The 72,089-nt window shown below is 34.8% G+C and overlaps 1 pseudogene; it reads right to left on the bottom strand.

Moving 5' to 3' along the window:
* Window positions 1-16,778: 16,778 nt before the first annotated feature.
* Window positions 16,779-60,669, bottom strand: LOC149556108 (protein LURP-one-related 11-like; annotated as a pseudogene).
* Between the last annotated feature and the right edge of the window lie 11,420 nt (window positions 60,670-72,089).

The raw sequence follows: 72,089 nt of genomic DNA, 5'->3' as shown, positions 1-72,089 counted from the left end.
GCATTCGGATATCTTATTAAAAATTTGGTTTTTTCCTTATTTGACATAAAGTTGACATTATGATTATTAAAACTATTTTTATCAAACTAATCAAATAAGAAAAATCTAGAAAGTACAGATGAACAATTAGAATACTTGATTTCTTCCATTTTGCAACCAATCATAGCATTTGAAAGCATAAAGAGTCATAATATTGTATAATATTTTGAAAGACTTTCATATTGAAAAGTTGTATGAAGCACATTTGGGATAAGCCATGAAATCCATGAAAGAATATAGCATGTAGGATACGCAATTAAAGCCAATAAGCAAGATAACACATGCATAATGACATGATATGAAGTTGGATATGAAGGCTATGATTGAATGAGAAAGTAAAATAGGGAATCTCATGGATAAGATAATGGTTTTCACCAAGGCACATTTTTTATCTTCTTTTCTAATTTTTTTTTAATTTTTTAGAAATAGGTCAACTATTTTCAAGTTAGATAGTGTTCCTAAAGGAAAGATAAGTTATGATAAGCCAAGACCATAGATAAGTATGCTCAATGATGTTGATAGGGTGAAGGAAGTGAGATGATAGTAGGATAAGAGTTCATTCCTTGGAAGGATTGTATGAGTATGGATAGTAGGTAAGTGTAGCTTTGAAAACATTGCATAAGGGTAGGTGACAAAGTGGGGAAGATCAACATTTGCACACACCTTGGAGGGTTTCTGAATGATGGAGGAATCATGGAGGAAATGGATCAAGGTTTAGATGTATGAGCTAGTAGGACAATGTTAGAAGAAGATTGAGTGGAATATTTGTAAGCATTTGAGAAAGATGTTTGGAAGAAAATGGAGTGGAAGCCTTTGGAATATTGAATGTCAACTTAGATTTATGTTCAATATTAAAGTCTTTCAAGAGAGACTTTGGAGAGCTAGAAGTAGAAAGTGTAGGAGAAGGTTTGAAGACTTTAGATTAGATGGATAAGGACCAAGGATAGAATTACGAAATGCAAAGGGATAGTGACTAGGGATTTCAACATCTTTGGAGTGAGTAGCATGACCAAAGTCATCAATAGACTCATGAGTACCTTTTATAGGAGAAAGGCCTTTGATAGGAGTGTTTGAATCTTGAGCATATTTTTGAAGTGGATATGGAGAAGTAGAACATGAGGGGACACTTTGATCTTGACATCTTTCTTTATATAGCATAGAAAGATCACTTTTCCCATAAGTTTCAGTAAGCTCAATGGAGGTAGTGGAAATGGTATCCTCATCATATGTAGGAGGTGGGTAACACACAGGATATATAAAGGTGAAATTTTGGATGAGATGAAAAGGTGTTTGATCTTGATCTTTATTTATATATTTTTCTTTTTGAGAGTCATCTTGATATGGAGCACCTTCTAAGGACAAGGGAAAATGTGAGGTGTGCATGATAGAATCTTAAAGCAATAATGCAGGATTAGCTAAAGTGGGCATAGTAATCATAGTATTGCATGAATGTTAAGGATCTTTAGTCTTAGTAGCATGGAAAAGGTTTGCAAACAAGTGAAGGTTAGCTTGATTTTCTTTTAGTTGTAGCCCTTGAGGGTACGCATGGTCTATATGGAAAGAATTAGGTTCTTTGTTTAGTGGAGGCATTTTCAAAAGCTTTGACACTTTAGGAGGTTCATTAGTGTTATAAGAAATAAAGGTGTCAAGGAAATCATCACTTGACATAGGTTCATCAGCATGATCTTGTGACACATGAGTCATTAGAGGTATCAACAATCCCATCATAAATGAGATCTTCGATTTTATGTTTCAACACTATGGAATCTTTAGTTTTATGAAATTTTCTTCCATGGAAGTGGCAATAATGATAATTTCTCCACCATGGAGGTTTGATTTTGGGTTCATAAGGTCTAGAGTTGTCTAGTAATGTGATGGATTCATTATCAAGAAGTGTTTGCAGATGGTATCATGAGAATCTTCCAATGGAGTAAAAGTTCTCTCAAAAATTTATCCATGATAATTTTGTTGTTTCTTAAGTGAATAGAATGCATCCATGTCTTCATCACTATCTTGGTCAAAGATAGGTCCATAATGAAAGTTTGGCATAGGCTCAAAGGAGGTATCACTTGCTTGTTCTCTAAAGAGGTTTTTAGATCTAGAAGATGAAGATATTTGATGTCTTGGCGTAGAATATGTAGACCTTGAAGAAGATGACCCGTGTGTATGTAAAGGTCTTAAGGGAGATTAATTTAAGAATGCAATATTCTCCTCTAACCTTTTCTCAAGTTTAGAATTGATTTCTATCATGTGCTTAGAGAGATGAAGGTAAGAAATATTATTTGTCTCTTCTAGTCACACCCTTGTTCCGGCCACAAAAGCCATCCATCATTTGTGGCCACCCCATACCGAGGAGTCCCCAAGGTTCTCTAAGTGCATTTTGAGGTCGATCTTTTGAGGTTCATAACTCAGAGCTCATGAGGGCTATTGATGAACTGTCAAATGCTACAAGATGGTGATACTAAGGCCTAAAATAACCTATCTCATTTTCAAGAGATCACATTCCATTTGGATTTAGCACAGCGATCTCGCTCGATGCCAAAACTCACAGTGTGCCTCAATTCATAGGTGCACCACAGCATAACTTTTAAACCGCTGATCTTGGCATCGAATCGTCAGTGCCATTAGCTTCGGATGGGCGGGTGAACCCTAGTCACACCCTTGTTCTAGCCACGAAGACCATCCATCATTTGCGGCCACCCCGTACCGAGGAGTCTCCAATGTGCTCTAAGTGCATTTTGAGGTTGATCCTTCGAGGGTTATAACTCAGAGCTTGTGAGGGCTATCAATGAACCGTTAGAGGAGACAAGTTTGTAAGGATGGAGTGGCTTAGTGTTTTTGCTAAAATAAGTTAGTTGGAAGGCTTCATTAGAGGATCTTGGCCAAACTAGTGGGGTTTTTGCCCACTCTCTAATTTTAGAGACAATTAGGTTTTGGAGGGAGATTAGGGGAGCTCTACTACAACTATCCTTACCCTAGCTTGGACCAAGGTTGGTATCTCAAACTTGCTTCTTTTCCATTTCTTTCTGTTAGCATGGTTAAGCAAATATGCAAGTGTGGAGTTTATCAATGGAGTATGCATTGCATTGCATTGTGGAGTAGCATTCATGTGAGTGCTTGAATGGTGTTCATTCCATGTAGATTAGTGTGACACCATTGTGAATCTTGTTGTGTGGAGTATTGTGAGTATGAGGTTTGGGTTTCGTCTATTTCCTTGTTGTATTATGGGTGTTGATATTGTGTTGTGAAAATATGATGTGCTCTTGAAAATTTCTTGTTTTATTTCTACTTGGTTTTGTTTTCTTGTTTTGTGCTTGAGTATTGTTATGGGCATGGGACTTACACTCACCCTTGTGGGAAGGGAAGAGAAGTCCAGGGTGAAGGGCTTAAGTTGGGTTCCAAAAATGTATTGAGAACCTTGGAGTATGGGCTCCATTGTATGCCATAAAATTTCATATCTTGCTAGGGGTGATAAGGAAAGTATGGTGTAGAAAGGAAGTTTGAGGAGTTACAGCTGATGGTAGTGGGTTTGGGGGAGGAAATGTTGAGGCCCTGAGAGGGCATTAAATTGTTGATTTATGATAGCCCCAAGAGGGCATGAAATTTTTTGAATTATGATAGCCCCGAGAGGGCATGAAAATTGTTTATTGCAGATATGGTTTGGTATGGAAATTCTCCATTTTAGAACACACCTTCACCTTATGTTTATGGTTCCATCTGTGAAGCCATTGTGAAATAGCCTTGGGGGGGAATTGTTCAAGTTTGAAATGTAATGTTTATGCATTGAAAGATTGTATGTGTATCCCAGTTTGAGCCTTGTTCCCTAGTGTGGGGGTGGTCTCTTTGAGGCCTATGGTTGGGTGGAAAGCACCCATGGTCCTTGTTATTTTGTTGTGTTGCATATGCAGATTTGTGTCCAAGGGAGCAATGGAAATGGCTTGGAATGATCATCTTGTAGATTGATGTTGGATGAGAAAAATTGACATTGTGCCCTCATTTGTGAAGGAGGATTCACCAGCTTGTTCATGTTCTCAACGATCATGTTGTAAAATTTTCATGCTACTCATTGTCCATATCTTTCAATGTCCATGTTCCTTATGATTTTGAAAAGTCCCTTATGTTGCCCCATTGTGATGGAAGGAAATTGTATCATTGTTACCTAATGTACGTGCAGAGGAAATAATTGATAAGGTTGTATATGCATGTTTCATTTGGAGTTTATATTGTTATGAAAGCATTGATATGAGTCACAAATTTGCTTTGACATCATTGTTATCATTTGAAAATGTGAAAGAAAGTTTTCTCCTTGTGGTATTGTTAATGAATAGTTGATAATAACAATCCATAGATGTTATGTGATGCCATTGATTGTGTAAATTTAAAACTTAGTAGATTGCTTACAATCTTGTTGTGCACTCAATAATTTGGAAGGAAAATTTTATGTTCATATCACATGCATGGATAACATTGATTTTAATTACCAAGCTTAATGCAATTCTAAGCAAGGAAATCATCAAATTAATTTCATGATATAACAAAATGAAGTTTGTTGTAAGAGAAGACATAATAAAATCTATGAGATACATTGTTGTAGGCATGCATTTTCCTCTCTAGAAAATGTATGGTAAAGGCAAATAAATCCCTTCCTTAATACAAAGCAATAAAATATTAAAGAATATTCCTAGATTCTAGACTGCTATCTAATAAAAATAAAAATAAAAATAGCATATAGAGACTAACGAGTGTCCTAGACTAATATATTTCCTAAGTAACAGAATGGTACACATTACAATCTTGTGACCTCTAAGCCACATCCAACACTCAAATAATAAATTAGTAATTAAATAAATAAAGGCATATTCGTGTGCATGTTAGAGAATATGAAAAATTTAAATATTTAACTCAAAAATAAAATAAAAGCCAAGATTGATCTTGACCACCCTTCTATAGTAGCCTCCAACATTTCCTAAGCCATCATAATGCAAAAAGTTTTCTCCACTCCCCAAGGCGTATTGTTAAATCCGACATTCATTCTGACATGTCATGTCAAAACTTTTATCCTTGAGCTTGCCTTCTTGAAAAGGGGTTTCATCCCCATTAATATACTTGGGTGCATAGGAGAAAGGGTTTATGTCACATCCTTGTCTTATGCACTAGTCATCCCCTCCTTGTAGTAGTGGTCACCTGTTCCCAAGAATAGGTAGTTGACTTGAAATTAAGGGGGAGTGGGATAGCAATCCCAAGGGATTTGTACTTAGGAGAATGTAAAGTTGACATTTAATATGACTTGTTCACATTAGGATTGTTGATTGGAGGGATGGGAAGAAGATGTCCTAAGGCTTGGATTAGTCAAAATTCTGCACATGACCCACGTGGGACCTTGTGGGGACCACGTGTAGGAAGAAATGTGGCCTTTGTAAGAGTTTGGGAATGATGAGGATTTAAGATAGATAGGAGATTCACCCTTTAGATTTGTTTTTATTTTTATCAGATAATTATTTAATCATTTCAAGTCTTGAATAGAGGATAATGACACTTAGTGTATTTGACCTTAGTTTAAGGGTAATGTTTATATCAAGGGGCTCAATTAGAAACATGTAACAATTAAACCATATGGTAATGGAAAAGCTCAATATAGGAAAATAAATTAAATGAAATAAATAAGTTTACGAGAATGCATATATAATTGAACAGGATGTTAAGTACGGAGGGTTTAATTAAATTAGTGGTAAGACTGTAAATTAGGATAGTTGGATGTACATATAATAGGGTTAATATGAAGTAAGTTGTCAAAATGATGGGATTGGAGAATCAAGGATAAGGTTGGATGATGGATTAAAATAATAACTCAAATCTAGTTTTATCTAGTCAATAAAGCACATTGATAGATAAGAGTTACTAGATAGAATTGAATGCATGACAAACCTGTGTAGATGTTGGATTTAATGTCAAGTGAATTTTATATTTGGCTTGAGGGAATGTTAGTTAGATAATGAATGTTGTGGATTCATTTGAAGATATTAGTAGAATATCAAAGTCGATAGAATATATATACCAATTTGAAAATGTAGTGTAGTAATAAAGCATTAGTTAGCTAGTATGTAATAAGGGTCAATAGGCATGTCATTAGAGGTAGCTCGTCAACTCATGTACCCTATGTATAATTAATGATAATATGATTCATGTACACCACATTTTACTATGTTACTTGCATGAAATGATGAATACATATATGTCAGAACGACAAGGTATGTTATATACAAACCTTATTTATACGCTTGCACCTAATTCTTGCATAAACAATTCTTCTAACAAATTTAAATTGACACACTCAATACGATGGTGTAGTAGGATGTGTTTAAATATAGATCGTGAATTATTATTGAGTTAAGTACTTTGAATTGGCCCTTAGACTTACTAAGAGTTCCTCATTTTATGTGCTTACTAATTCGTACTATGAAACTACTTTGAATCTTAACATGCTTTGATAATAATAATATTGATAGTGAGAAAGTGAGCTTATGGTGAATAATTAGATGTAATAATGTAAAAAGTAAATGTAATAGTATAGTAATTATAGTAATTAAAATAGTAAATGTAAAAGCATGGCAATGTAGCTAGATTAGTTAGTAGTTGATGAGCTAGATAGTTAGTAATTGTCTTTTGTTAGAGTGAGTTTAATTTATGTATTGAAATAGTAATTTTTGTGTTTAGGAAACTATAGTGAGTGCTAGTTTGGTGAGGAAGCAATGTTGATAGAATGCATAAGGATGACTAAATAGAGTAAAGAGGGAGAAAATGACTCAGTATTAATCCAATCTTCGAGAGGACCTGTAACCAGTAAGATATGGATGCAAGCACATGATACACATTTGGCACATAAAACAAATTGTTTATTCCATAAGTTGTGTAACTAATGTGTTGAATGATGGATACTATCAATGCAAGCGGCCCCTTCTCCATCATGTAGACTTCGAAGCTACCTTTGGGGCATATCTTTTATAATTTCCAATGGTTAGATCCGATATAGTGTGGTAGATAAGTGCACATTTTCTTATTTGACTAAGGGTGCTCATGTGATGAGTACTAAATCTAAATTCTCTAGATACGTGTGTTTAATCGATTAAGATACACTACACTTCCACACCATATAGTAATTATGACATTAATATATATTGTAATGATTAATGAATGTGTGTACATTGATAATGAGGATAATAAGTAATTCTGACCCCCTTCCCTTACATGCTAGAATCACAACCTAGTCCATATGATACAACCGATCGACCCTAATAGAATATTAGTATCAGAGGCTTGTTAGGATATGAATTACCTCACTAATTTATGAGTGTTGTATCTTGAATTTGCTCGTTTGATTCGTGATGCTAACTTGAACTAGACTGTCATCCAATCTATTTGAAAACCACCTATGACTAAAATGTTACAACCAAATGACACTATCCACATGAGTCTTGAACTCCTATTCAATGATAACCTTGTTTTACAATATGTAATTTCTTATGCGACTTCATAAGCTACAAAAAAAATAAAAAATTCTTGTGTTTTTACTAGTAAAATTTAGGGCATGACCATGATCCACGATAAATTGAACAATACTAGATACTAAATTAATATGTATATCATTTTGCACATAAATGACAAAAATATATATCAAAATACATGTATCCATAGAAAAAATTTTACACAAATATATATCAAAGATCATGTATCCATAGACAAAGTACTCAAATATATATCAAAATACATAGATCCATATACAAAATGTGGCTGATCATGCCATCAGAATGTGTATAATATCAATGTTTCTATATACAATGTGGCATATGCCATCTCAAAATGTCTCATGATGCATCCTACGAAAACTATACTATCCTAGGGTGCTGGTGGATGATCAAAATGCAGCCTCTTCGCTGCACTAGGTGGATTGGATGCCTCCTACATAAACAAAAAAGGAAAACCCAAAGTTAGACTACTAAATTTATATGATTCTACATATCTAACATTGAATTACTCAAATGCATAATGATCTTTTCCATAATGGACATTAATGCTATCAAAATTTCATAATAAATACCTCTCTCGTCGACCTCCTACGCTGGTCAGGAGTCCTCTCCTATGCCCTCAGCAATGCTGGTACCTCTTTGATTGTGGGTTGTATATGTTCAAATGCCTTTGCCAGATGAATCTACAATTTAAACTATAACATTATAATTCATAGCATGCTAAATTTAAAACATATTTAATCATGAATTCAAACTAAAACTTACTATTGTAGGCTCCTCCTTAGGAGTGAGTGGCCGCGTCATCAAATCTACATAACTATCCTATCAGACCTCATGTGCACTAGGAGTCTCCTATGAGATACAAAATAGTAGTTGTTAATATCACGAAAATTAGTTTTGAATTTATTTATGAAGATAAGTGATGCAGGAGCATCCCATGCTCATTAGTGGATCATTGAAGATCCAAGGCATTACAGAGGTCATGGAGCATCTCTTGAAGTCAATTGGGCAATCCTTGCACCAATTATAGCTCATGGAAGCATACAAAGTTATAATGTTAGACTCATATGTGGAAAAAAGTTGCAATTGGGCATGAGATAGGATTTTAGGATTTCATATGGTAGATGAGTCATTTGATAGGTTCATGTAGGTTTTCATGATCATATCTTGTCATTAGACAAGTCAAAACGTTCAATAAGCCCATTAAAAGCATAGTTTAATAGTTAGAAATTTGAATAGTAACGGTTATGTGTTTTTTGGAGGGAAACTCTATAATTTAAATTTTATGAAGAGTTAACAAATGAAACTGATTGGAGGTGGTTGAGGGGGTTACTAACCATCCCTTGAAACTTATAAATTGTGATTGTACAGCCTGGAGGTTCAGATTTGTACGAACTGTCTCAAAAAAATGAATGAAAGTGCTTGGTTTTCAAGAGCAACTTGAAGAATCCTTTGTTTTGTAAGTGCTTTTTGATATTGGAATGAGTGGTAATATCATATTAGATATGTAAATTCATGGTGAATACTGAAGGAGAAGTTCTAGAATTGAGTTTTGGGGTTTGAACAAGCAGGCCCTAGTTTTTAAGCCATTTTAAGGAGGGTTTTGAAGTTTGGGTGTTTAGGAGTGTGACCAAGACCTATAATCTTGAAAATCCTTTGATTTAGATCATTAATAGAGACAATGAAAAAGGATTAATTCAGATTTCAAGTTTGAAGGGTACTTGCTTTGTAAAAGTGGTCTAATTAGGCCTAATTCTGAGACAAACTACCTTGTTTTGTACAATCTTTCCAAAGGAGTGATACCTAATTTTTGGATATGTTATAAAACTAAAAAAAGGGTATTTTAAAAGCTAGTTTATTTTCTTGGTTTTTTGGAAATTTTGGGAGAAAAATTAAGAAAACAGGGTCTGCTGATCCAAAGAAGAGAATAGCCTAGTAAAGGGCAAAACTGGTCTCTTTTGTATCTACTAAAGATTTGTGGCTTTGGAAAACTTAGAAACATGTTGGTTGAAGTTTTTTAAGGTGTGTAGAGGTGGAGGGAACACTTGGTGAATGTAAATCCATGTTTGGAGTCTTTGGTGGCATTGTGTGCATTTGGGAACACCATTGAAACATAGGGGTTGGGTCCATATTGTGCTTGAATTTGCAAGTTTGTGGTTAGATCCTCCATCCTCTACATCAAATGGTATCATAGCATCAACAAGGTCTTTTGGGAGTAGATAAGTTGTAGGTTTCGTCATCATAGGAGTCTTTGTAATCCTTAGTCTGCTGATCCCTTTGTTGAAGCCTTGGCGTGTCTAATTCCTCCTTGTGTGTCCTAGAGTTGAAAGGTACATAAGTGGTGTCCAGAGATTTCTTTGTGAGGAAAGAAAGAGAATTAGTGAGTTGGCCCTTTGGAAGGAAGAAAACTTGTTGTGAAAATGCCTCCTAAAAATCAAATGGCTAGAGAACTTGAAGAATTGAGAGAAGAGTTGGCAAGAGAGAAAAGAGAGAGGAGAAAACTTGAAGCATCTAGAGTGAGGGAAGAAAGACATATGAGAAGAGAGAGGTTGAAGCTTATTGCAAGGATAGAATCCTTAGAAAAGGAAAGGCAAGAACCTAGAGGAGAAGAGGTTAGAGGAAGAAATCATGGAGAGAAACATGAAGAAGAAGAGGTTGGTAATGCAAGGCAAGAGCATGAAACAACAGATGATCCTGAAGAAAGGAGATTTATGAAAATCATTAAGGCAGTACAAGGTAATGGTGGGAAGAACCATATTGATTTTCCAATATACCAGGGTAAAATGGATAGTGAAGAAGTGCTAGGGTGGATAGAGGCCATTGAGAACTACTTTGATCTTGAAGACATAGAGGCAGATAAGAAGGTAAAAGTAGCAAAAGCAAGACTAAGAGGAACAGCACTCACTTGGTGGACTAGTGTTCAGAATGAGAGAGAGAAAAGGTGGTGCAGGGCACCTAACCTGTGTGGTAGGGGGGAACAAGTATCTATGTTGCCGGACACCTTGCCACTCCATGAAAGCGAGGATTCAAGTAGATTAGGAAGTTGGAATAAAGATTTGGTCCATATTTTACAAGTTGGTCTATGTTTTTTAATAAAGGCACATGTAAGTCCCACAAGCATTTTGGTGCGGTTATAAACCAAGTGACTCCATGGGACAAAAAGGCCTTAGAATAGGGTATTTAGAGTCTAAACAGTATTAGCAAAAAGTGGCTATTTGTTTGTTTTATGGTTGGGAACACCTATATGGTTGTTCCAATGATCATGTAGACATTTATATATGTCATATGTGATCTTAGTTAAAAGGGGGAGATCAGAATGTACGGTGGTTTGGAGAAAAAATAATTAAAACTTCAATTTTTTGGAAATTTACTGGTAATCGCTTGACTGTTACGCTGGTATGGATCCGTATGAAACTTTTATGATTTCTAAGTGTATGAAATAGTTGTAGGGGTGATTTAGGAAACTTTTGGTTTTAGTTTGACTCAAAAAGGAGTTGGGGTTTAAAAGTTATCTGCATTTTAGTAGAAGGTGGTCTAAAAAGGCTTGTTTCCTAGACCCTTCCACAAATGCATCCCTAACTTGCATTCCCACCAGTGGCACCCTCTAAAACTGAGGGATATGCAAGTTAGGAGACTAGGCAACATAATGCCAGAGGTTGGAGGCCTAGAGAGAAGGGAAACTATTTTTCCAAGTTGGCCCTAGGTCAAGCAAGCCCATGTGCTTGACCGGTTTTTGCAAGGTAATTGGTGACAGTCATGGTTGCAGGCACTTCTGATCAGTTTGAGTGCTAGAGTTGGATGCATTGACTATTTTGGAGATTTCCTTAAGTTTTTTGGGTCTTGGGAACCCACCTTGCCCATTCTTCCTTGAAGCCCTAGCCTAACTTGATCAACTAGGCCTAGGTACCAAGAAGCAGTTTGGAGGGTGCTGGAGCAAGATCAGCCCAAAAGCTTTTGGATTCTTAGTAGGTGACAAGAAGGGTGTTTGGACCTATGGAGAAGTCCCTATGTTGTTAAGGGATACTAGGAGAAAAGTGCAAAGAAGCTAATTGGAAGTCTACAAGGTTTGTAGGCCTAGAAGTGCAAAGGTGTGTTGAGAGTTTGGTGGAACCAAATAAATTGATGATTTTGGGTTGGAACAGTATGTCCATGATTGTCTCCATTTCTGGTGAGATTTGGTGAGGCTTTTGAAGTGGGATTGCCTTGTTTGGCTTGGAGGTTGAGTATACCCGGAGTGGGTAAGAGGACTTGTGAGAAGTCCTAGAATCCTAAGTTGGATTGTGACAACCATTTATTGGCTTGTGGAAGGTAGTTGTTGTAGACTCTACATCAAAAGGGGATTGAATAAGATTTTAGATTGGGAGAGAATGAAGACCATGGTGAGAAATCAATTCTTTCCATCTGATTTAGCAATCCAAATAAAGATAAGAAGGAACAATTTGAAATAGAGGGATATGGATGTCATATCCTATACTGAGAAATTCCATACCCTGAGTATTAGGGGAGGACTAGAAGATGAAGATGAGAAGGTGGCTAGATACATTAATGGACTCAAGTAAAATATTCAAGATGAAATAGGATTGAATGTACCAAGGACACTTGGAGAATGTTTTCAGTTAGCAATCGGAGCATAGGAGAAGTTAAAAAGAAAGAATGAGAGGCAAGCAAATTAGAGAGGAGGTGGAACAATGAGAGGAGCAGGTGTAAGAAGTTAGTTTGACACTTCAAACAATCAAGACAAAGATAAAGGAAAAGAGATTACATCTGAGACAAGAGGAAGTTTCAGGGGAGGAAGAATTGGAAGTGGAAGAGGTAATTGTGTTTTCACAGGTAAATGCTTCACATGTGGAGGAGTAGGCAATCAATCCTACAAGTGCCCTGAGAAAGGTGTGGATTTCGGGAAGGAGGAGAGGAGAGTCACCTTGACCCAAGGAGAAGAGGAAGAAAAGAAGTACGATAATGCAAACCCTAAACTTGAAGGAGAATCTTTGATGGTGAGAAGAGGACCACAAATGCAGCCGCAAAAGGAGACCAAACCATCCATTTTCAGGACAAATTGCATGAGCCATGGTAAGATTTGTAAGATGATAATAGAATCTGGTTCCTTTGATGATTTAGTGTCTTATGAAATGGTAAATAAACTAGGATTGAAGAAGTATCCTATTGATAGACCATATAGGGCATCTTGGGTCAGTGATGCATAAAATATTGTTGTAAGGGAGCAAGCAATAGTGGATTTCTCTATAGGAGAATATAAAGATCAAGTTATATGTGATGTCATTCTAATGACATGCTGCCATGTAATCCTTGGAAGGCCTTGGCAAGCCTCAAGGAACACTATTCATTTTGGCTCATCAAATGTTTATATAGTACACAAAGATGGTGTGAAGTTTAAGCTAAATCCTTTCACTGGTCATGATGAGGAAAGAGTTATTTGTTTTGGCAAGAAAGAGTTTGTGGACTTGTAGGAGTAGAGGGAGAGTAAACATGATATGACAGATCTGCCACTGAAGCCATCTCTTTTGGTTATGAAGGATGAGATTGTTCAAGACAAAACTCAAAATTCTACTTACAAGCAGACAGTGACAGCAAAAGGAGTGATGATAGGAATATTATGGTGTCCTTTGGTGATGAGATTGAACAAAGAAGTGAACATATCCATGGAGGATAAGAGACAGGGTCAGCATGACCTCAGACAACAAGTTATTCAGCCTTTGTCAAGGATAAAACATGACTGTTCACAATCAGCAGGCAATAAGGTTACCATGACTGGTAACAAGGATCCAATGCTTTTTGTTTCTAATAATTTGTATGCAAGTGTGCAAGGTAATACATTGCAGGTGCAAAGTTTCAAATGTCCCTCTAGAAGGATGGGAGGAAAGAAGATAGTACCCCTTAACTCTTGGGACAAGAGTTGCTTTGAAGGTGGGGTGTTTGGTGCAGGGGCACCTATTAAATCATCTAAGAGAGCCTTGGTACCAGTGAAGATAGAGGATCAAAGACATCATTGATTGTTAATTGGGATATATTAAAACCAATAATGGAATTATGTAATAAACAATGTACTTTGAAAGACAAAAGTCATAAAAGTCCTAGTAAGGACCTAAGGGCAACATGATGTAAAATGGCCAAAAGAGCCATATGGGGTAGTCTTAGGATAGTTTCATACTTAGTTTCATTTAATAAATCCATATGACCTGTTGGGACTAAAAATTGCATGGTCAATTTTGAGAACCATTGGTGAAAATCAAGCTCTTAAATGCTTTTAAATAAGATTGTACTTGGTTGTCAGTCTGAGGCCTAAGAGGTGTTTAATGTTTCTAACACTTTTCATTTAGTTTTTCTATGTTTTCTATGAATTTAAACTAACATTTCGAACCATTCTGTGAAGTCCCATTTCGAGCTAGTGTCAAAATTTGCAATTCTGCCCAAGTGTCAAATAGCGATCAGAGGCCCAGTTTGCATCTGAATATCTTTTACCTAGGAATGTTTCATGACTAGCCACTTTGTGGATGTTTATTATGTATAACAAAGAACCTATGTTTCAATTTTCAAGTCATTTTGAATCCGTTTGACTAGGTTTTGCACCCCTCAAAGTTGGTCATTTATTGTTTTGTGCATTTAACTAGTTGTTCACAATTCTGGGAAGCCCTGTTCGACCAATCATATCTTTGACCCAGTTGACCCAAATGAAAAAATTATTTTTACATTGTGTTATAGGGGTCAAACACTTCATATGTTCCAATTTTTAGATCATGTCAAATCCATTTGATCAGTTTGCTAACATGATCAAAAACCCAGTTTGCATTGTTTTGTTACGGCTAAGGTATCCAGATTGATTCGCATCCTTGTTCGGCACATTATAACTTTGATCCTGTGATTGGTAAGCCTAAGTGAATTGTACCATTTTGTTGTGTCCTAAAAATTATTGATGTATGTCAATTTCCAAGTCATGAAAAATCCATTTGCATACTTTCTTATGTCCGTACATTTGCCAAAAATTACTTTTTGACACATTTCTCAGTTAAAATTTCCAAGTGCCTATTTTCAGAAATTCGCCAAATGTGCCCTGTGATTTTTCATGAGCCCAAAACATGGAATTATATTCTCTCCATGGCAAAGAACTTATATCCTAGTTTTCAAAACCCAAGTGATCAATAACCCCAATTTATAATGGCGAACCCGAGCCCAGTTTATGTTTTTTAGCATTGTTTGCCTGCAAGTTAATTGAAGTATGGATGTTCAGCAATTAAAATCTCTTGACTGGAGATTCTTCATGGGCTAAAAATTTGTAGTGTGATAAAGTATGCAGGATTGAACACTCATGCCGATTTTTATGGCCTGGTCACTTGATTGAGTTAGTTTTTAAGGCCAACTGGCAAGCCTCCGGACACAAATTCACACTTTGTAGGCAAGAAGTGAAATGAGTTTTCAATGGTCATCTTAGAGTTTCTAGTCTTTTCTGACATCTGAAATCACATGCATATCATCAGTATTAAGATGTGAAAATCATTGAAAACCATCAACCACTTGCAAAAGCTACTATTGTTGAAATTGATGTAAAGTTGGGACATGTAAAATATAAGTCACTCCATATCTTATATAAGAATGCATGCTGAAACAAAAGCACCAGACATAGCAAGGGAGCATTTATGCAATTGAGAGAAACATCCAGATTTTAAAGAGCATGTAGCCAATGCAAAAGAACAAAGCATCTCATGGCATAGAGATCAAACCGCAGGGGAAGAAGTTGCTACCCACACATTCAAGGAATGAAGACATAAGAAACCGCAGGCCTACAAGCAAATAAAAGGAAGTCACCCACGCATTACAAGAGGAGATACCAGAACGTGGGCAGTAAGAATAGAGGAAGCTGCTCCAACCTTGAAGAAGAAGAAGGCGGCTTATAAAACCCACACAATCCACACTTAAAACCAGCTACAATGCCAATTACCACAATAAAATTCATGCCATCTAAAAAGGTGAACCTCTCACGCATAAGCGGGAAACAAAAACCAAAACTCACGCAATATGAAGGACAGGGCATTTGAAAGGTAGTATGAGCACATTGAAAGACCGCTCCTGTTTGGGAGGCGATAAGGAAAATAGAGGAGGCAACGTTTCAAAAAGAAAACCACCCACATTTTTCAAGCTAGAGACATTACACTTCGTTGCCAAAGTTGCCTATGCATCTATGTTGAGCAGCAGAGCATGCCAAGGAAAGAATAAACCCACAGCCCATGCACTGCTAAAGACGCAAAAAGACATAAGCTACAGATTTTAAAGAAGTCTGTGCATAGCAAAGGCAAATCATGCCAAATGAGCAGAATTCTTAGAACAGAGCCATCCATGGTAGTTAAAACGAAGGGTTTGAAGCAAAACTCGTTTATCCCATATTCACCATGGGAGAGTTTATTTCATATCTTAAATACAAGAACAAGAACCATTTGTTGTGTCTTGAAAGACATGTCTTTTAAAAGAGGCAAATGTCTTGTGAAGGGTCCCACTCATCCAGCTGGCCAGTTGACGATATGAAAGATAAATTTTGAACGCAAGCACGCAAAGCAAGGGATGACGTTAGCAAGTGGAGGTTGCCGAAAAACTAAAAATTTGGCACCTCGCTACTTCGCTAGCCGAAAATATCAAAAAAGTTCAGCTAGTGACATAGCGAGGTTGCCGAAAAATTTCAAAAATCTGGCAAGAGTTCGAAAATCTGGCAAGAGTCAAAATGCAACGTGGGTCCCACATGCAATGCCATCAGCGAATCGGATGGTGACAAGTGGCAGCGACAAAGTGACTGGATTATGATGTGGCGAGCAAATGTTAGGAGCGCACCAGATTATGCCACGTGGCAGATCTGACGATTCGCGTTACCTTGCTAACCGAAGTTGCTCACCGGTTAAGTATAGTGAAGCAGCGAGTGTGATGTGGCATCCATGTAGCATGCTGATGTGGCAGTAACCTGAACCAATCAGAAGCTGACACGTGTCAAGAGTGGTCAACATGGTTTGACCCGAATAGAAAGTGGTGGGGAATTTGTGAGCTTCCAAATTTTAATATTTTATTGTTTTTTCCTCAAAACTCACATGAATAACATTTTAAATAAAGTCTAAACTTTAATATAGTTTGAACTATATGTAAAGTTTAATTTTTGGCAAAACATGTGCAAAGCCATGAACAGAGGCCTGATTTCAAACGGCCATATCTGGGGCTATTTTAATCCAAAATAGGCACTCCAATATACCGTTGGAACTGGGAAACTCTGAGTTTTCCGAATATGAAGTTCATTTTTGCACAGACTGCCACTGGTACATGCTACAAGTCATTTTTATGAAATCTGAGATATTGACAGCAGAATAAGCAGAACTCATCATTGATTTTCAATTCAAGTTATGAGGCAGATGTAAAGGCCTTTTGAACCCTGAGTGTGGTAAAAATAAGCTAGAAAGGACCATATTGCAATCTGAAAGGCCCTTTGTAACTGATTTGTTACTTTTACCCAGTGATTTCATTTTAACATCAGAGTCAGTTATCTTTTTTCATCATTACATTTTGAGATTTTTATGCCTCTGAGGGCCAAGGTGAAAGGATTTGATTTGCCAATCAAGGAGAGAGGAAAGAAAGATGTTTTTGATCTTCTCAGGAGTGAATTTCAAGTGGACAGCTGTCAGTTGTATAACAGATCCGAGAATTCATCTCCCTCCTATATCTTGTTTTCTTTCTGTCATTTGAAGGGTTCCAGTTTTTGCACTGAGAGACCATTCTTCAGCATTTCTTCTTGTATTGAACAGCATTTTGAGTTTTATGCAAATAGTTCATGTCTGTTAAGTGATTTATGAAGTATTCTATACATCTCTCATGTATTTGATTTCAAAGAAAGCAAATAAAGAGCAGCAATGGTTTTGAATTTAGCCTGAATCTTGTCTTCTGTTTGTGGATCTGTAATCTTTTCTAGTTTATGATCAAAGACCATAGATTAGGTTGCATCTCATTTAGTGATGTATGTGATTGAAATACCTTTCTTATGGAACCAAGAGCCATGTAACCGCTTGGCGTTTATCACAGGGTTTACTAATTTCATGATGGGATATTCTGAGTATGAGATTCATTTTGATGCAGATGTCAATTCACAAGGTGAAAGATAGATCAGGGATCTTAATGTAGAGATACGTCTGAAGTTTCTAGGAGATGTATGGTTATGATTCATTTAATTGCCCAACAAATAAGGCACTGGTCAGAGATAGGATCATTAAGTTTTGTTGCTCATACTTGGGTCTTGCTGATATCAACATATTAAATCAATTTTCCCTTTTATGTTGAAAGGTATTCAAAGTATAACCCACACTTAGTTTTCCAGTTTCATGAGTCATGTCCTTAGCTATTTCATGCTTGTGATCTCCTGGTTACGCATAGAAGAATTAGGGGTTTCATCTGCTTTTATAGATCCTGAATATGGTTATTGCACTAGTCACATAGTCAAATCTAAAGAGGTTCACCCGCCTAGGTTTTGCAGAGCCTGAAGAAGAAGAAGGGTCATGCCTTATAGTTGGCCTGGTGTTTGAATGGGCATGTTGAAAATGGGAGTTAGCTGCCCCTAGATATGTTTTGTTCTCATCAGGGTAATTGGAAACAGGTAACATTTTCAAACACCAACATGACCAATTTTGAGTCAATGGAATAGTTTAGAAGGTTAGGGAATGCATAAAAACTATAATTTGAATTTTGAATTTCAAATTCAAATGGTCATATTATTTTTGGAGGGAAAATAATAATTTGGTATTTTTTTGATTAAATAAACCTTTGTAACCAACTTGGTCGGTTGGACAGGTGCATATAAGCCTATTTAAGTTGTAATGAACATATGCAAGACATGAATCATTATTGGTACAAAAAAAATCATATAAATTGTACAGAACAACAATCATACTTTCCTCTGCATCAATAAGAAAAATAAAAAATAAATGATACTTATACATACAATGGGGTTCTCTATGCGAATGGAAATCCCTGATGATCTAGGACGCCGAATCTGTACAGGCTCATCGCCAGTAGCCACACCCTATATACAATAAAGAATGTAATTAAATGAGATTACCACAAACATTTTACAAGAATGCATCGATATTTAATCAATTATAAAACATCTAATTACCTTTCCTTTTTCAGTGCATGCTGGCTCACCCCCCGCACTTTGTCCCCCCGGGGTAGGTGGTATCTGCAAGATAAAAGAAAGATTAGCAACCATATATGCTACAATATCAAATAGAAAAAAAAAATGCGAACACAACATAATGTATCGTAGATGTCTCAAGGCCAAATGAAATGGCCGAGAGTGTAGCATCGTCTATCTGTCTGAGCTCCTCCTTGATCATCAACTAAACATGAATGAAGATCACATACATGTAAAAGTCAGTATGGCTTAAAAATTAAAATTACTCTATTATAAAAATTAACTTTAAATCGCATATGTCATAACAAAAAAATGTATACACATACCGACACCGAGGGAGTCCATGCCTCTGCATTCCCCTCCTCTCTCGCATCAGGGTCTGTAGCCTCTGCACGTGCGTCTAGTGTATCCTCGTCTAATACAAAATGATACTCAGGAAGATCACCTATGGGACCCAGGAAAATATTCTTGTGTGAGGCACGCAAATGTGTGATGAGCTAGCCAATGATGAACTGGCACCAACATCATCAACACGAGGAGGCAGGACTGACCTAGCCTAAGATATCATTAGGCTACTCAGCCTATGAATGGCTCTGATGGTCTGAGAGCTAGCCTCTGCCATAATATCTGGATGTTGCACTCGAGGAGGGGGGGACAAAAGTGTCAAGTTTCTTCCGCTGGGAAGAGGGTCTATCCTGAGGAGCTCCTAGTCCTAAGCCCATGTTGGGCTTCATGCTCCAATAGTTCACTTTAAGTTTCAACACAAATTCTACATATAATTTTCTAACGAAATAAAATGGTATGTCTAAATTTCCATGTGGAGGGATATCAAAGACCATCCACCAACGATCCCAAAAATTTGCACGCATGGCATCATTTGTGCACCATTTAATCGATAGTTTGGTTTTTTTTGGGTCAACTGGTATACCCATTTTTGGGTTAGCAAAAAGGCTAGCCAAATCTTCTTTGGTTATGTTGAGGGCCACGACCTCATCATAATCCAAACCATCATCAAACATCTAGTGCATTTCATCATGCCAACGAAGAGTGGCATTTTGTTGGTTCGTAAGGGTTTCAATATTATCAACTATGGTGTTTAACATGGATAACATAGGAGCCAGTGCAGGTACATTATTATATGTTCTATGCAAACCTCTCAACTCGGTGAGATTTTCATTTATCAGATCCTTGATTCGAGGAGGGTTTTGAGGAGGTAGAGGATCATTTGGTGGATGATTTTGTGAGGATACTGGATCGTTTGGTGGTGGGTTACGAGGAATATTATTTCCTGCCTCAGTGTCATCATTTTGATCAGCCATTCCTATTGAATTGCAAAACGTAATATATATTTAAAAAAATCTAAATTTTAACCATTTTTGTCAAAAAAACCCTAGATTCAACTAAAACAAACAAAATCATCCTAAAACATATTAAATTTAGGTTAAAAATGAGTTGGGGAAAAAAAACATACCTGAATATCTGATATCCGATCTCGTATCTAATATCTGATCCACAGTGGTAATACTGGCCCCAAATTCGCGTAAAATGAGGGCCCGCGGGTCTGTGATTTTATTTAATCCAATGCACAGGTATCGGATATCTGATATGGCCCAATAACATATAATGAGTATAATATATATAATATAACATATAACATATAATATATATTACATTATGTTACATTTTATATTTATTTTATTTATTTTATATATATTATATTAATTTACTATATATTATAATATAAAATATTATATTATATAATAATAATATTATTATATTATATTATTATAATTTATAATATATTATACTTTTTTATTATATATTATATTATAAGATATTACTTTTTATTATTATATTATATCTTATATATATATTATATTACATTACTATATATTATAATATATTAAATATTATATTATATTGTTATAATATAATACACTATAATATTATTATTATAGTATAATATTATACGATTATAATATAATAATATTATTATTATATTATAGTATAATAATTATTATAATAATATTATTAAATAATATTATTATTATTATAATATAATAGTATGATATATTATTTAATATTATTATTATTTAATATGATATATTATTTAATATAATAATAATATTATTATTATTATTTAATATGATATATTATTTAATAATAATATTTAATATGATATTATTATTATTTAATATAATATTATTATTATATCTTATTATTATTTAATAATAATATTATATTAAATAATAATAATATCATGTAGTAAATATTAATATTAAATAATATATCATATTAAATAATAATTATAATTATAATATTAAATAATATATCATACTATTATATGATAATAATAATTATTATTATTATTATTATATTAAATAATAATAATAATAGTGGCATAATATTATACTCTAATTATCAGATATCCGGTCACATGTCGGATATTCGATTTAAAATCGGATATCTGATATTATCAGATATCCGATGTAAAATCAAATATCTTATATCATATCGGATATCCGATAAGGCTCGGCTTTACCTTCCAGGTTTGGTTCCTAGATAGGTGAAAAAAAGTCATAGCAGATTTTGAAGCACTTTTAGGCATCTTCAAACTCTCTTTTTTTCACATCGCCACTTTTTGGCACACCATGATCCTGCACATACCCTTTACCAATTAATCCTTCATATGATATTCTGATCTAATTGCATGCATGAAAGAATGAAAGAAATAAAATATTCATAACACTTCAAGACACAAGATATGGTGACCCAAAAACCTTCCAATTAGAAAGTAAAACTAGGATGGAGATGATACCCACAAGCTTTAGTACTACAGTATAAAGTTAACCTATTAAGGCTTACAATTGACCACTTCTGGTGATCTACCCTGTTAGGAGCAATGAGGACTATGAGGTCCACCTTATTAAAGGATTTTCAAACATACAATGAAGTATGCATGTTGTTAGGAGATTTAGCAAAAGAATGTTAAGTCTACCCTGTTAAAAGATTTGACTAATGCACCTATTAGGATGAATCAGTGGTTGATGTATAATCTGCAACTCTAATTTTTTTAATGAGATTCCTTGTGTTACAATGATCACCTGGCTATGATAGATAAATCTATGTTGTACCTTATACTACTTGTAGCCTTCTTCAATTTTCACTCATGTACTTTATATTCTTCTCCACATTCCCTCTTGGATATGATACAATGCCTTACCTATATACCAAGCCAAATCATTACCTTCTGGAGTTAGCTACAATACTAATTTCAGCATAATTCACAAAGTTGGCCCAACTGATGTAGCATGGGTTCTCAATTCAAACTTGATGATGTTCTGATACATGGAAAATATTGTCAATGCTCGAAAAACTTTGGCACTTGGTTGAAGTTGAAGCTCAGTCCATACTAATCACTTTCAAGTAGCTCAAACTTGGTCAGCACTATGTGACTCAGTGAGGTAGCTACTGAATCACTCAATTGACACTACATGACTCAATCAACACTAGATTCACTGAGTTAACACTACAAGCTTGATAGAAACTATAGAGCTTGGTTAACACTATAGAGCTCAATTAACAGTGGGGTCTTCATCACTTCCACTAGATAGCTTGGTAGACACTATTATGCTTGGGCTATACTACAAACCATCTCCGATGCTTGGTAGATACTGTGTATCTTAGCATGAACTATAAACTATCTATTTAGCTTGGTAGCAATTGAGACACATGGTTAACATTGTTGGATGAATGATAAGCTTGGTAGCAATTGTAGAGCTCAGTAGCAATGTAACCATTTGACTAAGTGTTGAGTCATTGATAGACAAATTTACCTTAACGTCAACAATCTTCGTTTTTGACATTAGTGACAAAAACACTTACCAAACCAAAAATTTGAATGCTCAAAATTAGAATTCAAACTTTCTTTATCACCATATTATGTCTTCAACTTGGTTTTGACTTCCTACTGTTGTAGCTTGGTAACATACTTTGTTTTTCTAATTTTTCAAAATTGCTTTTGTTCATATATTATCTGATTATCTGTACATGTATCTTCATAATACAATACTACTCCCCCATACATATATCTCTCCCATACACATATGTATAGTATTCTCCCCTTTATTAGACTATTCATATAGATAATCTTAACATATTTACTTCTCCTCATTTAAGCATATTAATTCTCCCCCTTTTTGGCACAAATGCCAAAGGTGTATAATATTTATAAGTTAATACCAAAATGTGACAAGAAATCATAATGTACCTTTAGAATTAGTACCATAGTCTTCTCCCAATTCTCTTGTAATACTTTACTTGCATGCAAGGCTATTTGAACTTATGCTGATAATTCCATCATGTGTTCAACTATGGAGAAGTTGTTGTCAAGGAGGAGAGTCTTTGCTAGTGCAATGTGTTTATGTAGCTCATCCATGTTTGGAAGAAGAATGCCCTAAATTTCTACAAGTGTGGCCCTAATTCTGGCTTCTTCTCTTAATAATTCTACCTAAAGATTTACTAGATATCTGATCTTTGTGAAGTGTACAGAACTATAATTTGGATCAAGTGATATCTTGTGTGCACTTGCCTTCATATCTGCATTTATCTTGGACAATTTATCCTTGATTTCCTTTGTGAAGATAGATATATCACTTAGTTTGACAAACAATGAAACAACATTACTGACAAATGTTTTTAGTGAAGTAAGAATGTTAGATAGTTCTACTTGATCTATTGCAATCTTCAATGCAACTTGCTCCAACACTTTGTTTTGAAATATCCTTTCAACTCTTTGCAGCAATTTTTCCTATCCATTCAAATCTTCATTATATTTGTGGAAAATTTCTACTAATTGATCCAAAATAGGAATTTTTCTATCAACCTCAACTAGATTAAGGGCATGATCCATCTGTTGCTTGTGACTTGCTAGTTGTTCCTTTAAATCTGTAATTTCTTCACCTTGAGATGCTATAACTTTATTCATTTTTTCCCCTCTTCTTCCCACAAGGCCTCGGCAAACTTATGCTATCCAAACAATTAAGAAAGGAGTTTTTGCAGTGTAATAGGACCACTATCTTCTTCATGATTTATTTTCCTCTTTCTCTATTCCTGCCATAAATGTTCTACAAAACCAGTAATTCATGTTGATTTATGGGGAACTAGGGCAGTGTTTGGATCAGCTTTCTTAGGGACTATTTCATCCCTCCAACACAAAGTACCTAGTTGGTCTGTTGGGGTATCATTTGGATTGTCTTTGACTTCATCCCTACATTCTTCATTAGGATTTCTAGGAGTACTTGTAATTTCAAGATAGGGAGGAGAGTGATCAAAGACAATCTACACAAAGGATTCCTTAGTAGATGTTTTGGATAGAGTAGAATCTTTAGAAACTTTCCCTCTCATCCTAGGGCTTCTCCTTACAAGGGTTTCTTCTTATAATACAGCCTTTTGCTTACCTTTTCCTTTAGGTGTCTCTGCTACAAAAGTAGTTGTTGCAGGACTTTTCTTAGTTCTCTTCTATCTCACAACTGTAGGGTTTGTCTCTTCCTTTTCCTGAACAGAGATTTCTTCTTGCAATTTTTGTTTCCTCTTTGCTCTACTAGAAGTAGGTTTTAGGGTTTCTTGCATAGGTGAAGGCACATTTTCTTGGGTCTTTTTGGCTTCAACCTCTTGGGTATTTTGTTCAGCAGGGTCATTAGTGGGAGCTACATTTTCCTCACTAGGTTGTTCACTAGGGGTAGCTTGGGGTTGCAAAGTTTTGGCTTGTACAAATTCATCCCATGTCATGGGAGACACATCCCTAAGTGATCTTTCTATCTATAACTTGATTAAGGCATGATGGGTAATGGAATTATCTTTTCCTTTTTTAGTTTCTTTTGCACTAATATAGAGCATATTATACAAGAAATTTGAAATGTTTACTGCAAGATTATGCCTTATACAACTAAGTAATTTGACATGATGTGCATGCAAGTATGAGAATCTATCTTTGCATGTAAAGTACCTGATAGTGTGCATGGCTAATTCATTTTATGGTGGCAGCAATGACATTCTCTTGCAACCCTTCTTTGTAATGTCCATTTGAGGATCAGTCAATCTAGTAAATTGAGCTCTTGCTGAATTTGCATCATGTGTTGGGGTAATGTTCTCCAACTATAGGCAAACCAGTCACTTCAGTAATGTGTTCCTCTATTCCAATCACCGTTAAACCCCAAACAGAAGCTTCACCTTCATCAAATGTCCTTGTAAATTATGTGGTTGCCTCCTCATCAAATGGAGTCAAACTTAGAAAATACCCTAGCCATCCACATGCATTAAACCTTCTTACAGCTTCTACATCCAAGAGAAACACATTGTGTTCCACTAGTTCTCTCCTCTACAACTGTCCACCCATTTTCTTAACACTTCCTCTATTTGCCCTATTTTCCCCCTTTTGAATTCAAGTTGCCTTGTTGTTTTATAGACTCAACTCACATTTCTTTGTTTTATCAGGTAATTAATGTCATAACAAATTGTTATGCACAATAATATGGCTTTTAATGAAGGTAAATCATGAATATGTGTGAGAATCATTCAAAAATGGGGTTCAAATCACATAAAATTTAAACACAAGTTACATCACAGCTTGACACAAAAAAAACCATTCAAAAATAAGGGATATGACACCTCACTTATGTACTTATGGCAATTAAATTCCATCAAAAAAGGAAATATGAAGATAATTTGGAAAAATCTTTTATGGATAATTAGAAATGTCATTGGATATTAGTGACCTTCCCTGCCCCCTACTAAATTTGGACAAGTGTCCACACTTGTTAGACGTAGTATGGGTATAGGATTGGCATAATGCCACCATCATATAAACTATGTAGTATTAAATATAATTAACAAAATCTATGGACTATAAGTGAATTATAATTTGAAAATGTTATACCTATCATCTGATCATCACACGTACCAAAAAAAGGTGGTAGAAGTGATATCAACGACGGTATCTATCAACATCTCATGGAGTTTTATTAAAAACATGTGAAATTGATGATGTGGAAAGTGGGTGGATGGAAGATAAAGAAATGAGATGAGGTGGATGGGTGGAAGGTAAAGAAATGACATGGAAGGAGAAAGTGAATAGAAAAGTGAACTTTATGTGAACATAAAGTCTTTATTATGAGCATGCACAAAGAAACTAATGTTGAAGAGCGGTAGTCAAAATGTTGACACCTTTGGTTATAGGAAGAGTTACTTGATTTGTATTTGAATCTGGCTACTAAAACTGTTGTAGGAAATCCTCTTTTGTTTTGGGCCATTTATACAATTTCAATCTGTGACCATTGACTAACAGTTTGAAATGTACCAGATCAATGGCAGTTAGTTGAATAGCTCCATTATCAAAGACATGACTAATTTCATATGGTCCTAGCCTTCTTGTCAGCAGCTTTCCTAGCATATCTTTAAATCTAGAATCATATAGTAGTGCCCAGTCACCAACTTGAAATTGTTTACTGATAATATGAGAGTCATGCCATTGTTTCCTTTGTTTCTATATTAGTTCAGTATGTTCCAAAGTAGCTTTGCACATCTCATCCAAAGATTTAAGATGCTGAAGGCATTCTCTTTGTGCTACAGAAGGTTCAATATCCAATGCCAATGTTGTCCTTAGAATTTTATGTTCAAATTCAATTGGAAGCATTGCTACCTTACCATATAAGAGCTCAAATGGTGTGAATCCTATAGTAGTCTTTCAGGTTGTCATGTAAGCCCAAACAGCTTCTTGTAATTTGTTGGTCCAATCCCTACAGTGCAAATGGACTATTTTTGTTAGGATGTTCTCCAACTCACAGTTTGTGACCTATGCTTGTCCATTAGCTTGAAGGTGATAAGGACTGGATTTGTGGTGCCTAATTTTATATTGTTTCATTAACTCTAAGATCAGATTAGAGGTGAATTGCGCACCTTGGTTAGTGACTAGCTCTTTGGGTACACCATAGCGGGTAAAAATTTCTTCATACAGAAATTCAACTTTTTCATCACAAGCATGCTTCATAGCCTTAACTTCAACCCATTTTGTTAGGTAATTAGTGCACACAAGAATATAGGATTTCCCATTAGATGGAGGATCAATTGGACCAATGAAGTCCATGCCCCATTTATTAAATGGTGTTAACACCATCTAAGGATTAAGAGGCATTTCATCTATTCTTATTGGTCAGCCCATTCTTTGACACTTGTCACACTTTCATATATAGTTGACTACATCCTTGTGAAGTGTAGGCCAATAATAACTAGCTGTCAAGATTTTGAAAGCTATTCTTTTTGTTGTAAAGTGTCCTCTACATGGTTCATTATGACATGCATGTAGAATGTCATATGTCTCATCCTCTCTCACACATCTTCTCATAACTTGATCAGTTCCAATGTAAAACAAGAGATTATTTATCCAAGAGAAATGAAAACTTTTCTCTACAAGTAGCTTCCTTTCCTTGTAAGAAAAATGTGCTGGTATTTTATTGGTTGAAATGTAGTTAGCAATGTCTCCATACCATGGAGTTTGCACAAAATATGAAATAAATGCTCATCTGGAAATGCATCATCTACCAAAGTGGTGTCAGTATCATCATGATGGATTCTTGACAAATAATTAGCTACAACATTGGCTTTTCTAGGCTTATCAACAATAGTTATATCAAATTCTTGCAACAATAGTAACCATCTTGCTAACCTACCTGTTACAGCAGGTTTGTTCATGAGATATTTAATTGTTGCATGATCAGTATGAACAAATATGGAATATCCACTTATGTAATGCTAAAATTTTTTGAGGTCATAAACTACTGCTACCAATTCTTTTTTAGTCACAGTGTAGTTTAGCTCTGGTCCATGAAGGCTTTTGCTTATGTAATATATTGCATTTTCAAGATTTTTGGATTGTTGTGCTAGGACTGCACCTATAGCAGAGTCAGAGGCATCTTTATATATATGAAAAGGTAAATCTCAATCAGGGCCTTGTAAAACTAGGGCTATAGTCAAAAGTTTCTTAAGCTACAGGAAGGCTTCATCACATTCGGATGTCCAACTAAATTCAGCTTCTTTTGTGAGTAACTTATACAAGGGACTAGCTATTTTGCTAAAATCTTTTATGAAAAGTCTGTAATATCCAACATGACCTAGAAAGGATCTTACATCTTTTGATTTTGTAGGTACAAACAATGTTTGAATTACCTCTATCTTAGTTGGATCCACTTGTATGCCTACAGCTGATATAAAATGACCAAGTACCATGTCTTCCTGCATGAGCATGAAACACTTTTCACTATTAAGTGCCAAATTATGTTCTTGACATCTTACCAAAACCTTTTCAAGATTCATCATTGCTTCCTCAAAAGTGACTCCAAATGTTGTGAAGTCATCCATGTAGATTTCCATACAATCATGTGATATGTCAGCAAAGATGCTAATGACAACTTGTTGGAATGTTGCAGGAGCATTACATAGACCAAATGGTAAAATAGAGTATGAAAAAGTACCCCATGGACATGTAAATGTGGTTTTTTCTTCATCTTTAGGAGCAATACTGATTTGGTTATAACCACTATACCCATCTAGAAAAGAAAAATACTTCTTTCTAGCTAAAGTATCTAGAACTTGGTCTATAAATGGTAAAAGAAAGTGATCCTTTTTGGTAGCTTTGTTTAACTCTCTATAATCTACACAAATTCTCTATTTTCCTCCCTTTTTAGGCACTATGACCGGGGGTGACACCCATCTACTATCAAATATAGGATAAATAAATCCAGCATCAAGCAATTTTTGCAATTTAGTTTTAACTATCTCTCTAAGGCTTGGATTTATCCTTCTCTTAGGTTGACAGAGTGGTAAATAACCTTCATTGATGTATATCCTATGGGTGCATAGTGTAGGACTCAACCCTTTCATATCACTATAGTCCCATGCAAAGGCTTTTTCATGCCTTTGAAGTAATTCTTTTAACTGTTCCATCTATGTGGGTGATAATTTGGGGTTAACATGGAGATTATGACCTTTAGTCAATTCAATAGTAGTGGTGGACTCTATCATAGGAGCTTCAGAGATTGGACTTGCTTCTAATTCACAAGGTAGAGTGGATAAAGAATATTAGGTTCTTTGAGAAAAATACAATTCTTATCACATTCTTCATATGTGATTAATTCCAGCATAGAACTTTCAAATACATCTTTTCTACCACACAACTATTGGTGAGGATACTCTGAAGTACTGAATCTTCCTCTTGTAGTTTTAGAAAAGACTATCTATGCAACATCATGAGTTGTACTATAGAATTTAATTCTTCTTCTTCATCCCCTAAATCTAGCCAAATAGATGTGCTCAAATCTGGTAATGGTTGGGCTGGAAGATATAAATCAAATTTACTTGTTTCTTAGCCATTTGATATGGTCATATTCCCTGATTTGCAACTTATATTTGCATCATCTGTGGTTAACCATGGTCGACCTAGGATGATAGGGTAACCAGATAGATTAACTTTGGGGAATAAAATCATGAAGTCTTCAAGATATTCTAGAGAATCTAAGGTTACAACTATGTTTTCTATCATCCCATCAGGGGTGATAGTAAAACTATCTGCAAGTTGCAAAATTCTTGGGTTAACCCTTAATCCTTCTATTTGCAACTTCTTCATAGTATCCTTGGTCATGACATTTATAACAACTCCAAGATATATTAAAGGATTTTTAACACATTGACCATTTTTACTGACATTCACTACTAGACTTCCTAGATCAGAATATTTTGGTGTGATCAATTTCCCTAACATGATGTTAGCCAATTGTCCCACAACATGGACTGTGGTGAGGTCCTTTTTCTTTCTTTCAAGCTTTTTCTGGAAAGCATCCCTAATGGTTTTTCCATAAACTAGAACATCTTTAATGGCTTGAAATAGTGGTATTTGGACTTGAATGTTTTTCAATTGATCAATAATATCAAAAGGTTGTTCCTCTGTTTGTTCAGGTTTCTTTTGTATAAGCTTTTCTGGAAAAGAAGGTTCTACTTTTGGTTGAGCTTGGGTTGACATGGTAACATTGGTTGGGTCAACTATTTTTGCAACTAAGGGTTCTAATGCTGCAAGAGAGTCTTTTATTTCAGTTATAAGAGGTAGTTTAGGCATTGGTAAAGTTGTACCAGATCTCATATGTATATCAGCAACATTCAGAGTGTAAGCAAGATATTGTTGAGCATTAGCACTATACATGGGTTGTTGTGGCTATTGGCTATTTGGGTTTGGCTAAGGTTATACATGTAACTGTGTCTACTTTTAAGGTCCAAGATTTGTAGGTGGTGGCATTAGAGTAGGTTGTTGAACTAGAGGTGGTAATTGTGGAGTACCAGTATTTTGGTTAGGCCTTTGTTGAGATCCCCTCCATGGGCTTGTAGACTACGAATTCCCTTGGGGTGGTTTCCATTGATTCTACTAGTTTTTCTAGTAGTTCTATTAGTTCTTCTATTGGTTACTCTATTGGTTAGGCCAAGGTGGTTGGGAATTCTGAGGCCATTAGGATTGTTGCTAGTTGTTTTCCCCAGCATTGTTCCAATTAGGTTGATATTGTGGAGGACCTTGGGGATTACAATTTTTCCATTGATTGCCATATGAATTTGAATTTTGCAAAGGGTCCTGAGGCATACCTTGATGTTGGGCCCATGGTTAGCTTTGAGCAACAACAAAAAATACTTGCTCATCATCTCCATCTATCTTGAAGTACTTAGTTAGAAGATGATGGTTCTCCATGCTTGCAACCAGTTTACATTGGCAATCCTTCTTCTGCTTTCGGCAATGAGTGTAGTATTCAACTAGTTGTAACTTAGCTTCTGCTTACTTCTTCTTTGTAGTCATCATGTCAAGTTGATTTGAAGAATTCAAAGATAACTATATGAAATACTGCATAATATATATGATACTAGGAAAAGATGGCATAGTATCTACCCATATGTTTAACATAGGTCCACAAATGTTTTGACAAAAATAGAACAGAGTATCAACAAAGTGTTTAAAAACTATCATGAAATAAAGGCAATATTTTGCCTCATCAGTATCTTGTGCCAACACTCTAGTGGGACCCTCCAAGCTAGCTAGTGAAGGGATGTATGTTGCACTATACAAGTCTCCTAAAGATGAAGCATTAGACAATAATCTAAAATGTTGATGAGACATAAAATATTGGCCAACCTCATCACTCAATATAGATCTGATAGTTATGAAAATCTCTCCAACTCCCTAAATCACCCCCTGTAACTGGGTGCTACACATGGCCTCATCATCTGAGGGACTTAATATAGGGGAAATAGTAGGTGTCTTCTCTCTAATAATCAACTTATGTGTCTGTGGTGGATGACCCGATAGCCTATCAACTAGTCTACCATGCCCCTATCCTAAATTCCTTAGTAAATTAGTGTAGTTCACCACCGTACCTAAGCAAACCTTGGCATAATTTTTTTGTCCAAAATAAAGTGGAATTTGGTTGTTCTTTGGATAACAACCATGAGCAGAAAGGAAGCATGGGTATACCATTGCAGCCATCTGTGGATCTATACACTTAAGGGGAGAATACCCCTTCACAACCTTTTGTGCAACATAATGAGGGAAACATTCCCTCTTCAAGACATCTTTGGAAACTAAGCCCTATACCTACAATAGTGAAAGACTTGAAGAGACCTATCATCGCTTACTATCAATGACAATCTATATAGTTTGTGCAAAATATGGAGCAGCACCATGAATCTCTTCTTGAATATATGTAAGGCTATGTAAGATGATCTAGCATGTACTACTATATATAATAGAGCATGCACCACTAGCTAGGGATTCCCAAAGTCTCAAAATCTCCTAGTCAATGTGATCATAGAGCTCATGAAGTGGGATAGGTTGCTGATCTGGATAGACAGATTGCTTCTTGGAGGGGATAGGTTACTGCTCGAGGGGGGGGATACGATGCTACTCGGGGGGATAAGAGGCTACTAATCTATCATGTGTCAATGTAGGTAGTATGTGTATAATGTGTAAACCTTAGATTTAAATTTAAATATGAAATTTAATAAACTTGAAATTTATTACGATGACATTTAAGAAACTAGAAATTGTAACATGAAATTATACATGAGTGTAAATATGAAATGAACATATAATATGTGCACATTAATCAAAATTAATTTTAAATATTGAAGTGAGTGCCTAAACATGTATCAAATTTACTTTTAATATATATAAGTCCTAAAACATAAATGAACATACACATGTATGAAATTTATTTTTAAACATTCAAAATGAGTATGTGTGTATGTCCTAAACATGAAATGGAGATATATTGCACATGTGTGTTTTACTTCCTAAACTTCAAATTTGAATGTTGTGTGTGCATATATAAGTCATATACATATGTACAAAGGTACTCTTAAGTCCCAGACATAAATTGAACATGTATTGATATCATGTGTACATGCACATGCATAAAGGGGTGCTAATATGATGTCTTAATTAGGGATAACTTAAAATGATGACTTACTTCCAGGAAGAATATAAATCAAACATATGAAATCTAGAATCTATCTTAAGAGGATTAAAACTTTAAGTTGAAATAAATATCATGTGCATGTGCGACAACTTCATAATTGTTGATTAAGTCAATTTATATCATGTGTGTCTGACAACTTCATAACTGTTGATTAAGTATAGAGTCTAGATCACATGGGTGGACTAGGACACATAAATAGGTTATATAGAACTAGATCATAATAAATTAAGGGGTCCTACTATAAATGTCTTAAACATGGGTCCTAGTTTAGGATGTTCATTTGAAGCCTAGAGAGGAGAATCTATAAGATCTAATGTATTGAAATTAAAAAATATTATGTATGTTTATATATATATATATATATATATATATATATATATATATATATATATATATATATATTTGAGATTAATATATTAAAAGTTAATGTGTGTACATTAAAAATTAAAAAGTATACATATCCACAATATACATACATACATATTTGTATATATATAATGCATATATACATATATGTGTATATACATGTACATATGTATGTTTGTGTATATATGTATATATATGCATATATATACACATATATGTATATATATGCATATATATACACATATATGTATATATACATATACATAACAATCTTATAAGTTATGCAATGATAAACCAAGAAATCAGACATAATATTTGAAGCAAGCATTATCTGTGCAATGATCTCTCCAGAGGTACTCAATATTTGTCATGATGCCTTGCACAATAACCCTTCCATTTGGTAATCATAACTCTTCACTTGTCTACTTCCATCTACAAAAATGTTATCCATAGGTTTATTTAAAAATCCCAAAGACTTTGTAAGCCAAAATGTGGGCTTAGTCGATTACTCTCTGAATAGGGTAAAAATGGATCTTTAGCAATGCTTATGACATTCACCACTATTCATTTATTATTTTAGAGTTGATATGGAATAAGTAATAGAAATTATTGAAATTTGATAAGATAAGATACATACCTCGAAATAGCACCAATCTAGAATTACCTATTTTATGATGGTTTTGTATAATTTTTAGAAAATGTGCAACCTACTCCTGACTAGAAATGTTGAGATTGAGAAAGTCCAAAAAAAAATTATCCTTCTGAGGATAGGTCAACCTTGATCTAGTTGGTGGGGAACAATCTTACCCAAGGCACAATTGTGCCCCAAAAAGTTGACCTTGACCTGCCCTACTCTAATGAAAATTATATTCGTGGATCTCAAAAGTGTGTCAAAAAGGGTATCCAAATATGTACTTTGATCTTTGAAATAGCACCTGCATATATCTAAAAATGGGGTTTTGGGGTGGTTATATAGGATTTTTTCTTATGTAAACCCCCATTTTGGTGATTTCCACCTCCACAAGTAGCCAAATGTTAGAGAATGTGTGTGTGTGTGTGTGTGTGTGTGTGTGTGTGTGTGTGTGTGTGTGTGTGTGTGTGTGTGTGTGTGTTGAATGTGTAATGCCAAGATCTAATCTACTAGATTAAAACCCTAACATGAATATGTATGAGAAAGCAATAGATAGACTTGAGTAAGATAAGAAAGCATACTAAGCCCCCAAGTCTAAAGTACTCCTACCAAACTCATAATCTATAATTTCTACCCCATGATTATATCTTTGAATGTTTGAATATTGATAATGGTGGATCAAGTAAGATTGGATCTCTCTCCCTCCAAATAGATGTTCACAATAGTGTGTTAATAAAATGCTTGATATCCACAATATCTTGATCCTCTATATCATTCTCTTGCAATCTTGTATCTTAATAATGTCATCTTGTTATCTCTTGATTCTTGTTGTCTCCTTCTAGTTCTAGTTGTAGATAGATGCAAATGAGAATCTTTATATAGAGGCTTCAAGGTGAGACGTGTAGAATAATGTGAGGACCCATTATTCAAATTTCACCTCAAATTATGGTCCAATCAAAATAAACAGCAAAGGAGGGAAAATAAATAAATTAACCTCAAATTTAAACCCTTCCGCATTTGAATCTAAAAGCCTGACATTGATTTCAGGGCCCTCCCAGACCAAAATTTGAAAAGGGGGTTCAAATCCTAAAGAAGGTCAAGGATGACCTCAACCTTGGCCTAGGTCAGGAATGACCTTGACCCTACCCTAGGTTGGGGTTGACTTGGTCAAACTTTCCCTAGGTAAGGGTTGACCTAGGGTTCAAATTTCAACTAGAGAAAAAAATAGAAGGTCCTAAGGGTGCCCAAAAACCTAGAAATGATATTAGAATAGAACTAAATGTTAGGGATAAGCACAAAATCCTATAATGCATATAATGAAGGCTAGGAGGACCTATGACTAAGTCCTACATAGAAAATAGAGGAGCAAAATTGAGGAGAATCTTTAAGAACCTAACCTTAATTTCACCTAGAACAAAGGAATCAAGTGTAGAATGTGTCCTAAATGCAAATATATCATGATAAATGTACCAAAAGAGGGCACTAAACCTACCAAGATGGAAGTTCTTCCATTTTAAGATGATACACTCTCCATCTTCTTTGAATGCTTCCCATTTTTTCCTAAAACTCCATTTTTGATGATAAATCAAAACAAAAAAATTTAGAGCCCATCGAAGATGATTAATTTGATGGGAATAATATGTTAGTTGACATTTTGAACCCTAATTTTGAGCTTCAAAATCCAGTCTTCCTGATGCCTTTTTCTTGGTTTTCTTTTTTTCTCCTCTAATCAATATTGAAAAGTGCTTTGTGAAGTCTTGTTTTATAAAGGCAATGTTCAGATTAATTGTCATAACAATGAACCAAAGGACACATGTGCCAAAGTGAAAGATCAAGTGAATAGTTTCAAATGGTACAAAGTGTTTTTGAAATACTTTGTACCCATTGAACTAATTATAAATAGTTCAAAACTATGTGAGATCCATTCTAGAGACTCAGATTTAATGATTCAAAAGTTAGATATGGTTTTTGGGTCAGCTGGTTCATAGATTCAATACTATATCTATGCATCCAAATAGTTTGGTAATCAGAATGGCTCTCTTTAATGGAAACCCCATTTCTAGTTTGGTGACACTTTTATGAACACTGGGCTACTATCGAGGAACATCAAACCATAGTTTGGGACCTTGGCAAACAAAAGGGCTATGTAAAGAAATTAATGCCTTGGAAAATTATTCAATAAAAAGAAAAAGATGAACTTCAAAATGCAAAAGTGTTACACAACATTGATATATGACATATGCATCTATATGACAATGGCTTGGCCAATAAAAGCATTATGAAAGTCTTCATGTGATGGAAATAAGTATTTGAGCCATCATAGAACACAAGGGACTCAACCTATAGTCACCTCTGAAGAGTACTATTCTTGCAGTATTATTCTAAGCAACTAAAGGAGACCCCTAAATATGACATGCAAGAAGTAATCATTGAACTCTATTATGAGCAGGCTTATTGTTCATCCCTCCATCAGACATGTTAGAATATCTATGATAGGAAAGAGATGGAATTTACCCTTAGCCCAAAGAAAATCCATGTGGTGTCCATTTGTATTGAATCCTAATTTCTACAAGCTTATACCATATTGGGTCATAATTTATGTTGCAAAGTTGTTTCACAAAAGACCCTAGTGTTAGGAAGTTGAATCAGTAGTGGTCAAGAGTGAAGCCATGTTTTATGATGTTAGTTGTGTCATTGGTGCAAGTGCATCTAAAGCATAAATAAATGTAACAAACTATATGACTGAATGTTGATGTGATTAAAAATTTAGAATCATGTATATCAAGTCAAGTTTGACTCACTCCAAGGCAGCACATTAGATGTTTGATAATGTGCCAGCATAGAAATGTAGTATAAAGGAGCTCAAAATGACGGCAGCTTGATGGTTTGACCAAGTTGGTGCCACACGTGACCACATAGTGAAGCAATATTATCATTAAGTTGAACCTGATATGCAAAAGCATGGACAATGCATGTGAACTATTTAATATAATGCTCGAATCTAGCAAACCCATAGAGAAGTTTCACAAACTAGACTATTGCACATATTGTCCATATTTAGGCCAAGCATTTTTGCTCATGTAATCACCTCACACATCCATGAAGGTGTCTTCAAAAGATGGCATGGAACAGTCAAATGCCAATTTGATGGAGTCAATAAACACATGCAATGCTCCCCTTCATACTGAGCTTGCAAACTAATACTCTTAGATTCATTGACACCTACCTGATATGTGAACAATCGAGATGTATTGAGGCATACTTCTACATATTCTATGATAATGTCAACCTCCAGAATTGTGGACTAAGTTGTGGTCTAAGTTCAAATGAAAAGAATAGGAGCTTTTATCAATGTTATTTATCTCTCGGTCCTAGAGACAAATAAATATTCTTGTGACATGGTGTATGAAGGAATGGGTTTTTTTTTAAGCCATAAAAGAGCTTGATTAGTAATTAAAAATTGCAATATTTTTCTGGAAGGATCCGTGCATAATTTCCCACTACCAAATCATATGCCACCTATCAACATATTTTAGGGGTCCTGTGTTCGCAATATTATAAACAATATTGATAATGTTTTAAACGTATGTGTAAAAAGAGGAGGAAAAGAAAGTCATTCCCAATTATCAGTTATCCAAACTGAATGGAAACTGACAAGAATCAAAGATAAATATGTGAGAGAAAGGGGGTAAGGGGTTCTAGTGTTCAGGCTCCTTTTTCTAAGACTTTGTGCTATAGGAGAGGGGGGTTTTCTCAATTATAGATTTGGTGCTACAGGAGAGAATGAAGTTCCACTTTTCTAGAGAGTGTTGGCTTGGGAAAGAGGGGAATAGTTTTATATCATCTTTTTTTATTCATGTACTTGCAATTTCTTTTTGAATGTATAAAGTTGAACATGGTTTTGGAGTATTGTTATTCTAATTTGAAGTGTTGTTTTGGAGAGATTGAAACTATGTACTCATTTGGATATTACATGATTATTGTGTTGATTGTGTTATATCATCAAAATTTGATCTGCTTATTTATCAAATTAGTTCAAAAACTATAATTACATTTCTAGTTTTGTTCCTCAAGTTCATGGCATGGTGAGGAATCGTATGTCTTTACTTTGGTTATTTAGTGTTCTTATGAAGTAATGTCTATTTTCCCCTATCCAAGAATAGTGAGGATAACCTTCACTTTCAAGTTAAAAGCATTTCTTAATCACATTCTTTGCATATATAATCAGGGAGCTATACATTGTAAAATTCAGAGGGCACTTGGAAAATCCAATGACAAAGAAACCCAACTATTGGTATCTTTTTCTGTCTTCATTATTGGGAAAATAAATGTTATTTTGGAATTTTTGTGTGAAGATGAATATGTTTACCAACATATTTTTGGTAACTTTTTTGGGGAACTAGGAAAAAAGATCAGTATTCATAATTATTTCCTCAATTTTATGATTATCTATCTGTGCAAGAGATTGGCAACTCCGTGTAAAGACCATGCAGACTATAAAAGTCATGACAAGAGCTAGGCCAAATCCTTCTCTCATGGAACTTTATCAGATGGATGATAAATTGTTGCCTGAATTCATGGATAGCTATAAAAAAAAGTGTCTCTTGAGTTGTCAGGAACAACATAAGCATGGAAGAGGGCTCCACACCTTGGCTATTGTGGAAAAGTCTTTGTGTGAGATTTAAAAGAGTGGTCAAGTTGAAAGAAGAGTTTATGGTTGATGATGAAGAACCTACATTCATGACCATCTCTCACATCTACTCAGTCTTTGATGATCAAATCTACCCCCAAGAAGCTTTGGATAAAGAGGAAATTTTTCTGAAAACTTTATTGTCTTCTGATATAGAAAGTTTTGGAAAAGATGATAGTTGTCTTACTTTGGAGCATTTTAGTGGTGAAGAATCATAGAATAGTGTTTAGTTAGAAGCTAAAATTATGGTCTATGATGGAAGTGTAAATAAAGAGGTTTCTCTAGGCATAAAGATTCATGACCAGCCCATGGATGAATCTTTTCATTTTAGGAATGAATCTTGCAAATAGAAAATGCCTCTCAATAAATTTTCTTTACATGCTGAAAATTTGTTTGAGGTAAGAAATTTTGAAGTAAAATTTTAGTCTATGTCAACCATAGTGCAAATGTTGAACAATACTTTGCCTTCAAAAGAGGAAGAAATTATGTCCAAATTTCTATCATCTCTCAAACCAAAGAAATTCCTACAAATTGGTTCAGTTGTGGAATCATCCATGATTTTTAATCTCAATCAGTAGCAAAAGGGAAGTCAACAACTAGTTGAACAACAAGAGAAGCATGTGCAAGAATAACCTCATGTTATAGAGAGACAGATGATAAGTGATAATAAAGAGGTGAATACTTGTGACTTTTAGATTATATTTTCACCAAATGAAAAATTCTATTCCATTTCAAACAAGGAAGTTTCTCCTACAAAGTTTGGTCCTGTGATTATTGAAAGTAGTTTTGAAAAACCATTTCTCTTAAATATATGTCAAGAGGATAGTTTAGGTTGTAACATGCATGAAGAAATTGGGAATTCTGATTTTTTTTGCATGTCAGAGCAAGAATGTGGCTAATATGAGAGCAGTAGAGAATCAATTAAAGAATCTTGATGATGAGATTATTTGGAGCAACATGAATGCATTGTACTCTCCTATTGAACATATTGAGGATTTTGAAATTAGGGATAATCCTCTCTTCATTCCTTGTGGTTTATGGGATAATAATGAAGAAGAAGAAGAAGATCATATTGAAAATTCTAGCAGTATGAACATGCATCAGCAAAGCAAGAAAACTATAGCCAATCCAAAACATGATGGCCAATTACAAGTTCCCTCAATGAATAATCCATGGCTTCTTGAGATAGTCAAAGATCACATAGCAGGTGATGTCCAAAAGATCATCGAGGTACATGGAAATCTATGTAAAGTTGAGGTAAATGATGCCTTAATCTTGATGACATGCATCAGCAAAGCAAGAAAACTATAGCCAATCCAAAACATGATGGCCAATTACAAGTTCCCTCAATGAATAATCCATGGCTTCTTGAGATAGTCAAAGATCACATAGCGGGTGACGTCCAAAAGATCATCAAGGTACATGGAAATCTATGTATAGTTGAGGTAAATGATGCCTTAATCTTGATGCCTTTAGTCTCTAAATACAAATATTTTGGTACTTTCTTTATTGAGTCCAATATAATTGATGAACCAAAATTTAGAGTTTGTACATTTAATGAGAAGATTGAGTATGAGGCTTTCTTGTCTGATCTCAGCCCAGCTCAAAAGAAGTGGTCTCAGCCCCAAATGTTGGAAGCATTTTATTTTAAAATTGAAGTTGTTGATGAACTTGTGGGAGATGGATGTTCAGCAAGCCTAGTTCCAAGATCTAGTTTGAAAGCTTCTACGAGGCTCTTCCCCAATGCCTACTTCATCCATGGTTTAGCCTATTTTTCCCAAGAGAAGGATGTGGTTGTTTGTGATACATATTAGTTCACTCAAAATGATGGCAAGATATTGCAGTCTGAAACTTATGATGAGTCATGGTTGTTTGGATATGACTATGACTTTGCCAAATTCTTGTGCATGATTAATCAGAATTCTTGCTACTTGGAGACTACCAAACAAAGATGATATGGTGATATTGCAATCAAATACAACCGGTTTACTTGAAAAGGCTCTTATTTTTTTCAACCCATTGATGGCTTCACGTAAGTATTCCATGTCTCTAAGTTTCATGGTAGGATCTTCCTACCTATGTATATGTTGTAAATATTCTCTTGCTCTACAAGTTTTTGTGGTGCCTAGTTTATCTTTTCTTGCTTTAGTTTGTTGTTTCTTTGCATTTAGTTTAGGTGTTTAGAGTAGTTATTTTTTCTTTTCATTTGTTTTGGTTGTTTCCCTACTCTCCCCTCAAGTAGCCCCTCTTTCTTGTCATGTGCTTTGACTCTACTACCCAATGGACTAGGAATGGATCTCTTAACTAGAAATACTAGATTTTTTATGTGCCTATCATGCACATACTCCCCAGTCAGAGCCAATATTAGTTGGCATATTGAACCTCAATTTTGAGCTTCAAAATCTAGTCTTCTTGATGGATTTTTCTTGGTTTTCTTTGTTTCTCCTCTGATCAATATTAAATTGTGCTTCGTGAAGCCTTATTTTATTAAGGAAATGTTTAGATTAATTATCATAATAGAAAACCAAAGAACACATGTGCCAAAGTGAAAGATCAAGCAAACAGTTTCAAATAGTACAAAGTGTTTTTGGAACACTTTGTACCTATTGAACTATTTATAAGTGGTTGAAAATTTTAGTGGGTCTGCTTCAAACCAAGTTGAAAAAGTCTTCAAAACTATGTGGGATCACTAGAGATTCAATTTTTAATGATTCAAAAATTGGAGATAGTTGCTAAGTCAATCGGTTCAGGGATTCAATACTATATCTATGCATCCAAATAGTTCAGAAATTAGAATGGTTATCTTGAATGGAAACCACATTTCTAGTTTGGTGACACTTTTCCAAACCCTAGGTTACAATCAAAGAACACCAAACCATAGTTTGGGACCTTGGTGGGGTTCAATCCATTATCCAAGGTCCAATTGTATAAATAAAACTTTTCACAACTTAGTGGACTCATAAAACATTTATCATCATGCATGCATCTATAAAATTTATGCAATCACTTAAAACTTGTAGGTTATTGTCAAATCAATTTGCAAAAATGTAAACATGGAACATAACAGATTCATCAACATATTTGACACAATGATTTATGTGGAAACCCAATTTGGGAAAAACCAATAGTAACATGCTACTCTTTTTCACTCTTCTGAAGTGATGTCCTGTGAAAGGCCAACCCTGTTAAAGGTTACAATGCACACTGTTAAATGTGACCCTATGAAAGAATTTAAATAACCCTATTAGGAGTGAGCCTTGTTAGAGGACATTCAACCATTCACTTGGAATGTCGCCCAGTTAAAGGATTTACAAAAGGTCAACCTTAATCCAAAGGATTTACCCTAGACTGATACAATTATTAGAGAGTAACAGTAAGGCTTTGATCTGATAATAACATACAACTCCATTTCTAGATTAAAAACCTTTGTTTTAGTCCTCCATTCTACTTGGCTTTCACACATTTTAGCTTTGATAGCTTGTTCAGCTTTCAAGCATTCATAACCTTAAGCCTTCTTGCTTAACATGCCAATGTAGATTCTTCACTTAGGTCACTTGATGAAGCAATGCCTTTGACTCCTTGTCTTCCTTAGGTTCTGGCACATGACAATGCTTGCTTCTAACCAAAAATCTCTATAAATAGAGAATTAACATATTTTTTGTTCATTCTCCATCGTCCAATGTAGGGTTATGATAGATTAGGTAGGATTCAATGAATCTACCCCTAATTCCATATCACATCTAGAAACTCCTCCTTCAATCCTCTTTAAATTTACCTCAAAATGGTTTACCATGAATTCTATGCCACTAGCTCATAAATCTTATCTTCCACCTAGTTCACACAATCTAAGAAAACAAACTTGTTAGCTCAGATCCATCAAATTCATGATCTTTGTAATAATTTTGTCACTCAGCATTAACTTACTTCCGATGCTTGGCACACACTGTGTTGCTCGACATCCTCTAAAAATCACTCGACGTGAACTTAAGTTTACCAGTGCTCAGCATCAACCAAACTTTACTTGGCATTCACTATTAATCTTAACATACACTAAAATGAACTTTTACTTGGCTCCAATTGATTTTCTACTTGGCACCTACTATCCATTTGGTCAAACTTGGTACATACACTTAGTTTAACTTGTTCTTCTAAACTTGCTTAGTGTAACCAACCTTTGTAACCTTAAGTAGATTATCAATACACTATAATATCACCGTCCTAGTTGATTCATGTACTTCTCTTTTATATCATAACTCAACCTTTCCTCTAGTTGCTTTTGTTACATCTTTTTGATCAAATCCTCTTCATCAATCAAAAAAGTGATAGTACTTAAATCATATAAGTAGTTGTCTTACCAGCAAAAAGAAGGTTTGACATCAATGACAAAATAATGATTGAAACACATTTATCATACTTGTATCAATCTATTTTCAAAAATCTCCATCTTTCAACAATCTCTCTCTTTGGCATTAATGGAAAACCAAATTGATTTGGTTAAAATAGTAAGACCAAATAAATATCAAAAGGAAAATAATTCCTTGTACTAAAATATCTCCCTCTATCAGCAACATTCATCTTCTAAGTAGGTTACAAAATTATTTTGTGTCAACCTTATAACTCCCTCTGAATTACTTCTCATATCTTCCTTCTATAGTTATCTCCCTCTTACTAGGTAGACGATCTTAGCAGATACACTATCTTTCTCAGAATTCATCATTTCTCATCTTACTATGTGTTAGGATTTCTCCCTCTTTATTTCCTTATCATGTATTATATATCTTCCTCTTAGTTGTATATCTCCTATTCTTTGTATATCTCCCTCTTTCTGTAATATCTCCCTCTTTGAAAATAATGTCTAAGACTTGTCAGCTTAATATGCAAATATGCACTTCTTTGGTTTCTCCTATGTCACCTTGCTTGTGACTGATTTGAAGTTTCAGCTCTTTGATTACTTTAGGCAAATCCTAAAGTAAGATCCACTACATCAATTTGTAACATATGGTAATCGGCTTGTTTGAAGTAGGGCACTCCTTTTGTTACTTAGATAGCCTTTGATAGGGGTATCACCCCTAGTTTACCTCTTACATACTCATGAGCATCCTTAGGTAATGCTTTTGTGAAGATATCAGCAATTTACTATTTTGTGTTAACATATTCCATCTTCACCTCTTTATCTTGAACTAATTCTCTCAAGTAATGATACTTGATTGCAATGTGCTTACTCTTTTTCTACATCACAAGATTCTTTGATTTATGTATAGAACTTGTATTATCATAATAAAGTGTCACTGGTTTAGTGATCTCTTCCTTCATACCTTTGAGTAGCTATTTGATCCATATGTATGTCTGTATAATTTACAATAGCAACAACATATTTAGCTTCAACAATAGATTGTGAAATGTAGTTTTGTTTTTTGCTAGTCCATGTAACCAGTCTCTTTCCTAAGAAAAATGCTCCTTCATTGGCGCTCTTTCTATCATCAATATTCTTAGCCCACTCAGCATCAGTATAGGCTCTTATTTCAAATTTCTCATTTTTTTTGTAGTATAGACCATATTCTTTTGTTCCTTTTTTATATCTCGTTATTATCTTTATAGCCATCAAATGATTCTCCCTTGGATTAGCTGAGAATCTTGTAACTATCTATACAAATAATGCAATATCAGGTCTACTATGTACTACATATTGTAATTTTCCAATCATAGACCTGTACAATGTTTTATTCACCTTAGTTGAATCATCATTCTTTGATCATTTATGGCTTGTCACCATAGGTGTACTTACTAGTTTGGAATCCTCTAATCCAAAACTTTTTAGTATCTCCTTGACAAACTTTGACTGAGTGATGTATATACCATGTTTCATTTGATGTACTTGCAAATCCACAAAGAACTTGATCTCTCCAAATATAGGCATTTCAAATTCTTGTTTCATTTCATTTGCAAAAGCCTTACATAAAGCATCTTAACCTCCAAATATGATATCATCAAAAAAAAATTAGATAATAAAATACCTTTTCCTTTCTCTTTCTTTATGTACAGATTGTTATTATCATCAGTCCTATCAAATCTAATCTTCACAAGATAATTATGAAGTCTCTCATACCATGCATTTGGTGCTTGTTTCAAACCATATAGAGCTCTGTTCAGTCTACATACCATGTTCTTATTATTAACATCAACAAATCCTTCTAGTTTTTCTATGTAGACTTCTTCCACTAATATATCATTCAAAAATGCAGATTTAGCATCCATTTGATAAACTTTGAAACCTTACTATATAGAATAAGCAAGTAGAGTTCTTACTCCTTCCAATCTAGCAACAGGAGCAAATGTTTCTCCATAGTCAATTCCTTCTTCTTGTGTGTACCCTTTGCAAACTAATCTTGCCTTGTTCCTTGTGACTTCAACATTTTCATCTAGCTTATTTTTGAATACCCACTTGGTGCCAATCACATTTTTGTCTTCTAGTCTAGGAACTAGAGTCCATGTCTTACTTTTCACATTTTTTTCAATCTCTTCTTCCATGGCTTTACTCCAGTCCACATATTCTAAAGAATCTTTTACTAGTTTAGGCTCTTTTATGCTTAGTAAGAATGTATCATCTCTCAACTTGTTTCTTGTCATTGTTCTAGAATCTTTATCTCCAATCATGTGTGTAGTAGGATGATGTCTCTTGACATATTTGGACAATGTTGGTTTAGCTTTGGTTTCTTCATTTGGTCTATCTAGTTAAGAGTCACTATGCACATTTCTCTTAGATATTCTAGCATCTCTCTCATGTACACTAATTTCAAAATCAAAATATGCCTCAACTTCATTCTATAACTCAGCATCTGAATGCAGCTTAGTTCCTGAATGCAACTCATCATTCATATTATGTGACTCGACGGTCACTGAAAATTGATGTTGGTTTGTGGCTTGATTTGCAGCATCTTTTTTAGTAGGCATACCTTCATAAAAATATACAAATGATTTGTATTCTTCTGGTTCTTTTATAGGTTCAATCTCATATACTTTTGTATATTCATCAAAATTTATATTTGTACTTTCCATAACTTTGTTAGTGTTAGTATTTAAACACTTATAAGCTTTACTTCTTGTAGAATAACCTAGGAACATACCTTCTTCACTTTTTGCATCTAGCTTACCATTGCTGGAATCTTTGAGAATAAAACATTTTCTTCCAAATACCTTAAAATATTTTACATTAGGTGAGTATCCATACCATAGTTCAAAAGTTGTTGAATGAGTACCTTTCTTGACTTGTACACGGTTCAAGGTATAGATAGTTTTTATTATAGCTTCTCTCCAGTATTTCAAAGAAATATTTATCTATATCATGAGTGTCTTGGCATAGTCCATTACAGACCTATTCCTCCTTTCAGCAATTCCATTTTATGGAGGGGTTGTAGGAGCAGATGTATGTCTTTTGATTCCTCTGTCATTACAAAACATCTCAAACTCATTTTATGTAAATTTTTCTCCTCTATCAAATCTTGAACATTTCAAAATTTTACATGTTTCCTGCTCAACTCTTGTTAAGTACCACTTAAACATTTGGAAAGCATCAAATTTTTGTTTCAGAAACATAACTATCATTATTCTAGAATAATCATCAACATGCAGTATATTGTACTTATCTCTTTTGTAGCTTAGCACTTAAATTGATCCACACAAGTTAGTATGAACAATCTCTAGTATTCCTTTAGAGGTATGAGTTTTACTCTTAAAACTAGACTTTGTCATTTTGTCTAATTGACATTGTTTGCATATTATATTATCAGGGTTCTTCAACTTAGGAAAACCTCTAAAAATTTCTTATGTTACTGATATTGACCATGTTATCAAAACTAACATGACATAACCTTTTGTGTCATAGCCACACATCATCAAATTTTACAATTAGACAAGTAGCATCCTCTATATCAAGATAGAATAGATTACTCCTAGTTTGATCACCCTTTCTAATCAGTTTTCCATCAGCATCATATATCTTAGCAATCTTGTTTTCAAACTCAACCTTACATCCTGAATTATTCAATTGTGACACACTCAACAAATTATAGTTAAGTCCTTCAACATAGTAAGCATTTTCACATAGAATCTTTTTTGTAAGTTTGAGAGAACCTTTTCCTTTTATCAAACATGGTACATCATTACCAAATCTTACACGATTTCCATCATAACAATTCAAGGTAATAAACTTACTTTTATCTCCAATCATATGATGTGAACACCCACTGTCAATGATCCATTTGTCATTCTTGTTCACACAAGACACAAGTGTAGTTGTCACATCTTCATCAAATTCATCCTTCATTGCAACATACACCACTTCATCATCATGTTCATCAGATTCATCTTTTATTTCCTCTTTAGCAATGTAGCAAGACTTCTTGCCTTTGTCTTTGTTGTCTTCATCTCTTTCACCTTTGTATTTTTCACCACCTCTATAGTTTTTATTTTTTGGACATCTAGCAAAAATATGACCAACTTCATTGTAGTTAAAACAAATGATAGGTAATTTACCTTTAAACTTGTCTTTACCTCTATGAAATCTCATTGCCAGTGGTGCTTCAAGTTGTTCTACATCCCCCTCATCTATGTCACTATCACTAGACACATACTTTGTCTTTTTCTTCTTCTTCTACTCATCAAGCTCCTTCAATGATAGCTTAGCTTTGAAAGTAGATTCAATATTTTCAAGTTTGTAATTGTCAAAGTTAGATAGCTCAAAATCAATGAGTCTACCTACTAGACCTTCAAGAAATAGAGTATTTCCTGGTATACATCTAAGTTCTTGAAACTCTAATAGCATATATAGGTAGTAGTTTTCTTAAAACTTTACTTAGTATAGTATCATCATCTATTATACCAATAGCTCCTCTTATTGCATTAACAACATCTTTTATCCTTGAGCAATATTGAGAAATATTTTCACCTTCTTGCATTCTCATATCATCAAACCTACCTCTTGTTGAGTTGTCATTTTGCACGATGCTTAATGGTAGGAATCCTTTTGAACTCCTCTCTTGAAAGGCTAATCTAAGGATCAACTCCAAGGTTCTATGTGATCTTGCAACCTATTGGAATCCACCCAATTGAAGATAAATGTGAATGTTCATGAGGAGGCCTTTGCTAGTTCTTAAACTTCACATAAAATGTAGAATTTGCTCACTATCAAAAGGAATAAAACACGCACAAAAAGAACTATGCTTTTGTATTTTTCTATTTTTTAATGAATGCAATCTAACAATACAACAATATGAATTCCTAATTTAACCAAGTATTTGTAAAAGTAAATAACGAAGATAGGGTGACAAGAAGTTTAATCAAATAACATGAAAAGTAAATCCTAATGGACATAAACTATAGAAACAATGCATCTACAAGTTAAGCCTTTGAAAATATCGATGGGTAACTAATGAAAGTAGGAGCAGTGCTTCCTTAATTCCACTGATGCAATCGTCGATGGGGAATTTAGTAACCATAAGATCTTTCACTTTTCATTAGATTGCAAGGCCACAAAAAGTGTACTCATATGAGATAAAAAGCTATAAAGAAATAATATGGTGATCTCTTCTTGAACTAGATATGTCAACAAAATTTGTAGACCCATAGCGAACACCAAAATTAAAAGATTGAACAACCAAAAATAATGCAATAAACTTTTGGCTCAATCACATTTCATGAACATACATCCACAAAATATAACACAATTAGGCAAGAATCACTACACTCCAAATGCAAGCACCAAAACCATATATTATTGTGAAATAACGGGGGCCCAGAATACATGTTACATTCCTAAATTTATAAGAAATCTTCTCCTTAATTTGTGTTGAGAGTGAGAGATATCATTATGCAATCATATGCTTCTAAACTAGTAAAACAAATCTATTTATGTACACACTAACTAACTAACTAGTGCTAAGTAGGACTCCATCCATTTTATATCATTAATTGGATGCATGATCCTTTACATGTCATAAAAAAGCATGAAAGAATAAGAAAGAGAAAACCTTTAGATGATGTAGAAGTGACTGGAAGTGGCAAAAATAGAAGCTCTATCTTAATTGGGCATTCATAGGAGTTAAACTACCATCAAAATGCATTTCTAATGGATGGAAAGTTCTAATTTTAGAACTGGTAGTTAGCCATTGGTGCACCTCTAAACTCTCAAAATCTTACAAAAAATTACTGAAAAAATGCATCAGTGCACCTAAAGTATCTAGTGCACTAGTGCAGCAGTGCACCTCAAAGGCAGACTCAAAAAATACTAATTTTCACCAAGTGCCAAAAATTGAAATTTTGGCTTCTAGGTTTTGCTCCCCTTTATACCAAAACTATGTCTAGGTATTTGCCCTTGAATTTCTAAATTATCTTAGTGACTTGGACTGCATCTAGAAAATCTAAGGAGTTATACTTGTCTTTCACTTTCTACTTGTACTTGCCCACTTCTATATGAGTTTCTACAAAATCTCCAAGTTTCCTGTCAAGCTCTAATAAAGCTTCTTCCATTCTAAATGCCTGCCTAATATCCTCATCATTAGAAACTTCTTCAAAAGTCTTTCAAAATTTCTCTACTTCTACCTCTACTAGTATTAACTTCTCCCATGCATCATCCTCAAAAATGTCCAAACATGCATCACTATAATGTTTCTCTACTTCCAAAATTTGCTCTTGGGCTTGGTCCTTGAGCCTGTGAATCTCTGCATGTAATGACTCCATTAGTTTATTGCCATCTGCAATCTTTTCTATCTAATCATCTATTTTATCTAACTCCTTAGCTATATATACATCCATCAACATCCAATACCTTTGGCCTTTAATTTTTGTAATTCCTGCAAATCCTTGCCCCAAGTATGTAGTTCATCCATCAAACCAAAATCTTGATTCAAAATTACTACTAGATTATCCATATTCTCCTACATGATGTGTAATAACTTCAGATTTCCTTGGATAATCAATACACCTTTGTCCTTAAAACTTTCCTTCCACTATTGACAAGCTCTCAAAAATGGATCCAATTGGGTTGTACCCCTATCTCTTCTCTCAATTGCTGCATTCAAAGTATCTTCCAGATTTATGGGATCCAAAGGACCAACAACTTCACTTAGATATCCCTTTAGGATTTCATTTTGTCGGCAAAGTGTTATTAATTTTGCCCCTTCCTACTCCAAGCTTCTAAATACTTCCTTCATTCCTGTTATTACCATTAGCTTTGCAGTATCCAAGGTGGGCTTCCCAAGCATGACCTCCTTGATCTGGAAATCTCACGGAGTCAATTCTTCAATGTTTGATTGCAGAGGAGGGATAGCTACGTGAGAAAAAAGGTCCTAATTCTGATCACTCATAATGAAGGCTAATGCCTATGCATCTTTTGGAGGTGAATCAAGCTTCCTTAGGACTTCAATTATTTCCATTCTATCTTCCTTTTTTGTAGTGAATTGTTGCTTCTTATTCCTTATTATTTCTTTCCTCAACCACCTTGGAATATGTTGTACTGGGGATTTTCCTATAAAGGATGAAGGATTTTTCTCAACTATACTCTTCCCCTTATCACTCCTTTCTGGAGTCTTCTCCTTCTATAAGAGATTTGTATTGGGAATCTCTATATCAATAGAGTCTACAGTCCTCACCTTGGTGTCTTGTGAAGTTTGCTGAGGTTGTTCACTTATCCGCCCTTCTTCTGACACTTCATCATTGGATATTTGTTCCAGCTCTCCCTCTTGTAATTTTTCTTCTTCATTGTTTGGAGGTAGAGGAGTAATTGATCCCTTGTCAACACAAAATGTAACTTGAAATTGGGATGATGGCTCTACCTTGGGACCTTGTGGTTTGAGTGGCTACTAACTCCAATCCTCCTGTTGAGGTTGATTTGTTGGAGTATCTCTTATTTTATCCCTGACCAATTTGGTACCCATGGGCATAAAGTCAAAACCTGATATCTGAAAGACATTAGTACCCTCCACATCCTACTAATCTATCCATTTTTGCACCTCATCTTCTGATGTGGTTTTCTGAATGGGTTTCTTTGGGATAAGTGGCAATGTGATGGTGGAACTTCTTCTTCATTCCTCTTTCATGGCTCTAGCAAGCTGAATCCTCCAATTCAAAGGTAAATTATCCTCATCATCCTCTTCTTTTTCTTCTTCTGGAATAGGTTCAAGGACTAATGGGAAGGGAATTACTTTATTAATCACCTTTTGTCTCCTCTTTACCAGAGTCTTAATCTTCCTTTTTCTTCTTAGGTGTGGAGGGCAATACATGTACCTACTGTTGAGGTATTTCATTAATTTCTACTTTATCTCCTCCTTGTCCTTGTTCTATGGGTGGCACTAGCAGATTTCCTTGGGTCTCTATAGCTTCCACATTTTCTGACCCTTACACATTTTCTTCCCCAATCTATGTAGGTGTCTAAATTTCTCCCTCTTCTAGTTTGGCTTGTTGGGGAGAATTCCTCTTCCTTTGCCTTTAGCTTTACCCTTTTGAGCCCGATAATACCCAACTAGTCTATCAAGTTGACTGAGTTGTAAATGTAGGTACTATGACCTTTGCTCCTCTACCTTTGGCTAGACGAGCTTGAGCATGGAAGATTACTATCTCAATAATTGGATCAAGTTTGAAAGGCCTTTTGACCCAATCATTTCTCAACTTGATGGTGTTCCTTGCCCTGTGGTTGATTTCTAAGTTCTCTTCTTTGTCAACCTCAACATTCATGATAGGTTGGTCACCAATCTTATCCTTATTGAATAATGGGTCAAGCAACTCTTTTGTGTCTTGTTGCACAATCTTTAATGGAACCTTTATCTTCAAAGCCTTCTCTACCAGATTCAAAGTCATCTTGCAATAAACCCTTATGTAGACATCATATTCATTTGTTGCATTCATCTAGTGATCTTCAAGGGAATCTTCATGATAAAATGCTTTGCTAGCTAAGCATTGTACTCTCCCAATGTTATCAAAATACATCTAAGGAGAGTTATATTCATCCAAGGGATATTGATCCCATTTACACTCAAACATTGGAATATCTTGCCTTTGATCCACTTGGAAAGGTCCTATAGTCATAGGCCATGTCCAACATATCTTGTGTTGCTTTCTAACTCTATCATATGTAGACAAGATTTGTCAAAAGATCTCTAGGAGAATCAATCTGTCACTAGGGGGAGCTTCTTAGGGTTGATAGTTGTACCTGCTACCCTCAAATATGTAAATGTATAGAACTAGATATAATAAGCTCTAACTAGTGATATATGTGCAACTACCTCCTCTAATATTCTCTTTGCATAATCCCATTCTATGTACTGGATTATTGTGAATATGAAAGAATCATTTACAATTCTATATTCTTTTGTTTTCTCTAAAAGCCTCTTCTTTACCAATTGAGGATATACAATATAGGGTCATGCATTTGCATCCTGCATGCTACCCCTCTTATAAAGCCCTAGATAATCAGTCGCTCTTGTGGCTAACAAGTACACCAAGTATGACATCATGTAGAATTTCCTATTGTTCTTCATCACCACTAGCTGCTCACCCAAATTCTCACTGAGAGTAGTAGCCCAATCAAGTGGCATCTTTGCTTTCTTTATTGTCTTGATAAAATACACCATAAAAATATTCAGGTGTTTGACTATCGGAAAACCCATAACTCTACTCAAGAGTATGATTGAATATTTGATATCCTCCTTCATGTATCCTTGTGTCATGTCTACTTTTCCTACTTTCTTTCCCAGAGGAGTCTTCTCTATTAGGTATGAAGACTGGAGGATCTCATAAGCTTCATCAATTAATTCCTGATACCATCTATCCACTTGCTCATAGGTTAATCTAATGAATTGATCCACCCTCAAGAGATGGAACACTTTTTCAATGTTCTTGGGTCGTAGATCGAGGAAAATCTCTCCAATTATGCTTTTCACAACCCTTTCTTCAGGAACATAATGTTTTATGAGTTTCATAATCAACTCTAAGGATTGTACTGACATCGGGTGTGATGCTATTCTAACAAGCCCTTATCAGATCAATGAAGATATCATCTAAGATCTTTCTGTAGGTTGGTTGCACAATGTTAAGAAGGCAGCCACATCTATGGGACCAAAGATTGTATCCTAGATCTCTGAGTACTCATCTTGAAACCATGATTTTGTAGGAACGCCTTGGAACTTGAATACTACTAGTTTTGGTGCCATTTTCTCGAGAAGGGAGGATCAGAAAGATGCCATTGTATCTAAAAAAATTTACATCCATTAGTCTAAAGTCAAAGGAAAAATGATTAATCATACCCTAATACTATCTAAAAAAAACCCCTACAAACTAGACACTCTGAAAACACAAAAAACTTGATAAAAAGCCCTGAAATGCAAAAAATGGCATACCAACCACACCTGATAGATGTGCCTGGTGCACCATTTTTGGCAAGGTTTACAAAGATAGGGTGTACATTAGCACACCTCATGGGATGCACTAATGTAAACCCTTTGATTTACTTAGGCCTTTTTTAAGTGTCATTTTTTTAGGTGCGTAGTAGCACACCTCATGAGGTGTGCTACTGTGCACCTTAAAAATGGTGTTTAAGCTTAGTCTTTTGTTTTTAGTTTTGTTAAAATAAATAAGACAGGTATGCATCAGGGCACCCAGGCAGGTCCACTAATGCACACCTATTTTTGGGTGTTCTATTTATGTTTTTTTCTTTGCTTTTGAAGTTTTAAGGGTGTGAAGGTGCAGAGTAGTGCACCTAATTAGGTGTGCTACTATGAACCTTAGGTTTTTAATGTTTATTTTTGGCTTGTTTTTATTGCAGGTGGGGAGAAGTGGGAAGTGCACCTCACCTAGTGTGGAGCCACAATGTGAGGAGTGTGGAGAAGGAAAATGAAAGAAGTGGTGAGGAGAAGGGGGGTGGGGGGGCTTTATAGGCCAAAGCACCTTTGGGTGTTGTGTAGGTGTGCAACTACACTACTACACATTTGTGCATCACCCAAGGGTGAATACCTCTCCTCAATGCAACTTGGCACACTAGCACACCAGTTGAGGTGCACTAGTGTGCCTCTTTTTTTTGCAAAATAGGCCTATTTCCTCAAAAACTATGATTCTCATCAACAAGGCTCCCCAGTCATGACCTAGACATGAACTAGGACACTAGATAAAACCTCAAAAGAACTTGGACCCCAGACTAGGGTTCTAGAAAATTCAAAAAAATAAAGTAGGGGGTCCCCATTTCTAGTCAAAATGGGGAGTGCATTTTGAAACCACAACACCTCTGAGACTTTCAACTTTGGCTCTTAGAACATTCTTGTCTCCTCCATAGATGGTGGTTAAAGAATCCTACATTTTCTTTGCACTATCTAGACCTTTGATATCATCAAATTCATCATAGCTTAAGGCAAAGGCAATCTCCAACATTGCTCAATTGTGTTCTTTCTTCTTTTTCATATCCTCAACAGTTAGGGCTCTAGTAGGATCAACATGCTCAGTAGTAATGGTAGATTGTGTATGATCTCCCAAGTCCTCCAAGGCATAGCTTCATCAAACTTTTCCATGTAGGGAAGTTATCTCTATTCAACTTGGGTACATCTCTTTTTGACATCTTGATTTTTGTACTTCTAGTACCTTCAAACTAGTCCTCTAAAGTAAATAGCTCTGATATCAATTGTTGGAATTCTTTAGAATAACTGAAAGGGGGAGGGTGAATCAATTATCCAAGGTCTAGATGTATAAATAAAACTTTTCACAGATTAGTGAACTCATAATACATTTATCATCATGCACGCATCCATAAAATTTATGCAATCTCTTAAAACTTGTAGGTTACTATCAAATCAATTTGCAGAAACGTAAACATGGAACATAACAAATTCAGCAACACATTTGAAACAATGATTTATGTGGAAACCCAATTTGGGAAAAACTCACCAATAACATGCTACTCTTTATCACTCTTTTGAAGTGATGCCTTGTGAAAGGTCAACCCTGATAAAGGTTACAATGCACACGGTTAAATGTGACCTTGTTAAAGGATTTCAATGACCTGTTAGGAGTGAGCCTTGTTCGAGGACTTTGGGACCATCCACTTGGAATTTCACCTGGTTAAATGATTTACAAATGACTGTTAGGTCAACCTTAATCCAAAGGATTTACCCTAGACTGATACAGTTATTAAAGAGTAACAATAAGGCTTTGATCTAATAACAACTTACAAGTCCATTTTTAGATTACAAATCTTTGTTTGAGTCCTCCATTCTAGTTGGCTTTCACACATTTCAACTCTGACATCTTGTTCACCCTTCAAGCACTCATACCCTTAATCCTTCTCTCTTAACATGCCAATGTAGATTCTTCACTTAGGTCACTTGATGAAGCAATACCCTTGACTCCTTGTCTTCCTTAGGTTCTAGCACATGACAACCCTTGCTTCTGACTAGAAATTCCTATAAATAGAGAATCAAGATCTTTTGTTGTTTATTCTCCATCATCTAATTTAGGGTTAGGATAGATTAGGTAGAATTCAATGAATCTACCCATCATTCTATATCACTTCTAGAAACTTCTCCTTCAATCCTTTTTGAATTTGCCTCAAATGGTTTACCAAGAATTTTGTGCCATGAGCTCATCAATCTTATCTTCCACCTAGTTCACACAATCCAGGAAAAAAAACTTTTCATTTCAGACCATCAAATTCATGATCTTTCTAATAATGTTGTCACTGGGCATTAACTTTCTTTTGATGCTCAACATAGACTGTGTTGCTCAGTATCCTCTAAAAAATCACTCGGCATGAAGTAAAGTTTACTAGTGCTCGGCATCAACTAAACTTTACTCGACATCTACTATTTTTCTTGACATACACTAAAATGAACCTTTACTTAGCTCCAACTGATTTTATGCTTGGCTTGCACTAAATTTTCTTGGCATCTACTATCCATTCGGTCAAGCTTGAAAGACAAACTTAGTTTAACTTGTTCTTCTAAACTTTCTTAGTGTAACCAACCTTCACAACCTTAAGTAGATTATCAATGCACTTTAATATCACTGTCTTAGTTGATTCTTTATCCTCTTTTATATCATAACTCAACCTTTCCTCTAGGTGCTTTTGTTACATATTTTTGATCAAATCCTCTTCATCAATCAAACAAGTGATAATACTTAAATCATATAAGCAAATGTCTTACCAACAAAAAGCAAGTTTGACATTAGTGACAAAACAATGATTGAAACAAATTTATCATACTTGTATCAATCCATTTTCAACAATCTCCCTCTTTCAATAGAAAGTCTTCATGTGATAGAAATAAGTATTTGAGCCATCATAGCACATAGGGGACTTAGCCTATAGTCACCTCTAAAGACTACTTTTCTTGTGGCATTATTCTAAGCAACTAAAGGAGACCCATGAATATGACACACAAGCAGTAACCATTGGACTCTATTACAAGTAGGTTTAATGCTCATCCCTCCATGAGAGACACCAATATATCTATGATAGGAAAGAGTTAGAATTTACCCTCAGCCCAAAGAAAATCCATGTGGCATCCATCTATATTGGATCCTAATTTCTCCGATCTCATACCATATTGAGTCATCATTTATGTTGCAGAGTTGTTTTACAAGATACCCGAGTGTTAGGAAAGTTGAATTAGTGGTGGTCAAGAGTGAAGCCACATTCTATGGTGTTGGTTGTATCATTGGTACAAGTACATCTAAAGCATGAAGAAAGGGGGAAAAAATATATCACTAAATGTTTATGTGATTAAAAGTTCAGAATCAAGTATATCAATTCTAGTTTGACTCACTCCAAAGAAACACATAAGATGTTTGATAATGTGGAAGCATAGAAATTTAATATAAAGGAGCTCCAAATGAAGGAAACATGATGGTTTGACCAATTTGGTGCCACACACAAATGCACAGCAAAGCAATATTATCATAAAGTGGAACTTGATATGAAAAAGCATAGAAATGTAATATAAAGGAGCTCCAAATGAAGGTAGCATGATGGTTCGACCAATTTGGTGCCACACACAACTGCATAGTGAAGAAATATTATCATTAAGTGGAACCCAATATGCAAAATCATGGACAATGCATGTGAACTATTTAACAAAATGCTTGGATTTAGCGGACCCATGGAGAAGTTTTGTAGACTAGACTGTTACACATATTGTCCATATTTGGGTACAACATTTTTTCTCATGTAATCACTTCACATATCCATGAAGGTGTCTTCAAAAGATGTCATGGAACAGCCAAATCCCAATGTGATGGAGTCAACAAACACATGCACTTCTCCCCTTCATACTGAGCTCGCAAACTAATGCTTTTAGTTGCATTGGCACCTACCAGATATGTGAACAATCAAAATGTATTGAGACATACTTCTACATATTCCATGATAATTTCAACCTCCATAGTTGTAGATGAATTTTTTTATCTGAGTTTGAATGAAAGGAATATGAGCTTTCATCGATGTTATTGATCTCTCGGTCTTGGAGACAAATAAGGATGCTTCTGACATGGTGTATGAAGGAATGGGTTTTCTTTGAAGTCATAAAAGAGCCTGATTAGTAATAAAAATTTGTAATAGTTTGTTGGAAGCATCCATGCACAAGTTCCCATTGCCAAACCATATGCCACATGTCAACATATTTTAGGAGTCTTGTGTTCGCAATGTTCTAAATAATGTTTATAATATTTTAAAGGTAAGTGCAAAAAGAGGAGGAAAAGAAAGTCATTCCCAAGAATCAATTATCCAATCTAAATGGAAACTGACAACAACAAAAGATAAAAATGAGAGAGAAAGAGGGTAAGGGGTTCCAATTTTTATAAGTTGTAATTACATTTCTAGTTTTGTTCCTCAAGTTCATGGCATGGTGAGGAATTGTATGTCTTTACTTTGGTTGTGTAGTGTTCTTGTGAAATATGTAATGGTTATTTTCCCCCTATCCAAGAAAGTGAGGGTAGCCTTCGATTTTAGGTTAAAAGTGTTTCTTAATCTCATTCTTTGCATATCTAATCAGGGAGTTGTACCTTGTAAAATTAAAAGGGTGCTTGCACTATCCAATGGCAAAGTGACCCAACTATTGGTAGATTTTGGTGTCTTCATTATTGGGCAAATAAGGGTTATTCTGGAAGTTATTTGTGAAAACAAATCTATTTACCAACATAATCTTAATAAGATTAAAGAAGAAAAATACCTTGCATCGCACTATAAGAAGAAATTGGCTGACAGAATCCATGAGATATACTTGGCTTTTCACATTGGATGCATAGTTTTCCACCTTGAAAACCAAATGTCCCATTTAACTAAAAATTGTAAATCCTTCACTACTAAATAAGAGGGATTTCTTCCAAACTATGAAGTGGGTGGAGGAGTTTGAGCAGAATCTTTGATTGATGTAAGAATTTGGTATAGCTCTGATACCATGTAAGAATTTTCCTAAGGCAATAATTCAACACCAAGATCAAGAAGCTCAGTAGATAGCACAAGAGAGACAAATGATGACCAAATGAGAATGGATATCAAATGATTGGATATCAAATAATTGGATATTAGAGAATTGGATAATTGGATAATTGGATTAATACATCATAGAGGGTGCTTGAATATAAGGGCAATTGATATGTCTAGAAGTCATGCAAGAGATAAGGATTACAACCCAGCACATGTCCACCAAAGGTGGATTATCCTCAATTGAGCACAGGAGTTTGTGTGATGATGTGAGGATAAGTTTAATAGGTGTATCTCATAAAGAGATGTTGTAGACACCATGTGCTCTAATAAGTTGCTAACTCTTGTGTTGCCACCAAGACAACTCATATGACTATGCATATTCCTAAGTAAACTTAAGTAAAGTGTAATAATAATTAATTAATTACACTAACACCCCACCTTAAGTGTAACTAAGGGAAATGTACTCAAGCTCACAAAAGATAGAAAATAATGCAAGATGGGTCTCAGCTACTAGGGCATGTTAGGTACCCATGTACAAATGCAATGCTCTACATATAATGATATGCAATGCAATGTAATACAATCTCTCTGAAATTGGAGAAAGAGGGAAAACCTCATGAGAAAAACATCCTCCAAAAAGAGAGATGAAGAAATACAAGATGCATCCAAGGATGGAGTAATCAAGAACCCCCTAGTATGACATACATCATGCATGTACAAGCATATATCCCCATAAGAATAAATACATGATGGTATCCCCCCATATTGAATAATCTCCTATAGGCATGTCATGAAGACAAAAAAGTATCCAATGCCTACAAATGAAATTTCTCCCTTTAGGAAGAAGATACGCGAAGTATAGATGCAAGTATACTTCCCATTGTGGATAGGAATATGGATGAGGAATCCATATGTAGTATGCTATGGATGTTGCCTCTAAAGTCTGCTCATATGTTGACAAGTCCTTGATGAATGTAGATGCCACAAGCCAATCTGGTGGGTGCCCAAAAGAAGGTGGCCAAAAAGGTGACATGTCCATATATGAAAGTGAATCAAACTCCAAAGTCAAGGAATCATCCTTATAGGAAGATATGGGAAAAGAAGCAATTTAGCCTCTCCTCAATGATGAGTGCACACCCATGAAAGAAGCTCCTTGATCATTGAAGAAGTTGCACCATGAAAACTAAATGATGTTCCTCCTTATAGGAAGAAGTGGTTCCATACGTGTAGTAGAGAATTCTCCCCAACTAGTAGGAAGAATCCTCAAAAGATATGATATCTGAGGGAAATGGAATATAATCTCCAAAGACTGATATGTCTCCTTTGAAGTAAAGAGTCCTCCTCTAACTGATGAAAAGAAGTGTCCATAATCATGGCAGTCTCAAAAGAAAGATCAAGTGGTTGAGGGTCAAAGTGTTCCCTCGCAACAAGTGAAGAAGAATTCTCCTCAACAAAGAGAAGATGGATGTCATCAATAATGTCTCCCACATCTTCAGTGTAAGACTCCACAAACAATACTACAAGGTCTAGAAGGAAATCATCCCATGAAGCTGAAATAGGAAGACATGGTGTTTCTTGTTGCACTAAATCAAGAGCATCTATAGCTAGAACTAGATCATTAGAAGCAATAGAAGCATTAAGAGGTATGATCTCAACTAGAGTTGTAGGTACCACAACTGGAGTGACTGTAGGTAGAATTTCCTATGGTAATGGAGGAACTCGTGGATCTCCATATGCCTCCCAAAGACACATCCAAATTTCATGGGGACTACTTGCCTTACTAAGAGGAGCAAAAGATTCCTTACTCATACTATTATACATAAAGCAAAGAAGAAGAAAAAGATGTCCCCAATTAGTATTATGTGGAAATATCTTTGAATATAGATAAGGAAACACTTCCTCATGTTCTCTTAGATGATCAATCATCAAAGCACTCCATTTCTGACAATTCCTTTTTGTCAATTTGAATCTTAACCCAAAGTGACATTTTTGACATAACTCCATGAGATCAAATAATGTATGCACCCCTAAATTCATTACATGAAACTTTATATTTAGTGTGATTACAATGGCCACTTGCCAATTTAGGGCATAAGTGGACTTCTAATTTTGATCGTTGCAATAACAAATATGAAGCTATATTTGACTCAACAAGATAAGACACAAGACCTCTCAAGGATCTAATTAATTACAAGTGCTAGTAGGCCAAAATAAGACCAAAATTTAAAAGTACTATGTCTACTCAAAATTACTCCAAACTGATACCAGATCTAGAAAATAGACAAAAAATCATGCACTTTCAAAAAAATAACACCTAAATACGTGTCCATATGAGCCCAAATGAAGCCTCTGAAGTTGCAAAAATTGGGATTGGCAACTTTTAGAAAACTTTAGGAATAGAGATCACAAACAACCTGCACCAATGTGTAGATCACAAAATTCTACCCCAAAACAAAAAAAAATTGCTCAACAAAAGGATTCTATATGAGGGAGATATTGCTATTTGAAAATCACCTCTATAATTATTTTTCCTAAATCACTATTATTGTACCTCCAAAAATCAAATGACTCTAGATTTCACCTCAAATGTCCAATTTTGATGAAACAAAAGTCTATTTGGGGGTTTTTTGACCTTCTGAATGTGATATCAATATCTAATTTGCACCAACAAGCTTAAATCTTGACCTGCAAAAAAAAAATTCTCCAATGGCTATGCAATGATGCTCCTATGGCTCTAATACCATGTAAGAATTTTCCTAAGGCAATAATTGAACACCAAGATCAAGAAGCTCAATAGATAGCACAAGAGAGACAAATGATGATCAAATGAGATTGGATATTAGATAATTTTATATCAAATAATTGGATAATTGGATGAATACATCATAGAGGGTGCCTATATATAAGGGCAACCAATATGTCTAGAAGTCACACAAGAGATAAGTATTACAACTTAGCACATATCCACTAAAGGTGGATTATCCTCTATTGAGCATAGGAGTTTGTGTGATGATGAGAGGATAAGTTTACATAGGTGTACCTCATAAAGAGATGTTGTAGACACCATGTGCTCTAATAAGTTGCTAACTCCTGTGTTGTCACTAAGACAACTTATATGACTATGCATATTCCTAAGTAAACTTAAGTAAATTTTAATAATATTTAATTATTTACACTAACAGATAGAAACATGGGGTGATGAGAGGGAAGATTGAGGGTGGACTTGAGGCATACTTGGACCTCACCAGATACCCCACTCTTCCTTCTCAGAAACCTAAAAAAAGGAAAATCTTTAGATGATTTTCTCTCAACCTTGCCATTCTTACAAAGATCTTGGAAACCTAATGTTTTAGAATGAATTTTTCCCAAGTAACCATTAAAAATGTGGAGTACATGTGTGTTATGTGAGTTTACATGTAGAAATTGAGCAACAAGGCCTACAAAAGTCATCATGTCTTGCATATCTCTTGGATTTTGTTAACACTATCAACCTCATAGCATGGTACTCACACTAAAATATCTATCCAAACCTTGTGTGGATAGCAAAGCCAAATGGGACCTACGAAAATGGAATGAAAATAACCTAGGAAGAGAAAAAAGCATGTAAGTACTCCCTCCTTCAAGCTTCCTCTCAAGATTGAGATTCAAAGTGGAGATGTAATGAAGTAAATAACAAGGGTAGATGCTACAAAGTTCACACACTATACTAGAAAAATAGAAATGGTGGATCAAATTGTTGACCTCCACCATATCCACCTTCTGCCACTTGCAATATAAGCTACTATGCAACCCCATTCCCATTTCCCTATATTTTTTGAATTGGTTTTTTTTTTTTCTTTTAGCTTACTTCACTAAAATTTTCAAATAAAAAACTAGGCATATTTTCTAGACAAAAATTTGGCCATCATTTTAATTTAGTATTCTCTTTTCTCTAAATCTAGGTGTATGCACCAGTTGCTGGATTTTGAGTTGTGTATCTAGGTTTATTTCTATAATGGTATTTGGAAAAATAAAATCTTGAGATAATGTATGTATATTTGATACCATGAGCATTCATCATATTTTTTCTCTTGGATTACCAAACTTTTTAATTGATCTTGTATATATGTTTTGCAAGCTTCAGTCACAAATGCTCCATGTCTCTTTATAGAAAGTAGCAAGAGAGAGAAAATAGAAATAGGTGGCACAATGTCTTCATCAATGTATGGCATACATACAATGTAGAAGAATGCTTGCTATAAAAGAAAAATTAAGGACACGGCTAGCAAAGTGGTGCAGACCATTATTGAAGATTAATGCCAAGATTGATGTTGCAATCATGCAAAAGTTGTCATATAGAACTCTAGATTAGGAAATAGTTTTAATTAGTTATTTTCTAAATAAATATACCAGAAGCGGTATTGAATGTAATAAGTTCTAGAAAATTAGTGTAATCTAAAAGAAAAGTTATTTGTTTGATTCTACTCTAAAATAGAGCATACTCTATTTCTTCATACATATTGTATTTGAGAAGGCTTGTTTATTTGTTTGTTTATCTTCTTTGCTATTATAAATCTGATTGTGTAGGTGTTTAGATTCTACATTTGGTATCTAAACTGAAGGTGTTTGGAAGATAGTAGAATGGCAAACAATTTATATATCGTAGAGTTTGATGGAGTTGATTACTAATATTGATCAATCAAGATGAAGACTTTTTTGATTGGGAAAGATTATTGGGTGATCATTGAATCTGGATATGTAGAGCCTACAGATTGGGATACTCTCCAACCTAATGATAGGAGATTGAAGAAAAAAACTAAGAAGAAGAAGAATGCAATGGTGTTGTTTCACATTCAGATGGCTCTTGAGAAGAGCTTGTTTCCCAAAAAAATTTATGCACAAATAGAAAAAGAGTCCTGGAAGACTATAAAAGTTGCTTACAAGAACTTGAAGATAAAGGAAACAAAGAATGTAGGAGATTTTTGTGTGAGAGTAAAAGATGTGATTCATAAAATGGCCACTTTGGGTGAACCTATGATTCAAGAGCATGTGATACAAAATGTATTAAGATCTCTAACCTCAAGATGGAATATTGTAGCAATTGCTATGGAAGAAAACAAAAATTTAGCTATCATAGAGTATGATGAGTTGGTTGGATCTCTCATATCACATGGGGATAGCATAAGGGACACTTCTACCAACATTAATGAGAAGGCTTTTTCTTCCCAATTGCAAATTTCAAAGAATGATGGTGCTAGCAGGAGCAATAACAACAAAAAAGGCTTGGGAAGGGGTCAAAATTAGAATGAGGAAGAGGAATTTCTCAAGGAGGAAGAGGCAAAGGCAGATTTGATAAAAGGAACATCCAATTATGTCACTGCAATAAGTATGGACTCTTTGAGAGAGATTGTAGACTAAAATCAGGTAACAATAATACAAATTATGCTCAACAAGATGAGGATTCTTCCCCAGGTACTTTATTTTTGTGGAATGGTAAAGTGAGAGTAATGTGAATGATATTTGGTATTTGGATTATGGATGCTCTAACCATATGTCTGGTAATAAGGAAATATTTTCAAAGCTTGACGATGGTTATAGATCCAACATTACTCTTAGTAATAACAATACAATGGATGTTGTAGCCAAAGGAGCCATGGTTGTTTATACAAAGGAAGGTAAGAAAAGTATTTAAGATATATATTATACTCCAAAATTGAAGCATAATTTATTAAGTGTTGGGAAGCTATGTGAGAAGAATTATAGAGTGGTATTTGAGAATATGAAATGTACTATCTATGATAAGAATTGGGACAATAAAGTGATTACAATAGTTCCTATGACAAAGAATAGGATGTTTCCTTTGAAGTTTGGTGACAATTTGACAATCGGCTTGTCAATATGGTGTATGAGGATAAAATTTGGTTGTGGCATCTCATGTATGGCCATTTGAATTTTAATAGTTTGAAGAGTCTAACATCAAATGCATTGGTTCTTGGATTGCCTAAGGTTAAAGAGCATAAATAGATTTGTGAAGTATGTGCAAAAGGGAAGCATGCAAGGGAATCATTTCCAAAAGGCAATGCATGGAGGGCCCAACACCCAGTACACTTATTCATTTAGATATCTATGGTCCTATGCGAACACAAAGCTTGCATAAGTCATCATATTTCATTACTATTATTGGTGATTACTCATGCATGTGTTGTATGTATTTTTTGAAGACTAAAGATGAAGCCTTTGATACATTCAAGAGGTTTAAAGCTCATGTAGAGAATGAGAAAGGGAACACAATCAGATGTTTGAGAATAGATCATGGAGATGACTTTTTCTTAAAATATTTTTAGAATTTTTGTGAGATGAATGGGATCAAAAAGAAACTCACAGCTACACACACACCCTAACAAAATGGAATGGTTGAAAGAAAGAATCGTATTGTATCAAGGAGCATGTTACAATCCAAGGGTTTGAACAATTCTTATTGGGCCGATTTAGTTGTTGCAATCATATATATTCTCAACAGGAGCCCTACAAGTGCCCTAAACAAGATGACTCCATATGAAGCATGGTATGAGAAAAAGCCTAATGTAAATCATTTTAAAGTTTTTGGTTGTTTGGCTTATGTTTGTATTCCTATTCAAAATAGGCAAAAGCTAGATGCTAAAAGTGAATCATACATTTTTGTGGGTTATAGTGAGGAAAGCAAGGCTTATAGATTATTAAATCCTATTACTAATAAGATTATTGTTTGAAGAGATTTGATTTTTTATGGAGGGGGAGTTTATGGTCATCGAAAAGGCCATGTTGAAAAGCCAAAATCAGTTTTGGATTATGATAGTATTGTTGATAATGATAATGTGTAGCCAGCTAATGGATCTATTTCAAGATCACCAAGCCCACCAGGTAGCCCCTCACCAATTTCAAGAGCAAGTCCATCCTAAAGTTCTCTAAGAAAGGTAACAAGATTGAGTGATATCTATAAGAGGTTTCAAAATCAAATGCATGAAGAAGATCCAATAAGTGAGACAGTAAATTTTACATTACTTGTAAAAGCTGATTTTGAGCCATCATGTTTTGAAGATGTTTGTGCTAATGAGGTTTGGATGCAAACAATGAATGAAGTGATGTATTCCATTCATAGATTGACACAAAATGGGTCTATAAGACCAAGTATAACAGTGAAGGGAGTGTTGAAAGATACAAGGCAAGATTGGTTACTAAAGGTTTCACTCAAAGGTATGGCATTGATTATGAAGAAACTTTTGCACTAGTAACAAGACAAGAAACTATTATGATGTTAATCTCTCTTGCAACTCAAAATAAATGGAGTATTCATCACATGGATGTGAAAAATGCCTTCTTGAATGGGTACTTAGAAGAAGAGGTATATGTGGGACAACCACAAGGTTTTGAGATTCAAGGTAAAGATCATGTCTAGAAGTTGAAGAAGGGTTTGTATGGCCTCAAGCAAGCACCACATACATGGTATGCAAGAATTGATGGATATTTTCAGCAGAATGGCTTCCAAAGAAGTACGAGTGAACCTACCCTTTACTACAAATGAGAAGGTAATGATATTCTCATTGTGAGTTTGTATGTTGATGATTTGTTATATATGGGTAGTAGTTGAAAGATGAAAGATGAATTAAAAGTTTCTATGATGAATGAATTTGAGATGAAAGATTTAGGTCTCATGAATTATTTTCTTGGCATGGAGGTTTGTCAAGGTAAAGATGAAAATTTTATTTGTCAATAAAAGTATGCAGAGGATATGTTGAAGAAGTTTGATATGGCTAGTTGTAAACCTCTTTCCACTCTAATTGCTCATGGAGTTGCACTATTTAGGGATGATGGTGCTAAAATTCTTGATGAGACATCATATAAAAGCATAGTTGGGAGTTTGATGTTCCTAATACACATAAGGCTTGATATTGCTTATTTAGTTTCATTGGTTTCAAGGTATATGACAAATCCTTCAAAGGAACATATGAAGGTATCCAAGAGAATTTTGAGGTATGTGAAAAGCACAGTAGATTTTGAGATTCGCTATTCTTCTAATAAGTTTGAGCTTCTTGGCTTTAGTGATTTAGATTGGAGAGGTAGTTTGGATGACTGAAAATCTACATCTTGTAATTGATTTTCTTTGGATTCTAGTTTAATCACATGGAGTTCAAAGAAGAAAAGTATGGTTTCTCTCTCTTCTATAGAAGCAGAGTGTGGTGAAGTTACTTTAGATGGCACACAAGCTTTATGGCTTAGAAAGCTTCTTAAGAAAATTGGTGAGATATCTTGGTAAACAGATTGTTCTTTTATTCAACTCTTTGAATGCCCAATATTTGTGAACAATAAATGGATGTAACAATTGGGAAATCATAACTGAATGATTGACTTCCCTCTGAATTCATAGGTATAGCTCCCTTGAGTTTTCAATTTGCAATGAATTTTGTTTGTTCCTAATTATAAATGGAGTTTGATCTTGACCAAAGAACAAAAGAGGTAAACCAAGTTAGGCCTAAATAGGAACTAACTCATGCAAAAATTTAGGTGTTAATGCTAATCAAATCTATGAACTTACACATCTTATGAACCCATAGGATTTGATGATACGGTAATGAATTCTATCTATGAATTAGCTATTTAACAAAATGTTTCTAATTCTAATATACAAGGGACTAACTTGAAGAATAATGCACAGTAAAACCTCTTTTAACCTTTAAAAACACTATTTTTATCCTTAGTTCATTGTATTGAACAGGTAAACAAAGCTCTATTTATTCCTTAACTCAATTCAATTGAAAGAGATATCTTAAACTATCACAAATAATGGAATAGAAAATAATTGATATAAAAAACATTCAACTTGTCTCTACAACATGAAGTATTTCACACCAAAAATTAGCTAAACTTTTCATTAATCTTTCAATTAGATACATATAGAATTCTAAGATGATCGTTACAAAAAGGAACTTAACCAGTTCATCTCTTCAAAAATGAAAAATGGCAAGGAGCTAGTTATCAGTTACAATTTCTCATCAAAATACAAAATGGTGAGAAAGAAGTCACTTCACCTTCTTTCCCTTTTTTGACTTCTCCTTATAGGCTTTGGTAGCGACAATGATCAGAATAAGATCTTCATGTTGGTGAACATGAACATTGTTGTATCTCAAGAGCCACTTGGAGTGCTCTCAGGCCAAATCTTTGATAGCATTCAACTATTCTTGTATTTCCTCCATTGCCACATGTACACACCCACTAAACCATTGGAGATCCAACACTCTATTCTGATGATTAGAAGATTTCTCTGTTGGATTATCCAAATAACTAGAGAAATTATTTTGCATGAAAGAAACTCCTACTATTCCTTTCCCTTGTCAACTAGTTTGGGATTCTATGTGGAGGCCTTTTAGTAATTTGTATTTTCTTCCCTACTCCTCTTTAAATTTTCCCTTTGTTTCTTTTACTCCTTTTGCCACTGAAATCATTTTAGCTTTGAATTACATACAATATAGCCATTTGAATAAGGGCTCATCCCACTTTGGTAGAATCTTTCCCTCCACTACCTCCTTAGCCTTCATTTGGATGACCATTTTCAATAGGGTGATACAATCATCACTCTTAGCCTTTTCTGTTGACAGGGTAGCCCGATGAGTTGAGATGTCATCTTTCTCCATTTTGAGCCTAAGCATTGCATTATCGAGTCACTCTATGACTACAAGTCCTTCAAACTTGAATTTTCCACTCCACTACCTACCAATTTTCCTAAAGTGCTTATCTTCTTGTAGCTAAGAGATGATAGCTTGAATGTCTGTGGTTGTAGGGTTTTTGGTGGGTGACATTCCTGAAATACTTGCTAGTAGGGTAATTAGTTTCCTAATGAAGTAGTTAAGTTCATGGATCTCTACCTTCATTCTAATTTTGGCCAGTTTGATACCTTCAATTTCTCCCTCTATCACTTCATTTTTTTATTTCCATAGGCCCACTTTGGTGTTGTTTCTAACTTCTCTGAGGTCTAGAGATTGTAATGTGAAGTTATCCATAGTTATGTCTTCAATTCTCCCCTCCTTGGTGGGCTTAGCAATCTCCATAGTTAAGTGTCATGTATCAGGCTCTTGACTAAGAATTGATAGATTCTTCTTCTTCTTAACTTTACTTAATGTCAATCTAGAATGGATAGGTAGAGATAAAGTTTCTTTGTTTGGGACTCCCTCTTCTTTCCTTTTCCTCTTTTTGTCTCAGGTATTCTCAAGCCATGACTCAGGGCCAATTTCCTTAGACACAGTCCCTAGTGTATCTACACTGAACATTTCCTCCTAAGAAGAGTCAACATCTTTGAAGCTAAAGAGAAAGGATTCTTTGGAGCTAGGGGAATGAGTTTTGGAGCTTTAGATACTTTCTCTACTTCATATGCTTTCTCTACTACTTCATCTAACTTTTTAGATTCACTTTCACTATTGTCTCCATCTCCAAGGTCGACCACTTGTATTTGGGAGCTACTTGGTAGGATTAATGTGGCACTTATGGATGGAATTGGACTATTTTGGGGAGAGAGAGCTACCATGATTGTGTTGTCTTTCAATTCTTCCACCTTCTTCTTCTCAAATCTGTCTCTATTCCGATGAGTGGCACTGAACCATCTTGACATCAAGAGGTATGTTCTTGTCAAGAGATTGATCACCTCCTCTAGTTGGTTGAGTAGGTCCTTGAGTGAGAAGTAGGATTTTTCTTGAAGCACCACTTTGAGAAGATGAAGGTGCTACCACATTTGGGGAGGACTGGGTGGGCATTCCTTTTCTCCTGCTTCACCGTGTTGTGGTCCACTTAACCCACTTTCTAGTTCTCTTGTAGATTCTAGTCATCATCATATCTAGATCCTCCATAGCATCTTCAAAATGTTCTAAAATTATGGGAGTGTTCCTCAACTTGGTCAAATAATTATTGCTATACATATTTTGACTATTGTCTTCAACTCTATCTACATCAATGTTTACCTTATAAATCTTCACTTGGTCAACTGTCAACCTCACAAAGGCTCAATCATGGCTCTTGAACTCATCCTTGCAATCAACCTAATAATCCTCAATAGTAGTGATGTGTTTTATCATGCTCTCAATCTACAGGACATCTCTAGAATACCCATTTAGGTTGAACATAGGCCTCAGGACTTCATACATGTCCAGCTTATATTTGCTTTCGAACACCTTTATCATGTTCTTGGCATCAAATTGTGTGTTGTAGCCAAAGGCTCCAACTTTCATGGGGAATTTTTATCCTTTCTTCTTCAGGCTTCTGCTCAGTATGTTCACTTGCAAAGCTTGTCGTATAATCTCGATCAACATGATCATGTCACTTGGATACCTTGGTATTCAAGGGAAATCCATCAAATGTTGCAAAACACAAATAATAAAATGATGAGAACTGAATAAAGTAATATCCAAAATTACTGATGGTGGTCATGGATTTTGGGTTGAATCTCCTTTCCAGGCATCCCTATACTTTCCTGAAAATCCTCATGGTAAATGCATCATTCAACTTAACATAATCTGCATAACTATTTTCTAATTGGAGGCATGGATAAACTCATATGACTTAACATCGTTAGGAAAATTCTCTAATCTTGGAAGATCGGGCCATAATTGCAATGAGGCCAACATGTAAATCTATAAGACATGTAGAACGTATTGTAAAACTTGGCTATCTGAAGAGTATTGGATAGAATTTTTCTTACCTCTTGCACCCAATCAATGTACTAGGTATCTAAGCATATGACTTGAACTAGAAAAAAATATTGCTCAACAAAATTTAAGGCTTCTACCTCACCTTTCAACCTATGTAGGAGAACCAAAATATCAATGATTTCTAGCTTAAGGTTGGTTTTGAACAAATTTTTGGGAACTTTTATCTTATCACTTCATGGCTTCTAGAACCATGTCCTCATGATTTCCCTCCTCCAAATCATCTTCTTTGTTGAGAATTCTAAGATGGCTCCACCAGAGCTTAAGTTGGAGAATTCCTCTTGTTCTGGGATACAAAGGTAGTTCATCACTATTTGCCTATTGATTAAGATTAATATAGTATCATCAAGTAGAACAATTTTCCTAGTTCCTAGGTTGTAGTGATGAATGCATTCATAAACCAGCTCCAAGGCTTGGACTACAACTGGAAAACCAGCGGCCTCAACTAAACCACATCCTTAGAGTTTCTTAGTAATGGGGTGAATTCATTCAGATTTCACACTCCTTTGAAAATCTTCCATGTCATAGAAGCAGAGGGATGTGTCTATGATATTCTACAATTGGGACTTGATCCCAATCAAACCATTGAAACTCACGAATTTGGTTTCCATGAGTTTGTGAATAAGATTTTGAATTGAGAGATTGAGTGAGACAAAAAATGCAACACTCATAGACTTTTCAAAAGCTATTCGTATTGATAGAATGATAAATCAAAGAACATATGTAACTCATTTAATTTCTAGTGCATCTTTATATGAGAGCCTCGATTCATTTTTTATTCTTCAGTATTTGCACCAAACGGATGAAAATTAAGGAAATACCCATTGGGTAGTAAATGCAAAAGCTAAATAGAAATTTAGTGGTCTTGTTGAGCTCAACGGTAACTTTTTGTAAGCCCATTACTTACTTTTATGTTTTCCTTTAAGTTTTAGAACGTTACCATTGGGGTACCCTATTAAGGAAAATCCGCCAAGTGAGATTTTGATTATGTCTTCTTTCCATAATGGTTCAATCTTTTCTAATATCATTCTGACATACTCTAAATCTAATACAGGGGCTAAACTCAACCGTTAGCTTGTTCTTGAATAATCATAAATCTACCTTGGTGGGTTGGAAACCCATTGAGGAGAAGACAATTTTTTTTTTTTTGTCAATGCTTCCTTCTAGGTCAAATATTTGACAATTTTATTTTTGGTAGTTGGGAACCCTTAGTTAAGGTGTGAGGACCTATTTGAGAACCATTTGGTATCTTGTTTTTCACTTCAAACTATTTTTCAAAAAACTATCTTCATGGGTTGGAAACTTGTCGAGGAGAAGACAATTTTTGAATTTTTGCAAATGCCCATTTTGTCAAGGGGTAATATGCCGTGAGAAAATAGAGCACATATCTAATCTATAATGGGTAAATTTTATCTCTATCAGACTAGGTACTAACTTACCCAACCAATCACAAGGTAAAACAAACACCCACCCAACTATAGAGAAAGAGAAGGTGAAATGGGAAAATTTGATAAAGATCACCTAGCCATTAGGGACCTAGACCCAAACAAAAATGAGGACTAGACTCACTTCATCCATTATACAAAGCTAGCTTTTGCCGATGAATTAGAAAAATAAAAGTCGGGCAACAAGATATAGTTTCAACCTACTGTGATTTTTTGTGATAATATAAGTGCCATTAAATTGGCCAAGAATCTTGTTCATCATAGTAGGACCAAAAACTATGATCTGAAACAACACTTCATTAGAGATTTGGTTCAAAATAAAGTGGTTGAGTTGAAGTTTATCAACACAAAGGAGCAAATTGCAAATATCTTCACAAAGGTTGTTGCAAAAGATCAATTTTTGACACTTAGAGATCAAATTGTTGGACCTCTCACCATCAAGGGGGAGTATGAAGATTAATGCCAAGATTGATGCTTCTTGGAAATGGCAAACTCTAGTTCTAGTGCTGATTTTCTTGTTCATGAAAATTAACATTAAAATTTCATGAGAGATTATTATATTGCATGGTTATCGGCAGTTTTTTTAAGTTTATTAGTAGTCATATAAATTCCTAAATTTGATGCTTAATAATGCATGCAATCATGCTGAAGCTGACATATAGAACTCTTGATTAGGAAGTAGTTTTAATTAGTTCTTTTCTAAATAAATACATCAACAGAGGTATTGAATGTAATAAGTTTTGGAAAATCAATGTAATCTGAAATAAAAGTAATTTTTTTTATTCTTCTCTAAAACAAAGTGCACTATGTTTCTTCATACAGATTGTATTTGAGAAGGCTTCTTAATTTGTATATTTATCTTCTTTGTTTTTATAAATCTAATTGTTACTATTATATTAGTTTTTTAAATTCTTCTAAACATGGTTATTATTTCTTATTTTCCTAATCCGCTCTAATTTGTAATTAAATGAACCACTTAACTTAGTTGCAAATATTTTTTTTCCACCATAACTCTCCAAGATTAGTCTATAGATTTATGATGTATGCAGTTTTAGAATCAACAAATTATGTTGTGATTGTCATGGTATTTCTTTTCTTCAAACAATATGGCTTGAAAATCTAAAATAAGGATATGCTTTTCTTCTTTATAATATTTGGCACTTAAGATTTTACTTAAAAATCCAAAAAATCTTTTGTAATTTATTGCTTTGCTTTGGGAAGATATTTTAATTATAAAATATATATTTCAATTATTTTTTAGTGATAATATATTTACTATTGTAAATAATGAAAAGAGCCCACCTTGTACCGCCTTATGAACTTATGATTTGATAATGGCTATTATATGTTTTTGTAGTATTAGATAGTAGCCAAAAAGACGAGGGGTTGACCCCAAAGTACAAAAAGGTTGAATAATCAACCAGAGGTTAGGCTGATTATATATCGCCAATACTCATAAAAATTTATAAAATATCTTAGCATTGGTTTCAAACGTAGAA

Source organism: Cupressus sempervirens, chromosome 5 (genome assembly GCF_028749045.1).
Source record: "Cupressus sempervirens isolate cs-2001-9-10 chromosome 5, ASM2874904v1, whole genome shotgun sequence".
NCBI lineage: Eukaryota > Viridiplantae > Streptophyta > Pinopsida > Cupressales > Cupressaceae > Cupressus > Cupressus sempervirens.
This window is presented reverse-complemented; position numbering and strand designations above follow the sequence as displayed.